Source organism: Phyllobates terribilis, unplaced genomic scaffold, assembly GCF_046119375.1.
Source record: "Phyllobates terribilis strain yellow unplaced genomic scaffold, ASM4611937v1 Scaffold_5__5_contigs__length_657084704, whole genome shotgun sequence".
In the NCBI taxonomy this organism is placed as follows: domain Eukaryota; kingdom Metazoa; phylum Chordata; class Amphibia; order Anura; family Dendrobatidae; genus Phyllobates; species Phyllobates terribilis.
In genome coordinates this window covers 164,028,417-164,100,505 of record NW_027362765.1, presented here as the reverse complement: position 1 = coordinate 164,100,505, position 72,089 = coordinate 164,028,417, and the positions used below count along the sequence as shown (strand labels likewise).

At 42.5% G+C, this 72,089-nt stretch overlaps 1 protein-coding gene across 1 annotated transcript; it reads right to left on the bottom strand.

Moving 5' to 3' along the window:
* Positions 1-31,332: 31,332 nt before the first annotated feature.
* On the bottom strand, positions 31,333-69,325 carry LOC141272517 (keratin, type I cytoskeletal 19-like). Its single transcript, XM_073683325.1, has 8 exons — positions 68,816-69,325; positions 49,828-49,910; positions 47,586-47,742; positions 44,666-44,830; positions 41,899-42,024; positions 40,450-40,670; positions 38,992-39,011; positions 31,333-36,707 (listed from the first exon to the last, which is right to left on the bottom strand). The coding sequence occupies exons 1-8, from the start codon at positions 69,191-69,193 to the stop codon at positions 36,616-36,618; spliced, it is 1,242 nt and encodes a 413-aa protein (XP_073539426.1). The 5' UTR covers positions 69,194-69,325; the 3' UTR covers positions 31,333-36,615.
* Between the last annotated feature and the right edge of the window lie 2,764 nt (positions 69,326-72,089).

The following is a 72,089-nucleotide window of genomic DNA, read 5'->3' as shown; positions in this document are numbered from 1 at the left end:
TGCATGTGTCGACTAGAAAGGTTTGGCTTCTCTCAATAGAAGAGAATAGAGAGAAGCCGAAAGAGTCTAGTGGTGACATGACCGCCTGCTCACATCAGCAATGCTGGGGCCATTATTACTGTACATGGGTACCCACAGGTGAGCACATATATATGGTCAAATCAATGTAGTCTGATGACGTCGAAATTCTGCCCACTTACAGCCAGCCAATAACCGAGCATTTCCTGGGGCAGGTGGGCAGGCTTTCATTGTCCTCGGCATCCGAACACGTTGATTTTTACCCCCAGTGAAAGCCATTTAGGGACTGCAAGCGACTATCACTGGGGTGCTAACTCTCATTGTACACTGAAGGGAGCCGACTCTTTGTGCCGAATTAGTCGCGAGCGACCCATCACTACTGTTAAGTCCAGATCCCTGTATAGGGTTTAAAGGATGAAGGCCAGAGCAACCTTTGGGATCTGAAAAATGGATTAGCTAATTCATGGTAGCCATCATTAGAGCTGCTAGGTGACCACAAACAGTGCCAGCGTGGCAAGATAAGGCTCTGAGTATAGCAAGTGCAATTTATTGAGTGAGACTCCACTTCTTCTGCAAGGCCAGAGAGATCATGGAAAATGTAGGTTCAGTCAGGGGAACCACATTGTGGAGGAATGGAGGGCAGATGTTTGCTGGGCACTAAAAGGAAAATATGTAGCAAACTACAAAGAGTATTTTTTAGTGCTGTTTAGTTACAGCTTTGCTGTGTATTTGTGCCCCTAGTTTCTTTTCTCCAAATGCTGAGTTTTTTCCATGCATTTTCCCAAAGGTTTTTCTGTAAGAAAATACATTTGTAAAAAATGAATGGAATTCATAGTTTTTTTGCAACCCAGACACCACAAAAATGGGGTAAGTTATCACGTTTTTTTTTTTTTTGTTCCAGTTTTATGGAATTAAAAAGTTTCAACTTCTATTGTATGTAGATTTTACACAAAAATTGGCGATCCTTTGTGATTTTGCACCTCTCTTGCCTGCGTGCGCTCCTTTCAAATGTGGATAGGAAAGGCCAGATGTGTATCTAGGTCTTCTGGCACCTGGGGCAAGAATTCAGTTTCATTGAGTGAGGCCACACATGTCTAGTAGGCACATGACTGCATGTATGCAAATCGCCGGCCCCAGAGAATCCTGACAGTGTGCAGTGCTCACTATGAGAATTCAGAAGTCTGCAGTCACATAGAGTGACTGTAGGCTCATCACAAACGTGGACAACCCCTTTAATGCTCCTAACAAATAAAAACATGAGAATTAGTCACAAATAACATTTACTTCCAGGTACTTGATGATGTCTCTGGACTCGTTTTCTTTCTTTTCATCCTCTTGTCCAGACTCCATGATGACTTTTCTCATCCACAGCAGTCTCTGCAGACTTCTGTCTTCTCCTGTCTTCTGCAGCACATCCCCCATGATGCCTTTAGAGATAGTAGTGTCATTATAATGCTCCTGAATAAAAATATCTGCCCTACGCTGAGCCCCTGAATAAATAATTGCCCTCACTATATTCCCTGCACAAAATATGACCCACACATAGTCCCTCTTAGGCTATGTGCCCACGATGCAGAAATGCTCCGGATTTTTCCTGAGTGTTTCTGCATCTCCCTGGCAGAAAAAAAACGCATGCGGATTGTACATGTGTTTTTTCTGCCAGGGACAAGCGTATGTCACGCGTTTTGCACATGCGATTTCGCATGCGGGTTATCAAGCGCTTTTCCAAGCAATTTTAGCATCACTTGGAAAAGTGCTTTACAACTTGGTCACACTATATAAATCCATGCAACCGGCATGGATTTATATAGTGTGACCAAGTTAATAGTTAAAAAAGAATAAAAATGGTAAAAAATAAAAAAAATAAAAACATTATACTCACCTTCCGATGGCCCCCGGTCTCCTTCTCCAGTGCATCTGGTGTCTTGGGCGGCTCGCGGTGGTTTAAAAGGACCTTCCATGACGTCATTTAGTCATGTGACGTCAGCGGTCACGTGACCTGTCACATGACTAAATGACATCATGGCAGGTCCTTTTAGACCATCGCAAGCCGGAGAAGAGACCGGATGCATCATACAGGAGAACGCGGGCCATCAGAAGGTGAGTATAATGTTTATTTTTTATTTTAAATTCTTTTTTTTTTAACAGGTACCATTGTACCTGGGTTTGGATGAGAGTCTCCTCTTCTCCAGACCCGGGTACCATCCGTACATTGAATCGCAGAATATCCGCATGTGCACACGTAGTCATGCGGATATTAAGCGATTCAATCTCCCCCACGCAGTAAATCCCCCCCACACACACAGTAAATTCCCCCCAGCCACATTACAAAAAATCTCCCCCAGCCTCACACAGTAAATACCCCCCCACACACAGAGCATATACACCCCCACAGTATATACCCTCCACACAAACAGTATATACACCCCACAGTAAATACCCCAGCTACACACAGAGAGTATATATGCCCCACAGAATATACACCCTCACAGTAAATACTCCCCACAGAATATATACACCCCACCACACACACAGCATATATACACCCACCCCACACACAGAGTATATACACCCCTACATACACAGAGTATATACACCCCCACAGTAAATACCCCCCACACACAGTATACACCCCCCCACACACAGAGTATATACACCCCCACACACACAGAGTGTATATACCCCCCCACACACAGAGTATATACACCCCCATAGTATATACCCCCACAGTAAATACCCCCCCACGCACAGTATACACCCCACACAGTAAATACCCTCCCTCCCACACACACACACAGAGTATATACACCCCCACAGTAAATCCCCCCCATGTAATCTTCGGTGTCTTCAGCTCCAGTGTGGAGCACTTACCAGCACAGATGCTCTTGTCTCTGGGCGCTGACGAGTGACGTCAGCAGCATGATCACATGACCTGACCATGCTGCTGGTGTCTCTCTGACCCGGAGTGGTCAGAGCTGGGAGCCGGCGTGCTGCAGCTTCTCTGAGCTGGCTGTCAGCTTGACACCCAGCTCAGAGAATTGCCGAATCCGAGTCCAGGGGGCGGCAGACAGCAGTCGCCGGGGGAGATATTTCGGACCACCGCATTAGGCGGCCCGACTGCGCCCCTCTGCTGGCTGCACCTGGACACCTGGAGCACATGCCCCGGCTGCCCCCCCTAGATATGCATCAGGGAAAGGCAAAGGAATAGCAGTGCAGCCACAAGAAAAACTGACAAAAACTTTCCCTCATGATAAATGTACCTCAATGTGTTAACGAAAGTCAAGGGAGGAGTCCGAATAAACTTGATTTTCTGAAAGGTGTTATCCAACCGATACCATTTATCATAGTAGAAGATAATTGTATGACTGATGGTGGTATGACCATTGGGACCCCCACAAATCCTGTAAACAGCAGTTCCATGTCTCCCATATACAGTGGCATGTAAAAGTTTGGGCACCCCTGGTCAAAATTACTGTTATTGTGAACAGTTAAGCAAGTTGAAGATGAAATGATCTCTAAAAGGCCTTTGTATTTTAGGTAAAAAAAAAAGTATATATTGTCATTTTTTACATTTTAAAAATTACAAAAAAGAAAAATGGGCCGACGCAAAAGTTTGGGCACCCTTGGAGCTTTGTGTGCTCAGATAACTTTGATCAAGGTTTCAGACCTTAATTAACCTGTTAGGGTTATGGCTTGTTCACTATCGTTGTTAGGAAAGGTCAATTGATGCCAGTTTCCCAGCTTTATAAACAAACTTTAGCAGCGGCCCATTTTCTTTTTTGTAACTTTTAGGCTATGTTCACACACGTTGTGTTTTTTTTCTACTGCAAATCTGCTGCAAACTTTTCTCTGGCAAGAAAACAGCTGCGTAAAAAACATAGATTTTGTTGCGTTTTTGCTGTGTTTTTTGACCACCCATTACTTCCTATGGGTGAAAAAACGCAGCAAATACGCAGAAAAAACGCAGGTGCGTTTTCTGCTTCAGAAACGCTGAAAGAAGTGACATGCTCTATTTTCCAAATACGCAAGCAAGGTAGAAAATATGCAGCAAACAAAAAACAACATGTGTGAACAGAGACTTCTGGTTTCTCATAGACTATGCTGGTACTGCTAGACGCAGCTGAAAATTTGCATAAAAATCTGCAGCAAAATACGCTGCAAAACACAACGTGTGTGAACATAGCCTTAAAGTGTAAAAGATGACAATATATATTTTTTGCCTAAAATACAAAGGAAATGTGTCACCTTTAACTTTAGGCCTTTTTGATTAACTGTTCACAATAAAAGTAATTTTGACCAGGGGCTCCCAAACTTTTACATGCCACTGTAAGTGGAGTTGTAGTGCCCATGACAGACCACTCTAGTGGTCACACATACGCTCTAACACTCCTTTAGACCCAGCAATGTGACTTTCAGGAATCATACCTTTATCACTAGGCCAGAAGGGATGTTATTAGGGGGTTAAACCTTTTGAAGTGTTACTATCTTTTCAGAGGTCTAAGGGGTAACATTTCTCCTTGTAGAGAGTGACATACCAGCTCTGGCACGTCAAGGTAAGGAGGCTTATTCGTCGTGCAATGCTCCACTGGGAAATTTAATATGCAAATTGCCTCTTCAGAGAAAAAGAGGACTCGAACTCTATAGCGCCACCTATTGGAAGCAGCAATCCTACAAGTCACAGTCAACCCTTTAACGAGTCGTGAAATATGACTTAGGATAAAAGCTTAATCAGAATCTTAATTTGCAGACACAGAGTTCTGGGCTGTTGGCCGACGTCAGTGCAAAGTATGAGAACTGATTTGGCTTCCAATAGGTGACGCTATAGAGTTCAAGTCCTCTTTTTCTCTGAAGAGGCAATTTGCATATTAAATTTCCCAGAGGAGCATTGCACAGCGGATAAGCCTCTTTACCTTGACAAGCCAGTGCTGGTATGTCACTCTCCACAAGGAGAAACATTACCCCTTAGACCTCAGTCCATAGCCTCTCACCTAGCCAAATCAGTTCTCATACTTTGCACTGATGAGGGCCAACAGCCCGAAACATGATGTCTGCAAATTGAGATTCTGATTTGGCTTTTATCCTAAGTCATATTGCACGACTCGTTAAAGGGTTGATTGTGATTTGTAGGATTGCTGCTTCCAATAGGTGGCGCTATAGAGTACAAGACCTCTTTTTCTCTGAAGAGGCAATTTGCATACTATCTTTTCATAAAATCTCTGACATAGAGTGACAATGTTTGCTTGTGACCTTGTGCACCTTCATTTTAACAATTGATGAGGGTCTCAGCGCATGGACCATCAATGCTAAAAAAAATTTGATGTCAGAATTTTTCTACAGTTGATTCCATTAAAGCCTTAATTACTTAACTCTGCTTTTTTTGCAGATGTCCTTACCAACTACACAATAACAATCTTCTCTGATTATTTCATTTTTGCTGATTTTATTTTTTTTATGCCTTTTACAACTTATTTAATGCATTTTTGGTGCAGAAGTGAAGCAGTGTTTTTACAGTGCAGAAAAGCTATAATTCTGTACTTAAAACAGAAACTGCAGTTTTTTACATACATTTTTTTACACTCCACATAGAAGCTTCCAGAGAAATAAAAGCACCAAAAAGCTCAGTTAACATTACATTATTGTATTTGCTTTTCATTATTTTTTAATAGTTTGATAGGAACAAATAAATCTGTCATTTTCTTCACCTCTAGAATATAGGGACATAAAAATACAATGTTATATACAGATGTATCACTATGTTGCAATATAATCTGCAATGCAGCTTCAAGTGCACAAAATTCTCCTACCTCCATCAGTGTGGGCTGTAAGCTATAGGCTTTAGCTGCTGCCTGCAAAGATGGAGATTGTGGGCTCAATTTCTAGGGAGACCAGATCTCAAGAAAAGAAGTGAAATGTTTATTAAATTAATATAAGAGTGCGCAGAGATGCCAGACCCGCCCCTGAGGAGGAGGAGCATGGGAGCATACAGAGAGTGGAAGTCAGGACAAAGCCATGACCTGCTGGTACAGAGTGGGACTGACCCCTCAAATCAGGACAGTCCTGCTAAATCCGGGACGGTTTGGAGCTATGCATTTAACCCCTTTACCCCTGAGGGTGGTTTGCACGTTAATGACCAGGCCAATTTTTACAATTCTGACCACTGTCACTTTATGAGGTAATTACTCTGGAACGCTTCAACGGATCCCCCTGATTCTGAGATTGTTTTTTCGTGACATATTGTACTTTACGATTGTGGTAAAATTTCTTCGATATCACTTGCGTTTATTTGTGAAAAAAACGGAAATTTGGTGAAAATTTTGAAAATTTAGCAATTTTCAAAATTTTTATTTTTATGCCCTTAAATCAGAGATATATCACACAAAATAGTTAATAAATAACATTTCCCACATGTCTTCTTTACATCAGCACAATTTTGGAACCAAAATTTTTTTTTGTTAGGGAGCTATAAGGGTTAAAAGTTGACCAGCAATTTCTCATTTTTCCAACAAAATTTACAAAACCATTTTTTTAGGGACCACATCACATTTGAAGTCACTTTGACACCATTGTAAAAACTGCACCCCTCAAGGTGCTCAAAACCACATTCAAGAACTTTATTAACCCTTCAGGTGCTTCACAGGAATTTTTGGAATGTGGAAGAAAAAAATGAACATTTAACTTTTTTCACAAAAATGTAACTTTAGACCCAATTTTTTTTATTTTCGCATGGGTAACAAGAAAAAATGGACCCCAAAATTTGTTGTGCAATTTCCCCTGGGCACGCTGATACCCCATATGTGGGGAAAAAACACTGTTTGGGCGCACGACAGGGCTCGGAAGGGAAGGAGCGCCATTTGACTTTTTGATTGTAAAATTTGCTTGAATAATTAGCGGACGCCATGTTGCGTTTGGAGAGCCCCTGTGTGCCTAAACATTGGAGCTCCCCCACAAGTGACCCCATTTTGGAAACTAGACCCCCCAAGGCACCTATCTGGATGCATAGTGAGCACTTACAACCCCCAGGTGCTTCACAAATTGATTCGAAAAAGTGGAAAAAAAAACACTTTTTTATTTTTACGGATTAATTTGTGAAGCACCTGGGGGTTTCAAGTGCTCACTATGCATCTAGATAGGTGCCTTGGGGAGTTTAGTTTCCAAAATGGGGTCACTTGTGGGGAGCTCCAATGTTTAGGCACACAGGGGCTCTCCAAACATGACATGGTTCCAATTTGTTAGCGGACACCATGTCGCGTTTGGAGAGCCCCGGTGTGCCTAAACATTGGAGCTCCCCCACAAGTGACCCCATTTTGGAAACTAGACCCCTCAGGGAACTTATCTAGATGTGTGTTGAGCACTTTGAACCCCCAAGTGTTTTGCAAAGGTTTATGACGTAGAGCCGTGAAAAAAAAAATCTTTTTTTTCCCACAAAAACGCTGTTTTAGCCGCAATATTTTTATTTTCATGAGGGTACTAGGAGAAATTGGACCCCAAAAGTTGTTGTGCAATTTCTCCTGAGTACGCTGATATCCCATGTGTTGGAGAAAACTACTGTTTGGGCGCATGTCAGGGCTCGGAAGGGAATGAGTGACGCTTTGGAATGCAGACTTTGATGGAATGGTCTGCGGGCGTCATGTCACGTTCTCAGAGCCCCTGATGTGCCTAAACAGTGGAAATGCCCAACAAGTGCCCCCTTTTTGGAACGGATACCTGATTTGTCAATTTTATAATGTAGTGTTATACGCCAGTTGTGTAGGACAACCTGACAAACACTACACAACTGAAGTATGACAACCTGACGAACACTACGTCAGCTGTGTAGTGTTCGTCAGGTTGTCATACGTCTGAAATTAATTCAATAGTCCATGGAAGTATGGTACCTTTTGAAGCAGTCTTTCATGCAGAGGCCAGGTTTGTCTGGGCAGGTGTCACATTGGTAAATGGTGTCCTTGCGTATTCCCCTTCGGTAACGCACTCGGCACTTCATTTGCGACTTACCTTTTTTTCCGCTGTGAGGGATCTGCCCCGGGAAATGCTGGCCCGGTACAATTCGAGGTCCTTCAGTTCCAGAAGTAGTGGGGCCCACTCCGCCACCACTGCCAAGTATCAGGGCCTTGATAACTGTCTCCGGAAAGTGAAGATACGACGCAGAAGTCTGGCCTGCACATTTTGACAGAAGGAAAGCGTTGTGCATTGCCATCTGAACAATGTGCACGGCCAGCTTCTTATACCATACCTTGGCCTTTCTCAAAGCACTGTACGGCTGGAGGACTTGATCGGAGAGATCAACTCCCCCCATGTACTTGTTGTACCCCACTACACAGTCTGGTTTGGCGACCTGTGTAGTGGAACCTCTTACAGTGCTGAGGGTGCTGCCATCACCATGTATGGTGGTCAAGAGAAGGACATCCCTCTTGTCCTTGTACTTGACCACCAACAGGTGGTCGCTACATTGGGCTCTGCTCTCACCCCTTCTGAGCAGCTGCCCAATTAGCGTCTTTGGGAGGCCTTTCTGATTTTTGCGGACAGTACCGCAAGCTGCAGTTTGTCGCGCAGAGAGGGACTTGAAGAGCGGGATGCTTGTATAAAAGTTATCCACGTACAGGTGATAACCTTTATCCAGCAGTGGATGCACCAAGTCCCACACAATTTTCCCACTCACTCCCAGAACAGGGGAGCATTCAGGGGGTTCAATCCGGGAGTCCTTCCCTTCATAAACTCTAAACTTGTGAGTGTACCCTGAGGTAGATCAAAGACGATCAAAGTTCGGGTCATCGCGTGCAGGACACCTTGCATTATCTTGGTAATGCAAGAACTTGTGGATGGCCTCAAAACGTGTCCGGATCATAACCATTCGGAACACTGGAGTGTTATACAAAACGTCAACACTCCAGTATTGCTGAACCTCTGTTTTTTTCAGGATCCCCATATGAAGCACCAGGCCCCAAAACTTCATAATTTCTTCTGCGTCTACAGGAGACCATTTAGAAAATGATGAAGAGGGGTTTTGTTCCAAAAATTGATGAGCATACAAATTAGTTTGGCCCACCATGAGGTTTATAAAATCCTCAGAGAAAAAGACTTTGAAAAAGTCTATTTCTGTGAGGCCAGGGGTGTCAAACTTGATTCCTGATTCCGCCACGAAATCAGGAATCAGTGGCTCAAAATTTTCGGGGGGCAAGGTCCATACGGGATCAGTAGTGAGGGGCGCTGGAACATCTTCTCTCCTGAGACAACTGCGGGGGGGTCCAGCAGCACCTGAGGAGGAAGAAGAGGAGGAAGAGGAGGACGATGAGGCGTCGGAAAAGTAAAGAAATGTGGGATCCTCGCCCTCGCTGTCAGTCTCCGTGTCGGAGGCAACAATAGCGTTTGCCTCCTCCACTGAATAGCGAGTTTGGGATGAGCCGGACATTTTTTTTTTCTCGTGTATGTGGTGCGTGTGTGTCAGTACTTTATTTAGAGTGTGTGTGTGTCAGTGTGCTTGGTGTTAACTTTTTTTTTCTGAAAAAAAAAAGAGAAAAAAAGGAACTACCGTAGGTGGTGCAAACAGCGAGCACGAGTGCGGATCGGTGAACTATGTCACCAATCAACTCTCGGCAGCTGCTAGGTGTGTGCGCGGATGTGGTGCAAAGGTGGGGGGGGGAGAATTGACAGGGACAAGAAAAAGTCCTGAAAAGCAGCGAGCACGGACATTGATCAGTGACGTAGACACTGCTCAGCGCTCGGCCGCTGCAGGACGCACGAAAAAAAAAAAAAAACTGGGGGGAGGAGGATTGGGGGTAAAGGGAGGGGGGGAGAGGGGTGGATGAGGGGAGAACAGAGGTGGACTTACCAAAGTCTTCTCTGTTCTTCTTTCAGCAGGATCAGCAGCGGGTTCTGGAAGAGGCTCTGGAGCAGGATCCGCAGCAGCAGGATAAGGAGCTGGAGACCCAGGACCCTGGAGACAGCAGGAGGACGCCGAAGCTGGAGACCCAGTAACCTGGAAACAGCAGCAGGACGCCGGAGCAGGAGATCCAGGACCCTGGAGACCGCAGCAGGATGCCGGAGCAGCAGCAGCGACTGGAGCAGGTAGGAGAAAGGTCTTGTAGTGTAACAGAAGATTCTGTGGCTCTACAAGGCCCAGCACAGCGCAGATCAGACGTGACCACTCTGTAGAAATCCTCACCAAGTGTGAGGATCTGCAGGGCGGTCACAGGGGGGTGACAGGGAGGTGACAGGCAGGTCACAGGCCGGTCACCACCCGGTCACCTCCCGGTCAGGTACTCTGATTGGTGCGATTGATGATGACATCGATTGCACCAATCAGAGATGGCTGGGGCCTTGGTACGCACCACAGGGGGTCACAGGGAGGTGACAGGCAGGTCACAAGCCGGTGACCGCCCTGTCACCTGTGTTCAGGTAAGATGGCACAGGAATTTTAATGCTATCACCGTGACTTCGGTCTCAGTGCCGCATTAAAGATAGGGCGTATAAATACGTATCTGGTCCATAAGGCCCAGGGCACAGATACATATTAATACGCCCTATGTCGTAAAGGGGTTAAAGGCCTATTTGGTGCTAGAAGCCCCAACGCAGAGTGAAGAGTCACTCACCCGAGTAAAGAAGAGGCTAGGTGGAGGGGAGTAATTCTTTTTTTTTTTACACTTTACATTTATTATGCTTTTAAGTTTGGAATGACCCAAAGTACAATAAGGAACATTCGATTTGTGTTGATTAACTTTAGTGCTTTATTTTAGATGCAAAACTCTACATATCCTGCAAGCGCATGTTCATGAACTCTTTTTTTTTTTTTCTAAAATGGTTTTAAGATTACTGAAGAACTGATGACAAATTTATGTCAGTTTCCATAGGTCTTTATTAAAGCTGTTTCCCCTGATACTCACTCACCTCACAGACTGGCAATGCCGGCGCTGTGTTTCCTGGAGGCCACGTACCTTATTATGTTTTGTGAGCGCTGCAGCTTATCAGTTGACTGACTGCAGCCTTCACATTTCCATCAGACAGAAGTTTGAAGGCTGCAGACTATGAGCAGCCACTGAAAACATTCGGCAAGAACATATAAATTCTACCTTGGACGTGTGATAACTCCTATGTAGGAAATCGCCTTGCAGGGATAAGTCTTGTGCCAGTAGATGGTGCTGCAGAGCACATACATCATATGAGCTGAGCTCACTTGTGCTCTTTAAGGCTATGTCCCCACATGCAGTATTTGGTGAGTTGTTGAGGTTGCAGATTTTCTGCACCAATTAGGTTTCTAGCGTTTTTTTTTCATTGAATTTTTTATAGTGTTTTTGATGCCTCCAATTTTTGTCTCTTTTTGGAATGTCATGTTTTAACTAAAGCTGCTTTGTTTTTGATACTTCCCAACATTTGGTTTTGATAAAACTTTATTGATGCAGTCATGTGCGGATTGTATGCATCTTTAGTGCATTTCCATAGCGTAAACTAAAAATCTATCTACTTTTTTTTTACCTATGGATTTTCCCTAACTAATCCAATTCTATGGGGAAAATCTGCGCATAAAACTCAGCATACCCACAAAAGAAATTGAAGTACTGTGGATTTCAGAGAAGCACCGCAGGTCAGTTTACACAGTGGGCAGGAGATTTCTATAAATCCCATCCACTTTGCTGGAACTCTAAGACGCTGCGCTTTTTTGAAAATACGCCGCATCAAAAACTCATCGTGGAACCTAAAAGGTCAAATTAAACTTCTTTGCAGAGTAAGGCTATGTTCACATGTTCAGTATTTGGTCAGTTTTTTACCTCAGTATTTGAAAGCCAAAACCAGTAGTGGAATCGGAGAAAAGTATAATCGAAACACGTCACCACTTCTGTATTTATCACCCAATACTGAGGTAAAATACTGACCGTGTGAACGTGGCCTAAGGATGAGCAAAATTCAAGTTCACTCAAATCTGGAAAGGAAATTGGATTTGTATTTATCATTTTAGAAGGTATTGACCAGTGGAAAACCCCTTTAATAATAACCTATGGAAACTGATATCAATTTACCATAATGTAGTCTTATAGGGTGTGTACAATTTTGCAACTACAATAAATCAATTGCACTCATTGACCCCAATTCATCAAGCCTCTCATTTTGCACGCCAGCCTTAATGAAGGGAGTGTTGGGGTAAGATGTGTGAAATTCATTAGGAGTCCCTGCACCTCCTAATGAATTTGGCGCAGCTTTCAGATGCCATAGCGTTAGATATGCCAGGAACTGGAGTACATTACTGTGGTGAAAATTAGGATGGCCATGCTCGACATCACCCTCCCCACTAAGCTCTGTCCACTTTCCCAAAAGTTGGTGTAGCTGGGCAGGATTGGGACCATAGCACTTTTTTTTTATCAACTTGTTCCAATTTTGTGTACACAGCTTCTGGGCAGACTTATGTGTCTCCATGGTAACAGACTACAAACAAACCTTATGTGCAGGACTGTTCTGGTTACAGTATGTGTATCAGAGATCTAATTTGTAAAAAGTTAACAAAAAAAGTGGTCAGTAAGCAGAGATCTTGAAAACAAAATAATTCATAAAATAGCAATAAATTGTACTTTTGTTTATTGTACAAAAAATGTTAGTTTATTCAAACTGTAATTAAGATGTTAATGCTGCAATTATAAATCAGTTCGTAGACATTATACGGTAAGTCCCATGGAAATATTTCATTTAGCGGGTGCGGTTTATCGGGAAATAAAGAATATAAACAGGTTTATAAATAAACAAGAGTTACCGTCGATATGTAGATGTACAATGTGTTATCTTATTTATATATGTATGGTAGGATCACTCCGAGACCTGGCAGATCCAGTTTAGCCAGCGCTACGTGTTGGCTTAATACCATGATGACTTCATCTCTCCCTCACCCTGGAGAAACTATTTATGCAATGTGGGAACGTCTTTTATTATTTAATGGGAGGTGAGGTTATGCTCATACATGTGTGGCAGAATATTATATTACCTGCTGAAATGGCTGATAATGCCTACAAGTCATATCAAGGAATACAGAGGTTTTTTTGCCTTCTGTTTCTAGATAAAGCTATCGGATAGCTACCATTGTAAGGCCAAACAAACCGCCATGCCCTGATGGACCGCAGGTCTTCCGATCTGAACATACAGCCTCATTGACACGTATGAGTTTGTGACTAGCCCAGGGGGATGGTGATGACTCAGTACCCGTTCCTTTAGCCTGGCCTTTAGGGATGTCGCGGTGGTCGGCTCCCGGGCCCGTACCCTGGGCCTCTCCTTTAAAAAGGGGTTGGTGATTTGTTAAGTTTATAAAAGAGTTTGTGACGCCACCTGTGGCTTCTGGTGAGGATCACCAGCGCTGCGCAGTCCACTGAGGCCGATGATAAGGCAGCTAGATGGTATGGCTCCCCACAGGTGGAGCTAGGCCTCAGGGCAGTGTATGAACGGGGAAAGCAGGACGAAGAGACCCCGCCGGGTCAGAGCAAGAACAGGGACAGACGCAATAGTCACTTCAGTACCTTTTACTGATGAAAATTCAGGCACTCCCCGGAGCACTGTAGGGTGAATGGTGTATGTCCGGATCCTCCCCAATGAGCAGGTTTTGGGTCTCCTGCTTCTTGCCTCTGTGTAGTAAGTTTCTGACCTGCCTGGAGCTAGGCCTAACTTTGTCTCTGTCCTGCGCTGGCTGACCTTGTGGTAGGGCCTTCTGTTGGATTACACGCTCCCGACTTACGGGGCCTATGTGTCTCCTGGCTCTGGTACGTATCAGCACTTTAGCGATCCTGGGACTTGTAGTTCTCCAGGGATTCCGGTTTATCTTACTGGGTCATGGAGATCCCGGTAAGCTTCGGACCCGGTGTCCGGTAACTGCTTCTTCGGGGTGAGCTAGTTAAGCTCCTCTGCCCCCTATGAACTAACTCTCTCTACTCGCCTTCGGCCTACTCGGGCCCTCAATAGGCTACTCACACTAACGGCAGCTTGCCGCGCTTCACCGATCTTATGGCGCCGGCACACCTAAAGCTCACTTCTCTGAGCTACCTGGAGTGTTGTTCTGGATAAGCTCCACTGCAGGATAGCAATTGCAGGAGCTGGAACAGGCTTTTGTCCTCTGAGGTAACTCTTCTCAGACTGCACTGGACTCACTGCTAAACCAGACTGAACTAGACTCTGACTCCAACTAACTGCTGCCTGGCTCCACCTTCCCTTTTATATCCCTAACGGGCTCCCTCTGGTGGTCTGAGGTGGAAGGTAGAGATGTGTGAATGGTTATGGGGGCCTCTTGTGGAGCAATCCTTCAATACACCCTTCTAGGATTTGTGATACCAAGCACAGCTGGGCTTCACATTCCCCCCTAGTTAAACTCAGCACTCCCGGGCTGAAGTACATTTTATAACAACAGGAAACATGAACAATACAAGAACAATAAGGACTATCTTCCCTTTATGGGAAGCACAAATCTTAAAACGTTACATAACAATAACAAAGCAATTACAGAGTGTCCTCAGAATCCAAGTCTCTTGTGGTGAGGTTCCCAGAAAGGATGTCCATCTCACAAGGTAGAGTACTTTGTTGGTTTTGAGGGACCTGTCCTAAACCCTCTACGTAGGCCCTGGGGTGGCTGCAGGGCATGAAGATCCCGTGTTGGACCTCCACACGTGCCACTCCAGACAGGTTTTGCTTCTGAGGTCACATAAAGGGCACTCCAGGGAGCGCAATTATATACAATAAAAGTTTTTGGGCTGCACACAGTCCTCAGCCACAAAGTTCATTATGTAGGCATAAAGAATTAATAGGAAAAAGCACAAATTGATATGCATGCATGAAATTATACAACTATGCAGTACATCACAATTTAATATACAATACCCCAGGGGTAACTATCTACACTCTCTGAAATTTTGCTACTTTACTCAGTGTACCTAGCAGGGGGTTTACCTCTCGTGCTGCGTACTGATCTGCGTAGTGCTGTGGTTGGTGGAGTGTCAGTGTCTGTATCCTCAGTTACTCTATCAGTTCTACGTGTAAGCATGTTGTAAAACTGCCTTAACCTCTCTCTTGGACTGGCAAGTCTATCATTGGCTGGGCCTTCTTGCTCTGCTCCTGCCGGGGATCCTTCATCCGGGGATATTTCTTGAGCTGGCTCTTCTGCAGCACTTACAGGTACAACTTGCTGTAGAGGGTTTTCTAGCTGTTCATAGAATTGGAGTACTGGAATGATTACTGCACCTCCTATCTGAGGCCAATCAGCTGGGAAGTCTCCAAGGTCAGTGTGTATCACCGCTTCTTTAGGTTCTTCCTGGATTGTGAGAGGCACTTTTTCTTGGGGTTTCAGTAAATCTGGACACGACTTTAAGTGGTCCCTGGACACTGTAGCAGATGTTTTTCCTCCATCACGACTGATTATGCATGTCTTTTTGTTGTCAAATCTTGATGGTAACACAGTGTAGGGTTCTTTTTCCCACTGGTCATCAAGTTTGTGGTTACGTCTTTTCCTTTTTAGTACTGTTTCACCAGGTGTGAAAGGTTCTGCGGGTGCGTTTTTGTTGTAGTGCATTTCCTGCTTTTCCCTCACCCGAGTAAGACTGTCCTTGACACAAGCTTGTACCCTTCTGTACTGCTCTTGTCTGGTCTTGTCCCAGTCCTCAGTGGTCATATCAGCTTCAGGTTCAACAACACCAAGCTCCAGATCCATGGGCAGCTTTCCTGGCCTTGCCCGCATGAGATATGCCGGAGTGCAATTGGTGGAACTGACTGGTATATGATTGTACAGATCCACTAGGTCTGGTAGTAGGTCTGGCCACTGGTTTCTCTCCTCAAGTGGTATGGTCTTTAGCAGGTCGATGATGATGTTGTTCATCTTTTCGCAGAGACCGTTTGTTTGTGGGTGGTAAGGTGTAGTTCTTATCTATTTACACCCGTAGAGATGGCAGAACTCCTTGAACTACTCAGCCTCAAAGGCCGGGCCCTGGTCCGTCAGCACCTGCTCAGGGTAGCCATGGGGTCTGAAGAAATACGCTTGGAACTTTTTTGCATCTGTCTCTGCCGTCAGGTCTTTGACAGGGGCGACCACCAGAAAACGTGAGTAGTGATCTACCATGGTCAGAGCATAGGAGTACCCTGACCTGCTGGGGGAGAGCTTGACATGGTCCAGGGCCACGATCTCCAGGGGCCGAGTCGTCTTGATGGGCTGCAGGGGTGCCTTCTGGCTGCTGAAGTCTTTCCTTCTTAGGCCGCAGGGTCCACAGTCCCGGCACCACCTTTCAATGGAGCTGCGCATTCCTACCCAGTAGAATCGACATTTCAGCAGGGTCTCTAGCTTTTTCCAGCCAAAGTGCCCCGCCTGATCGTGGTAAGCTTCCAATACCATCTGGATGTCTGTCTTAGGGACTACTATCTGCCATACCATCTCATGAGTTTTTGGATTGACGTACCTCCGGCACAGCTTCTCACGGTAGATAAACAGCCGGCTTCTCTCGCTCCACAGCTGCTTTGCTTGCAGAGACGCATCTTTCTCCAGGGAGGCACCTTCTTGGATTATCAGCTGTTTGATGCGGCTGACAACCGGGTCACTGTCCTGGGTCTCTTTCCAGCTGTGGTGAGGCAGGGGGTTTAACGTCTTTCCACGCTGCTTCCTGGAGGCTCGTTGCTCGTGGATCATCCCACTCCGGTGAAAGGCAGGTAGCTCTATCTCTTCCAGGTCATCCACTTCTTCTTCTGTGTCTGACTGGTGAGGCATCCTAGACAGGGCATCGGCATTGGCATTCTTGCGGCCCGCCCGGTATTTGATTGTAAATTGGTAGTTTGACAGCCGAGCCATCCATCGTTGTTCCAGAGCCCCCAACTTAGCTGTTTCAAGATGGGTCAAGGGGTTGTTATCAGTAAAGGCAGTGAACTTGCTGGAAGCCAGATAGTGCTTGAATCTTTCAGTGATGGCCCAGACTAAGGCCAGGAACTCCAACTTGAAGCTGCTATAGTTCTCTGGGTTCCTCTGAGTCGGGCGGAGCTTCCTGCTTGCTTATGCGATGACTTTCTCTTGCCCATTCTGCTTTTGACTTAAGACAGCGCCCAGGCCTTCGTTGCTGGCATCCGTATAAAACAGGAACGGTTGGCTGTAGTCAGGGTAGGCTAGGATCTCATCACCTGTCAGGATCTCCTTCATCTCCTGGAACGACTCTGCTTGCTCCTTACCCCAGTGGAATGGAGGGTTTTTGCCTTTGGGGGACTGCCCTACCAGGAGGTCTTGCAGAGGAGCTGCTTTCTTTGTGTAGTTCTTTACGAACCTCCGGTAGTATCCTACTAGTCCCAAGAACTGACGCACCTCCATGAGGTTCTTCGGCTCCGGCCACTTCTGGATGGCTGTGACTTTCTCCGGGTCTGGTGCTACACCTTCTGGACTGACAATATGTCCCAGGTACTGTACCTTCTTCTTGAGCAGGTGGCACTTTGAGGGCTTCAACTTCATCCCGTACCGGGACAGTGACTCAAATACCTCTGCCAGGTGTTTCAAGTGGTCCTCGTACGTTCTGGAGTACACAATTACGTCATCCAGGTAAAGTAACACAGTCTCGAAATTGCGGTGTCCCAGGCAGCACTCCATCAATCTCTGGAACGTTCTGGGGGCATTGCAGAGTCCAAACGGCATGCTGTTGAACTCACAGAGTCCCATCGGGGTGGTGAAGGACGTCTTCTCACGATCCTCCTCAGCCACAGCTACTTGCCAGTATCCACTAGTGAGGTCAAGGGTAGAAAAGTAATTTGCAGACTTTAAGGCAGCTAGGGACTCCTCTATGCGTGGTAAAGGGTATGCATCCTTATGTGTAATGCAATTTACTTGACGGTAATCCACACACATTCTCATGCTCCCATCCTTTTTCCTAACCAGCACTAGGGGAGCTGCCCAGGGACTACAACTATCCCTTATTACTCCCGCCTTCCTCATGTCATGCAGCATTTCTTTTGCCTTCTGGTAGTGAGCTGGGGGTATAGGCCTATAACGTTCTTTGATTGGGGAATGGTTGCCTGTGGGGATATGATGTTGAACCCCCTTAACCCTCCCGAAATCCAGTGGATGTTTACTGAACACCTGCGAGTACTCTTGAACCACCCGGTGTTCACCCTGTTTTTGATGGGCAGGAGTGGTGTCTGTCCCAACATGGAGCTGTTGACACCAATCCTCCACCTGGGTTGCAGGGTCATTATCCTCTACTTCATCTGGTGAGGTTAAGGACTCCGCCTCATGGATGCAGTTATTATTGACAGCATGTAATTTGGCAACAGTGGCATAACGTGGCAGTCTGACCTCATCTTCCCCTAAGTTGAGAAGACGGACGGGCACCCTCCTATTACGTACATCTACCACTCCCCTGGCGGTTAAGAGCGTGGGTCTATGCTCGGAGCAAAGGGGTTCTACTACCGCCTGGTAGCTCTGTCCTCTAAGACCTATGGCAGCTCTACACCAGATGAGCATTTCACTCATTGGGGGGACGACAATGGGTATGGGGTCTGTTACCCTCACGTTACCGATTTCACCGTCTGTTAGCCTTACTTGCTGTTGATACATCAGGACTCGGATCTCCTTTTGCAGTGCAATTCTCTGTCCTGGTTTGGCAGTGTCGGTGATCTGTTGGAGTAAGAACACAACCTCTCCCAAACAGTTACCAACAATGTTAGTGCCAAGTACCATATACGGATTAGTGTCATCAGGATTGGTCTCTACTACAATTAGTCCCTGGTCCTTCAGCTCCACTCTCCCCACCTTTACAGTCACATTCTTAACCACGAGTAGGTTAAGGGGGAGTCCATTTGAGGCATATACAGTCAAATTTGGAGCTGGCGGACGTAGGTCGTCCATGGACCAGAACCTCTTGTAGAGAACGTCAGGCATGATGGTTACCTGAGATCCTGTGTCCAGCAGGGCATGCGTCGGGATCCCGTCCAGTACAATGGACAGGAAAGGTCTTCCTCCGACGAATCTGTTGTACCAGTCTGATGGGCCTGGTGAGTCTACTCCTGGGTGTCGGCCCTCGGACCCAGGATTTTCTCGTTTAAAGGACACTTCTGGGCGAGGTGTCCGGTCTTGCGGCAGCGGTAGCAGGTCGGGTCCCTCGGTAGAAGACGCTTGTCACTGGTCCTCGGCGAGGGCGGTGTTGGCCTCCTCCACCTGCGCATCCAGGGGACATCCTCAGGGCTATCGGCTAGCAGGATATTCCCTCCTTCCTCGGGCTCCGTCCGCAGCTGCAGAGCACTCAGCACGGTGGTCAGAGTTTTGCTCAACTGACGCACCTCAGAGCGCAGACTGTCCAGTTCTTTAGGGGACGTTGCTGGGACTTTAACTTCAGCAGCCACTGGGGATAAGGTGGGTGTAGCAGGCACTGGAGTAGCCCCACCCTGGTATCGTTGGATGGCATTTGTTTCCAGGGGCTGCAGTCCTTTTATAGCCATGTCCTTAAGATTGTCAAAGGTGGCATCCGGATGATCCAGGGACCACCAACGCACAGTCCTGCTCTCCTCTGGAGACTTCAGTCCCCGGACAAACTGTTCCTTCAGCATTTTGTTCTCATTCTCAACGCTGGTTGGACTAACCTGGTTCAGAGCCCGCAGGGCCCCTTGAAGACGCCAGGAGTAGTTCCGAACATTGTCCTGTGGTTGTTGGGAGCAGCTGTAGAACCTCATCCGGAGGTCCGCCTCAGTAAGGTCCTTAAATACAGTCTGTAGTTTTTGGAATATTGCGGACACTGACTCCTGGTCTGCGGCTGACCATGTTTCCACTTCCCGTTCCGCAGCACCGGTCAGTTGTCCTAATACAACGGCAGCTCTTTGTTTGCCGGTCATAGAGTACATGTCTAAGATACCACATATCTTCCGTTTGAATCCAGACAGGGTATCTGGTTTGCCATTGTACTGGGGGAGCCACTTTGCTCCAGGAATGTACGGTAAAGTCAAAGGAATGACGGGTGTTGCAGGCGCTGATGGTGGGGCGGCGGCTTCGGCCTGCTCATCATCGGGCGCGGGTTGAACTTCAGGGACGTTGACCGGTAGGTCGGCGTTCTGCTGCTCGTCGGACATCTTAGTGCCCCCCTAGTTAACCGTGGCCTACCTTCTGGTTTTTCTTCTGGTAGGCCGCAGCTCTGCAGGTGACGGTTATCTTCAGGACCTTGCGTCGCTTGCGTCCTACGTCATAGCGTTCAGCGATTCTCCGTACAGGACCTGATTTGACGTCGAGGCGTGGGGCGTGTCTTCCCATCCCAGCCTTGTGCAGGTCTACATTTTTTTCCCTCGTGTCCTTAGACAGCTCATTGGTCTTGGCCATGGTGGAGAGGTTGGAGTGTGATTGATTGAGTGTGTGGACAGGTGTCTTTTATACAGGTAACGAGTTCAAACAGGTGCAATTAATACTGGTAATGAGTGCAGAGTAGAGGGCTTCTTAAAGAAAAGCAAACAGGTCTGTGAGAGCCGGAATTCTTGCTGGTTGGTAGGTGATCAAATATTTATTCCATGCAATAAAATGCAAATTAATTATGTAAAAATCATACAATGTTATTACTGGATTTTTTTAACATTCCATCTCTTACAGTTGAAGTGTACCTACAATAAAAATTACAGACCTATCCATTCTTTGTAGGAGGGAAAACTTGCAAAATTGGCAGGGTATCAAATACTTATTTTCCCCACTGTACACACTCAGGTTAGGTGCGGTAAAGTTGTAACAGGGTGGCATGGTTGAGGTTCGAAGGGGGCATGGTCTAAAAAATACTTTATTGTTGTGAGGAAGATCAATCTCCTCATGGAAGGACACTTTGAAAATTTGGTAAATATTGGTTACCTGAGCCCTCACAGAAGAGCTCCAGACCAAGAGTCAGCAGTTATGGCTCATTTACATTAGGTGTTCTATGGGTCTTTTGAATGGTACTGAAGGTAATAAATAAGCGGCACCCAATAGCTCAACATCATTATGGCATTTTTACATTAGTATGGAACAGACTTGCTTTAAGTTATTAGTCTTATTAAGGGGAATCTGTTACCAGGTTTTAGCTATGTAATCTGAGAGCACCATGATGTAGGGGAAGAGACCCTGATTCCAGCAGTGTGTCACTTACTGGGCTGTGTTTTGCTGTTTCAATAAAATCAATATTTTATCAGCAGAAGATTATCACTACAGGACTAGATATCTCATGCCTCCTGGTCCAACCAAGCCTCCACCAAAGATTGGCAGGTTTCTATGTACATTGTATAGTTACAGAAAGTTGTTAAACAGTGTTGTGGATGGGTTATACACAGGCAATATCTGTTCTCCGCTAGATCTGCAGCAGAAAAAAACTTTGATTGTATCACAACTACTGCACTGAATAAACTAAGTGATACATTGCTGGAATCAAGATCTCACCTCTTGACGAAGCTAGAAGTGAAACGTGCGTTGGGTGTGGTTCTTCATGGTCTGGTGAGATTCGTTACTTTTCTCTTATTGTCACTGCGCATTTTTCTACACTCCATACTTATGGAAATAATTGATATTTTTTGGATTAATATTTACATCTATTGTACCTCAACACCTTTATTACATTGGTATCCGTCTGTAACATATGATTGTACCCTCTTTCTATTGTAGTTGATTGTATATATTGTGGGTCCATTGTGTTATTATGGTCTTCACCAGCCATGAATGTCTTGTGTCATGTATATGTTTTTAGCTTATTCAATTTTAATTGATGTTGAAATAAAATTATATTTTTATTCGTATCTTTATGCCTTGCACTTTTTTTCTATCGGTTTAATGTACATAGAAAGGTGCCAAACAGTGTTGTGAGTGGGTTATACACAGGTCAATATCTGATCACGACTGCTGCACTCAATAAACTAAGTGATACATCGCTGGAATCAAGATCTCTGTCCCTACATCATACTGCTGTCAGATTACATAGCAACAACCTGCTAACATATTCCCTTTAAGGCATGTTGACACAGTGTGGGAACCTATGCTATTGCCCCTTCTTTTAGCCAGAGTGTAGAGCCACTAAGAAAGAGAAGGTCCTGCTTTTTAGTGTAATGGTTTGAGGCATTGATGTCCACATTCCCCTATTTGAATTGTATTGATGGGGCTGGAACAACCCTCTGTAAATTGCTCTGTATTTTCTTGTAATTTATTTATTTATTTTACTCACTTATATAGCGCCATTAATTCCACAGTGCTTCACAAACAATATCAGCACTGTCCCCATTGGGGCTCACAATTTAGATTCCCTATCAGTATGTCTTTGGGAAGTGGGAGGAAATTGGAGAACCCGGAGGAAACCCACGCAAACAAGGGGAGAACATACAAACTTTTCTTTTATTAACAGCCTACAGCATTGCCAGAGAAGACAATAACCTGTGAGATATGTGTTTCCAGCTCTCACATGGACATATGTTCAGTGCACTTGTCTATGTCTGTTTATTTTCCGATAATGCATTCTGTATGTGTACCTGTAAAAAAAAAATGTTGAGTTACGCCAATACTCTTTAAGAGTAAAAAAATTGTGTCTGTTGTCGTGGAGATCATAAAAGGCTGTATAGACAGTGTTAGGGAAGACATAGATTATTTAGGGGTTGGGTTCCTTCTCAGGCTTTGTCTGTTATAAGAGGGACTATACCATGCAGAGGGCCTGTGTGGTGAGCAGCAGCCATGTTACTGAGTAGTGGCTAGCAGATGGATAATAGAAACATCTTGCACTATGTGCTGTAGCAGGTTAGTGGGGAAAGATTGCCTCTGTAATTGTGATGGGTGCAGGAGACTGGGACGGGAGAAGAGAAGAGACAAGCAGCCCTGATAAAGAATGCCTCCCTAAGATTATATAGTAGCTAGGGGAGGAGGGTGAATGCATTCGGCCTGAATTTGCTGTAATGAACGAAGTTCAGTTGAGCAGAGGGAGATGGTGGTACCTGAAGTAGCTACAGTAGCCAAAGCCAGGCCAGCACAGCCAGTAAGCAGCAGGGGAACAAATAAAAGCACATGGAGTAGCCATTGCACCAAAGCCAGGTGGCAATGCCTAGTGTATACATGTCAAACTCTGGCTCATGGGCCAATTCTGGCCTGCAGGGTGGTTTTATTTGGCCTGCGACATCAGAACCACTACCCCTATATGGGGTCATTATTCTGTATGGAAGACTTAGTGGGGTCCATTATACTGTATGGAGGACTATGTGGTGCCCATAATACTGTATGGAGGACACTGTGGGGCCCATTATTCTGTATAGGGGACTTTGTGGGGCCTATTATACGAGGGTCAGTCAATAAGTAATGCCTCCTATTTTTTTTCTCCTTAAATAAGGTAGTTATGTTAAATATTTGAATTTGGCACAATTCCTCAAACCTTCTTCTCCAATCCACAGCAATTGCAACTTCCTGCACCAACAGGTGGCAGGACTGTATCCGTTTGCAAAATGGCTGACATCGATGTTCGTATTAGACAACGTTCTGTGATTGAGTTCTTGCATGCAGAAGGTGAAACGCCCATTCGAATTCATGAGAGACAGAAAAATGTGTACGGTGATGCAACAGTGGATGTCAGTACTGTTAGATGATGGGTTCGTCGCTGTAACACAGCTGAAGGGCCATCACCATTGGCTGACAAAATGCGGAGTGGCAGGCCAGTAACCGCAGTGACTCCAAGCAACATTCAGCGAGTCGATGACATCATTCGTGGTGACCGCCGGGTGACTGCAGATGAATTGTGTGGCATTATCTGCCTCAGTAAAGGCAGTGTGATGAAAATTATTGGACAACTGGGATACAGAAAAGTTTGTGCACGGTGGGTCCCAAGAATGCTTTTTACCATGCTGGAATACATGCCCTTGTTAAACGGTGGACCAAGACTGTGGGAATGGATGGAGATTATATTGAAAAGTGACAAATTAATCGTTAATGTTGTGGTTTTCAACCTATGTAATTGCATTTGAATTTCTTGCCAATTAAAAGGAGAAAAAAATAGGAGGCATTACTTATTGACTGACCCTCATACTATATACTGGTTGGCCCACAACTTTGTCCAAGTTTCTCATTTTGGCTCTCTGTGTGTTTTGAGTTTGACATCCCTGGCCTAGTGATACAGGAGAGTACCATCCGGTTGTAGAAATGGCTGCTGGGGGCCTGGAGCACATTTCAGGAGAGGTCCATCCGGTTGTTTATGTAGCACTCTGAGGGTGAGGGCCTAAAGTGTGGAGACAGAGGATCCTGTTGTGGAGTGCTGCAGTAAGGCGCTGGTGTGATAGTGGGCATTACACTGGAAGCAAAGGAAAGGCCTAGAGAGTCCGGGCCCAAAGTATTAGACAGTCAGTGAGGGCGATTTACAAGTCTGATTGCTGCACGGTGGTGGTTCAAGATCAGGTCCACCATGGATAGCAGCAAGACCAGAGACTGTACATATTTGTGGAAAAGTGCTCCTCTTTATAATCTTAAAAGTACTAGGGCCTCCATATTGGACATCCGTAAATAAAGCCTAGTTGAATTGTTATTCTCGCTTGGCTTCTCGTCAGGGACCCATCATATGCTGAGTACAGAGGGCACTGTGACAGCCATCTGATTCAGGCTGCCACCATATACAGGAACACCTTTCACTTGTATATATTCACCATGTAATCTTAGTATCCTATATGTTCGCTACCGTCGGGTTCTGATCATCTTTAAGTTCTTACAAGTCTGCATGTGACGTTTTACAGGATCTTCTGATTAATACACCGATAGTAAATCTAATATAAATCTTTCACCTTGAGCCGCCTTCTGGCATCAGTACAGACAGCTCACTTGTTAACAGATCTTCCCTTGTATATGTAAAGTCATTTATTCTTGACGATAACAAGTTTACTCAACTAAGAGTGGGATTTATGTATGGAAATGAGATTGTGAGTCGATTAATCTCGTGTATTTAACAGTTTAATTTATTTCTTGGCACTTATTATCTGGCATGACAAGAAAGTGCAGGCGATGAGGTTTACTTAGAAGAGTAGATGATTGATTAGTATTAGAAGTGTGAACTCAATGCAAAATCTATAACACAGTCCCACCTATTATGTGCCATTTAAAATACTGGTGTCCCCTTACGTTGCAGAGAAGTTTTGGGGCCCCCTCAAGCACAAGGGCCCAGTGGCACCTATAACTTTCACACCCTCCTACAGCTACTCTCCTGCCAGTCCTCTTCTAACATACATGTCCATCATCTTTTTAAGACTTATCCTAGTGTAGGTCTAGTCTTTCCATATGAAACAAAAGGACCATTTGGGCTCATCAAGCTCCATCACTCCCGGCAACGTCTTCTCATGGTAAAATATAAGCACCGTCAGGCAAAGGAACTCATTTGGATCTTTGAACAGTACAAATTATGGAGGTATGGTATAAAATAATATAAAAAATTGCGAGTCCTCAGTGGTTGATACCTTTTAATGGCTAACTGAAAAGATGGTAATAAATAGAGATGAACGGTGTTCGACTAGAACTGTTCGCCAATCTCAAATTCGAGCTGTTTTGGGCGGTGTTCGAGTCGTTCGACGAACGCGAACGATTTGCAAAAAATTCAGCTGTTCGATGTTATGTTCGATAACTGTTCGTGCACCAAAAGCGTAACTGGATTTTTTCACATCATACAGGGATTGTCTTCCACTCACTGTAATGTCACAGCCATGGTGGTTGTGGCATTACAGTGGTTGCCCAAATCGATGGGAACAGTGCTCACAGTGAAACATGAAAAGCCGGCAATTCAGCAGCGGCATACACCGGTACCCGACAATTTAGAACAGAAAGAATAGAGCGTCACACATAGATTAGATAGATAGAAACATGTCTGTCACATATATAATAAGTACCGTGATAGAGTTGATTAGTGTACTTGTCATTTAGTGTTAAAATACAGGATTTATTTAAAAAAAAATTGGCGTGGTGTTCCTTGTAATTTTAGTCTCTAGCGGAGGTTAAGCAGACGGCTGGGGCAGATGTTTGAAGCCTGGGAAGGGGGTAATACCCACGGAGCTTCCCAGGTTACTAATATCAGCCCCCAGCTGAATACCTAGCCTTTACTAGCTACTAAAATGGGGGACCCCCCAAAAAAATGACGTGGGGTCCCCTCTATTTTAATAGATAGCAAAGGCTAGGCAGACAGCTGGGGGCTGATATTAATAGCCCAGGAAGGGTGCCATGAATATTGGCCCCCTACCAGGCTAGAAACACCAGCCGTCAGCTGCCCCAGAAATGGCACATCCATAGGATGCGCCAATTCTGGCACTTAGCCTCGCTCTTCCCACTGCCCTGTAGCGGTGGCAGTGGGGTAATAGGGCTGGGGTTGATGTCAACTTATAATGCCAGCTGACATCAAGCCCAGGTTAGTAATGGAGAGGCGTCTATAAGACACCCTCATTACTAACCCCATAGTCAAAATTAAAAAACCCACAAACACCCAGAATAAAGTCCTTTAATTGAAATAAACACACAATTCTTTATTGTTCTAAATTGAACCATACTTACCATCACGCCCATTCCAGCTGAAGCCAACGATCTCCTGCAATAAAAGTAAAATAATAAATAAACCAACATCATCCTTACCTTTCCATGGTTCCCAGGACGGCTCCAGCTCTGCTACATCGAGATGACAGGCTGGATCGCAGCAGAACGCTGCCATCCAGCTTGCCATGCCGCAGACACTGAGAAGCGCAGGCATGCTTGCGCTCCTCAGTGTCTGGCTGTGACGGCATCCAGATGAGCCGAGTTCATGTCCAATGAACTCATCTCACCTCATGCACATCACTAACAGCGTGGGAGAATTCTCCTGCGCTTGCCGTGAGCGTGAGAGAATTCTCCTGCGCTCATGGCAAGCGCAGGAGAATTTTTTTCAAGCTGTCAGTGACGTGCATGAGGTGAGCTGAGTTCAAAAATAGGGCGAAGCCCCACGTATTTTTTTTTTTAATTATTTCATTAAATTCATGAAATAATTTAAAAAAAAAAGGGCTTCCCTATATTGTTGTGTCGGGCCAGGTACAAATAGGCATCTGAGGGTTGAGGGCAGCCCGTTCCTGCCTGCTGTACCTGGCTAGACACAAGAATAGGGCTAAGCCCCACGTCAATTTTTTTTAAAATTATTTTATGAAATATTTTTAAAAAAAAATACGTGGGGATTCGCCCTATTTTTGTGTCCAGCCAGGTACAACTAGGCAGCTGGGGGCTGGAATCCGCAGCGCAGGGAGGCCCAAGCTTTCTGCCCCCCCCGCTGCAAATTGCAGTCCGCAGCCACCCCAGAAAATGGCGCGTTCATAGAAGCGCCATCTTCTGGCGCTGTACCCAACTCATCCAGGGCCCTGGTGCGGTGGCTCACTGGGTAATAAAGGGGTTAGGGCCAGCTTGGTATTATCAGCTGGCCCTAAGCCCGAAATTCATGGGGTCACGCCAATATTAGACATGACCGCCATGAATTTCTAGTAAAGTAGTTAAAAAAAACACAACACCCAGAATAAAGTCCTTTAATTGAAATGAACACACAATTTTTTAATGTTCTAAATTAAACCATACTTACCATCACGCCCATTCCAGCTGAAGCCAATGTCTTCTGCAATAAAAGTAAAATAATAAACCAACATCATCCTTACCTTTCCATGGTTCTCAGGACGGCTCCAGCTCTGCTACATTCACAAGACAGGCTGGATCGCAGCCGAAAGCTGCCATCCAGATTGCCATGCCGCAGACACTGAGAAGCGCAGGCATGCTTGCGCTCCTCAGTGTCTGGCTGTGACGGCATCCAGATGAGCCGAGTTCATGTCCAATGAACTCAGCTCACCTCATGCACGTCACTGACAGCGTGGGAAAATTCTCCTGCGCTTGCGGTGAGCGTGAGAGAATTCTCCTGCGCTCACGGCAAGCGCAGGAGAATTTTCCCACACTGTCAGTGACGTGCATGAGGTGAGCTGAGTTCATTGGACATGAACTCGGCTCATCTGGATGCCGTCACAGCCAGACACTGAGGAGCGCAAGCATGCCTGCGCTTCTCAGTGTCTGCGGCATGGCAAGCTGGATGGCAGCGTTCTGCTGCGATCCAACCTGTAATCTCGATGTAGCAGAGCTGGAGCCATCCTGGGAACCATGGAAAGGTAAAGATGATGTCGGTTTATTATTTTACTTTTATTGCAGAAGACATTGGCTTCAGCTGGAATGGGCGTGATGGTAAGTATGGTTTAATTTAGAACAACAAAGAATTTGTGTGTTTATTTCAATTAAAGGACTTTATTCTGGGTGTTTGTGGGGTTTTTTTAACTTTGACTATGGGGTTAGTAATGGGGGTGTCTTATAGACACCTCTCCATTACTAACCTGGGCTTGATGTCAGCTGGCATTATAAGCTGAGATCAACCCCAGCCCTATTACCGCACTGCCACCGCTACAGGGCAGTGGGAAGAGCGAGGCTAAGTGCCAGAATTGGCGCATCCTATGGATGCGCCATTTCTGGGACGGCTGACGGCTGGTGTTTCTAGCCTGGTAGGGGGCCAATATTCATGGCTCCCTTCCTAGGCTATTAATATCAGCCCCCAGCTGTCTGCCTAGCCTTTGCTAGCTATTAAAATAGGGGGGACCCTACGTAATTTTTTTTGGGGGGTCCCCCATTTTAATAGCTAGTAAAGGCTAGGTATTCAGCTGGGGGCTGATATTAGTAGCCTGGGAAGCTCCGTGGGTATTACCCCCTTCCCAGGCTTCAAACATCTGCCCCAGCCGTCTGCTTAACCTCCGCTAGAGACTAAAATTATGGGGAACCCCACGCCAATTTTTTTTTAATAAATCCTTTATTTTAACACTAAATGACAAGTACAGTAATCAACACTATCACGGTACTTATTATATATGTGACTGACATGTTTCTATCTATCTAATCTATGTGTGATGCTCTATTCTTTCTGTTCTAAATTGTCGGGTACCGATGCTGAATTGCCGGCCGGCTTATTTAAAGAGTGTCTTCTGAGCAGTTTGTCAGCTTTTGGACACCTTTGAAGGTGTTTTCTATGTGTTTTTATTTGCCTGCCATTGGTTTTAACGGTGTTCGACAGTGTTCTAAGGTGTTCGACGAACAGTTCCACGAACCGAACCGAACCCGAACACTACGGGGATGGCTCATCACTAGTAATAAATAGCTGGCTTTCGAAACTACTCAGGTCTCTTCATCAGGTATAGTATAACACAGGTATGGTATTGAGTTTTTGGGTCTATAGCCCCCAAAATCTTGGCCCTGATTTTATACATTTTTTACTTTATTGTATTTATAAATAGGGCTCGAATATATCCAATTAAAGGAAATTCTTTGGAAGACAACCTCGACTACTCAGCATGAATTTTAATGGGGAAAACTTCTTTTGTAACCACTGTGTCTAGTAGTTCAATTGTAAATGAAAGGCGTTGTCTGGGATTTTACAATTGATGACCATCTGTATGAGATCAGTGAGAGCCCTACACCTGGCACTCCCACCGTTCACCTAAAATCTGCTCCAGCATTTGCTGGATACAAGCAATGTATAGGGTGGAACACAGCAGCTCCATATTACTTAGTATCCACTGCTGAGTACTGCACTTTATCTCATATTCAAATTAATGTCAGCTATTTGTTGAGAGTATAGCAGTGTTCTGTGTGTGTCTCTTGATGTAGCAGAGTTGTATTTGTGTGTGTGTTGATGTAGCAGATCTGTGTATGTAGAGGGGGCATCATACTATGTTGGCGGCTCTGTGCGTGGGGTCTGTAAGAGGCATCAGACTGTGTGGAGGAATGTAGTGTATAGGGGCATGAGATTAGGCGTGGTGGAATATAGTGTATGGGGGGGAGGCATCAGACAGCGTGTAGGGGGATGTAGTATGTGGAAGGCATCATACTGTGTTGGCAACTCTGTGGTTGGGGTCTGTGAGGGGCATCAGACTGTGTGGAGGAATGTAGTGTATGGAGGCATCAGATTATGCGTGGTGGAATATAGTGTATGGGGGGGAGGCATCAGACAGCGTGTAGGGGGATGTAGTATGTGGAAGGCATCATACTGTGTTGGCAACTCTGTGGTTGGGGTCTGTGAGGGGCATCAGACTGTGTGGAGGAATGTAGTGTATGGAGGCATCAGATTATGCGTGGTGGAATATAGTGTATGGGGGGCGGCATCAGACAGCGTGTGAGGGGATGTAGTATATGGAAGGCATCATACTGTGTTGGCAACTCTGTGGTTGGGGTCTGTGAGGGACATCAGACTGTGTGGAGGAATGTAGTGTATGGAGGCATCAGATTATGCGTGGTGGAATATAGTGTATGGGGGGGCGGCATCAGACAGCGTGTGGGGGGATGTAGTATGTGGATGGCATCATACTGTGTTGGCAACTCTGTGGTTGGGGTCTGTGAGGGGCATCAGACTGTGTGGAGGAATGTAGTGTATGGAGGCATCAGATTATGCGTGGTGGAATATAGTGTATGGGGGGCGGCATCAGACAGCGTGTGGGGGGATGTAGTATGTGGGAGGCATCATACTTTATTTGGGCACCATGAAAGGGGTACCATGCTGTGTGGGAATACTAATGACGTTCACTAGGAGCAATATTTCTTTGTGGGCGCATATAAAGAACTGGACGAAGTTAGGGTACTGACTTAGCGTAAAATAAAAATTGGCACGTTATGTGGCATCGCCACCGCCGCCGTGTTTCACTCTTCTTTTATCATTCAAAGCTAGGGAGTATGCTTATATTGATGATGACCTGTCCTACCAATAGATAAGCAATATCATAGTCTCAGACAACCTCTAAAGCCCTGCTAATGTGAACAAAGGCTTACAGCGTAAATAAATAAATATATTAGACTCAAGTGTAGATGAGGACGATCCAAGTCCTGCAACAGGAGCAAAATCCAAATAAATATTTTGCTTGTACTCTCCTTTTTTGGTTACGCCCCTGAGCAGAAGTTCCTGATTTAAGCTCTAAAGATCTGTAACGAAGATACAAAATTAATTCTATCGATAGACACCAGGGTGTCAAAAAAATATTTGGATGGGTACGTTTCCATATTTAATAAAACATAAATGCTTCAATGTACGTGGCCCACACAAGAACAGCGCCATATTTAGGTTTGTCTATGTGACTCTTAAAGGGATTGATTAATAATTGAAAAAGATCTACTATTTTGTAGCACCCCTCTTCTCCATGTGCTCTTACTGGTATTGTCACTGTTGCTTTTTTCTCGTAATCTCAGAAGACCTATGGGACTAGTAAATTAATAAGAGGGGAGATTGGATTTAATAATAGCACTAGAGACTAGCATATACTATACATTTGATATCAGACAGACACTATTGTGGTCTCACTCTACAGAAAGGAGCTCATACCATGTGTTAGAATAGAATTTTATTTGGAATTACAGATAGTAAAATGACAAGATAAGGGACACAGACTTTTTTACAGATGACAGGTAAGTGCTTGAGTTCACATAACTTTACAGATCTGAGTTATCGATACATTTACAGCAATCCATAAATACACCGAAGGAGTACAACATACATTTTATACATTTATGTTTTTGTACATTTTTATATCATTCTCACATACATGTATACCAGCTCTCTAACACCTGCAGATAACTATTCCATGAAGGATCTTTATCATGACCATTAGTCACCAGTTCACGTCCTTAAAACTGTCAATGAAAGAGGAAAAAAATCGAAAGAAAAAGAGGACAAACGCTACTTTAGGGTTTTCAGATTTTGGAAATACCCCTATTCCCAGGCAGAGTTTGTTTTAAAAAATCATACTGTGCTTTATTCATCCTTTCCAAGTCCTCACTAAGTCTCTCTCACTGCTCCCAGTGTTTGTTATTGTCTGCAGCGCTGACCTCACGTCAACAACGCTGCAGACAATTAGTGAGCTCGGGCGCTCTGCGCAGCTCCTGCCGACAAGTTGAGCAGCGCCGCTGAGCTCAGTTATTGACTGCTGTGCTGTCGACCTGATACAAGTGCTGAAGACAATAATTAACTCCGAGACCACGGAGACTCAGTGGTGGACCCGGGGAGAGGAGGAAGGGAAAGGTTTTTTGTTTTATTTTTTTTAAACAATCTGCAGCCGGGGAGAGAGGGTTTTTTCCCAAACCAGTAAACCCCTTTATTGTCTTCTGCTCACACAGGCGAAGATTAAAGTGGATCAATTTATCCATCTATCCGATCTGATATCTGAAGTCAGCATCATTATAGAGGGGGAGACAGTTTATTCTGGGATATTTTATTATAATTCAATTCAGATTTTCTATGTAATAAGCTGTTTTATTGGTGCTATTAGTCATCATGAAGAAAGCCAGTGAGTCCTGCTTCCCCACCAACACACAGTGACAGCTTTTTCTGTATAGGGTTGTATATCGAATCAGCTCTCAAACACTGTGTATGGGAAAGGACAGCAGACTCACAAGCTTTCTCTATGAGTAGGGGAGCATGACTCACAGGCTTTATGAGTAAGGGGAGCAGGACTCACAGGCTTTTTCTATGAGTAGGGGAGCAGGACTCACAGGCTTTCTCTATGAGTAGGGGAGCAGGACTCCCAGGCTTTCTCTATGAATAGGGGAGCAGACTCACAGGCTTTTTCTATGAGTAAGGGGAGAAGGACTCACAGGCTCTCTCTGAGTAGGGGAGCAGGACTCCCTGGCTTTCTCTATGAATAGGAGAGCAGACTCACAGGCTTTTTCTATGAGTAAGGGGAGAAGGACTCACAGGCTCTCTCTGAGTAGGGGAGCAGGACTCACAGGCTTTCTCTATGAGTAGGGGAGCAGAACTCACAGACTTTATGCGTAGAGGAGCAAGACTCACAGGCTTTCTCTATGAGTAGGGGAGCAGGACTCCCTGGCTTTCTCTATGAATAGGAGAGCAGACTCACAGGCTTTTTCTATGAGTAAGGGGAGAAGGACTCACAGGCTCTCTCTGAGTAGGGGAGCAGGACTCACAGGCTTTCTCTATGAGTAGGGGAGCAGAACTCACAGACTTTATGCGTAGAGGAGCAAGACTCACAGGCTTTCTCTATGAGTAGGGGAGCTGGGCTCACAGAATTTCACTCTGAGTAGGGGAGCAGGACTCACAGGCCTTCTCTTTGAGTAGGGGAGCAGGACTCACAGGTTTTGTAAAAGAGTAAGGGGTTAAGGATTCACAGGGCTTTCTCTATAGATAGGGGCAGGACTCACAAGCTTTTTCTATGAGTAAGTGGGAAAGAATTCCCAGGCTTTATCTAAAAGTAGGGTGCAGGACCCACATGTTTTGTATATGAGTAAGTGGGAAAGAATTCATAGGCGTTCTCTATGAGCAAAGGGAAAGGATTCACAGGATTTGTATATGAGTAGGGGGCAGAACTTGCAGGCTATTAGTTGGGGGGCAGAACTGAAAGGCAATATCTATGAGTGGGGGAGAATTCACTGGCTTTTTTGAGTAGGGGAAAGGACTCACAGGCTTTCGCTATGAGTAAGGAGTAAAGGGCTCTCAGGTTTTCTCTGAGTGGGGGGCAATATTCTCAGGCTTTTTCTATGAGTAGGGGGACAGGACTCACAGACTTTCTCTATGAATGTGGCAGGAAGGACTCAAATGCTTTCTTTAAAAATAGCATATAAAGAAGTATTTACATGACAAAAAATACTCAGATCCTAGAAAAATATAACTAAATTCAACTTCTTCCACTCTATTCTGTTCTGCCCTGAGACAAGAGACCAGACAGATCCAATTCTCAGATCCTCTGATCTCATCCAACTGTGAATAGAATTAATGAGAGATTGTGAAATCTAAAATACATAGAAAAGAAGTTAAAAATAAACGGAATATTTCGACATCATATTTAACAGTCACCAACATACGCCTTGTGGTTTTCCCCCCAACACTGAACTTACATAAACTGCCCAATCCAGGTTAAATGGGTTGTACACTATTATAGCGTTTGCTTTCTTTTAAAAAACAGCACCACACCTGTCCATGGTTATTTTGGGGTATTTTTTGAATTGCACCTCGGCTCCATTAAAGTGAATGCCATACAACCGGTATGATGCAATACTTGGAACCTTTAATCTTTACCATAACATACAAATCCAATATTGAAACCATACTTTCATGGGAACATTCATAAAAAGCACATTTTTCCATACGGGGAAAATCAGACAGATAATCATGTATCAGAGCTGAGGTTTTTTATCAGTAGTTGTCCCTGGTAATTTATGTTAAACCTAATACACTGCGTTAGTAGGTAAAAGACACTTTTAGCTCTGATACATTAATTAATAAGCATACAATTCACTCTATTATCTACACTGCATTCACACCAAACAATGGATCTAAGTAGCCCTAAGCTATGAGAAAAAAAATTGTACATATAAAAAAAATACAGCTTGATTAAAATAATAAGAAAATATAAATTAGGAAAAGGGTCAAAATTGGAGCTCAGTATGTGAAACTAAATAAGACAGAAATATTAAGGTAAAATCAGATACACAATGGGCCTCATCTATTGCAACACGTAGAAAGAAAGCATGGAGTCGCTGTAATTGCTACCAGACAGACACCTTTTTAAAGCGTTCCTCAAGTGACCGGATCAGTGTCTCCCATCAGTGGCCTTGTTCTCTAGACAGCTGTTCAATGCTGAAAGCCTTTTGTCAAGGGAGCTGGATTGTCCAGTCTTCTAGTGGCATCTCCTGCCATCTGTAGACATGGTCATGACCGTCACTGGGGTAACCCTTTAAGGGGGATATCCATCCAAAATGTAAAACTCCCCATATATAACTAACTCTCGACTTAGTTAGCTACTGCCAAAGTCTGGTAATTATGCTTCATTTACTTTCAGAGATATAGAAATCTTCCTGTTTGGTTGTGGTGGCCATTTTAGCAGAAATAACAACAGGAAGTGCAGCCATATTGGTTTTCACCTTTGAATTAGCTTCTTAGAAACTGACACTTTATCACAGATTACACCTGATAACAGATTGATAATTTAACACCTGTTTCTGAGAAGTCAATTTAAGGCTTGGTCTACATGGCAACATGTGTCAGGAAACACTCAAATCGCAGCAGAACATTGTGACATTGGATGTCACGATTTCCTATGGTGTCTCTCTTTGACCTGCTGTGACTGCGGCTCAGAGTCGCATAAGGTCTCTGAATGTGTTGGATCTTCTGTTGCTGGCCACAAGTCACATACAACTCGCTAGTCGTAGACTTCAAAGCAAGTTACACGCAACATGTGACTTGCATGCCACTTGGCTGTCTTATTCCCAGCACAATCATACAGTAGCTCTAAAATAGTCACTGACATGTTTCACAAATGTTTTTGGTCGCGTGACCTGTCAGGACCACTGCTGACCCACATGACGCCATGTAGGCCCAGCCTAAAGGTGACAACCTAAATGGCTGGACATCCTGTTGTCACATTTACAGAAATGGTGGAAGGCAATCCATGAGTAATAAGTACAACAATTGGCATTTGGTTGGTTCCAATTGGTTTTTAATTGCTTCACCTCTATTTGATTTGGAGGCCCATGGTGTATTTTCACATATCAAACATTTAACAAATACTAAAATTATGATTAAAATAAAATTCCATAAATTCTATAAACGTATTTCTTTAACAAATATTCTATGTACTTAAATAGTATGAGAACACGTTTTGGGAACTTTTGTACTTTTTTTACATTAGGAATTGATTATTACCCATGACTACTCTATTTAACATTGGCAAAAAGTGGCCAACCAATACATGGGATCCAGTAGTTTTCTTTTTGGGGGGCTCAGTCACAGATTTCAACATACAGAACAGAAAAAATTGTGCAGTTTGCAACACTGTCTTTTCTGTGAATCCCACGGACACCTGTCTGGCACCCAATTAGCCTCCTTATAAGTCTAAGATGGTCTCTCGGGCCCCGTTAGTATCCATCATAAGTCGGATCAGGCAGTTTGCTGCTTTTGTATTCAACATTGAAAATATATTTATTTGGATAATCATCCCATAAATTCTGGAGGAAACTGGAAACAAATGTTCAATTCCCCTGCAGCTCCCCCACAGGAGATATGAAGCATTACACACTGCCCATTGAAATCAATAGGCTATCTGTGTAATGTAAGTATGTGCTGGGTCCTCCAGAGATTAGACACTTTTTGGTGTCACTTTCTGGTCAACAGATGAGGGTATGAAATTGAGCATCCTCTCTATCAACACCTTTATAATATAATATGAGAATGAGATGATCAAAACCAGTCACCTTTTAAAAAGAAATTGTACTTTATCACCTTTACCACCTATAGATTTTCAGGGTCTATACAACATGTATGAAAAAACAGCTTCAGATATTAAAAAAAAAATCACATTTTCGGGAACATACTCCTATATGAAACCCTTACAAAAAGACCCAGCATATAATGAAAAAATTTGTAACCTAGATCATATTACCATAATAGGAGTAGAACTGGCATCTATCTTTTTTTTTAGGAGACCACCCCTGTACTGTCCATTGTTCCCCTGTGTTCTCATTAATAAATATCGTTCTTGACAGGTATATATTAGAGTAGTCCTACTGTACATTAATGATAAATATTGGCACATGTAAACAGGGTAGCTGTCGCCCGATGTAAATCGCGGGGCATCCCAGGATTTGATTGTTCATGGCTATCACAGTTTCTGTGGGATCTCGGAAATTCGGGAGTTCACTACTCTTCCATTAACCATGTCTTGAACGATGGTCTTGACTTTTCGGTTTGTATCTAAAGAGGCAGAAACATTAGGTTATTTTGGTAATCAGACAAAATGAACATATCTGTAGTTGTGGAAGCCAAGCATTGGGAAGGAATTCTAGATAGTTTTTTTTTATGATTTAAGGGCCTTTTTCTCTAACTCCTGATGATCAGTTTGTATAGAGAAGAAAAGCCAAATCCTGCCATGCCATGAATGGCTGACCATTATTACTGCAAAAATGGCAGGGTCCATTCTAGTTCAGGGAGGGGTCTCAAGTAGGGCATCCCTTTCTATGATGTCCAAATGCATGAATAGGGGTATATGCATTTCTAGATTCAATGTACAGATGTAGCAAAGGTTATTATAGCTCACTATCTTGATAACCATCTGTGAGAAGCTATCCCATGTAATAGCATTAAGGTAACATTGCACAATCTATTGACCAACCTTAAAAGAGTTTTCTCATGCAGTTTCTTTAGGAGCACACCTCTTGCTCCCGAAGATTGGCAGTTCGGACGAGCCGCATGGTTGCAGCGCTGGCCAGAACTGTGCATGCTCCAATGCTGTAAGTAAAGGCAGCTTTGCCTCTGCAGCATAAGGTGAGCGGATTCTGTGCTCCAGTGATCCGGTTTCTATGTAAATATATTTCTAGGTGCTATTGACATGAAAGTCTCACCAGATGTTGGTAACAACTAGTGTTGAACAAGCGTGCTCGTTTAACCCTTTCTCCGAGCATGCTCGGGTGCTTTCAGAGTATCTTCGGCGTGCTCATACATTAGGTTCGTGTCCCTGCGTCTGCATGATTTATGACTGTTAGTCAGCCTCAACACATGTGAGGATTCCCTAACAAACAGGAAATCTCTGCATGTGTTCAGGCTGACTAACAGTCATAAATCATGCAGACGCAGGGACTCGAACTTAATATACGAGCATGCCGAAGATACTCGGAAAGCACCCGAGCGTGCTCGGCGAAAGGGTTAAATGAGCACGCTCGCTCATCACTAGTAACAACTAGTGTTGAGCGAGCGTGCTTGTTTAACCCTTTTAAACAAGCACACTCGGGAGCTCGCCGAGTATTTGCGGTGTGCTCGGCATCAAGGTTTGATCTGCCGCGACTGCATGTGTTGCGGCTGTTAGACAGCTGCGACACATACAGGGATTGCCTATTTGTTAGGGAATTCCTGCATGTGTCGCAGCTGTCTAACAGCCGCGACACATGCAGCAGCGGCGGATCAAACCTAGATGCCGAGCTTGCTGCAAATACTCGGCGAGCACCCGAGCATGCTCGTTTAAAGGGTTAAATGAGCACGCTTGCTCAACACTGGTAACAACCCATCCAATTCACACTGGCAAAGAAATCAAACCATAGATGTCTATAAATTAAGTTGTATGTTATAATGAAAAATGACACAGGGAAAAAGTATAGAACACAAAAAGCCATGGCAAGTCATGACACAAGTTGAAAATTTATCAGTAATTAGAAAGCAATCCTGCCACATGAAAAATAATATCAGATGGTTCAACTGATGATGTACTAAAAGGTGTCTCATTACAAATGTGCCACACAAGAAACATCTCATGATGGGTAAAACCAGTAAGCTATCTCAGGACCTTTGCAACCTTATTGTTGCAAAACATACTGATGGCATTGGTTACAGAAGAATTTCTAAACTACTAAATGTTCTAGTAAGCACTATTGGGGCCATAATCCGGAAGTGGAAAGAAGATAATTTTGCCATAAACCTTAGAATCCTTATTTATTTAGAAAATTTATTATATGTTCAATACTTATTTCACTATATATATATGACTCAGGTCAGTGGCTGTGTTTGGTATTGCAGCCCTTCCCAGTTCCAGTGTCTACAAAATTACACTTTGGACAAAGAAAGTGCCTGTTTCTAAAAAGAAAGGAAAAAAGACCCAGACCCTTTAAAGCTCATTGATAACACGTCAGATTTGTTAGGATGTGGTGGCTAGAATCACCATATTTGGTGCAGAGGAAGATCGCCCATTGTTAATCTGAATGCAGTGATAGTCCGCTGCCTCTTTAATTTTATTGTAGTTATGAGACCCTACAAGTGCGAGAAACCACCTTATAGACATACAGCATACCTTATACCCATATCCCAGGGAATATCAACCTAAATATTTTTAGAATGTGTTTTTGGTTCATATAACTGCATTCCTTTCTATTTGATTGCCACACATCGACTTAGATCAAATTGACTAATGATTGTTTATATATGCTATGGAAATTAATGAAGAACATAAATATAAATGAAAACTAAAATAAAGATAGCATAAAAATATTACCTGTAGATTGAGTATACCCACTGAAATAAAGAAAAAAAAAGAGGAAAATGAGTGATCATAAAATGCAATATCAGTTTATAATAATTTTTCAAGCATTATGTTTTGAATATTCCGCCATAATGTAAGTGACTGGGAAACAACATAAATATGGTGGCTATGTTCTTCAAAGGAATTGCATGAGAAAATCTGAAACCGCGCCACTCTTGTCAATAGGCTGGGTCTGGTATTTCAACTCAATCACATTCACTTCAATAGAATGAGCTGCAAAACCAGAAACGGCCCATAGAAATATAGGTGTTGTTTCTGGTAAAATGCAAACCCTTATATTTTTTTGTAATTCCACTCAATCCCATTAATCACCATTCAACAATCATTGCAAATCATACTTTCTAAAGAATGCATGTCTAGCCAATAAGATCCATATATGGTTACTAAATCACACGGTTATGAATTGCATAGCATACTGGCTAAAAGTATATTGGTCACATCTACTATATAATCTGCTTATCCCGTCTGTCTGTCCATCCAGGAAATCCCGCGTCGCTGATTGGTCCAGCCACGGCCAATCAGCGATGCGGGATTTCAGAACAAGATGGCGGCCGTTAGCGGCTCATCTGCTGCACGGAAGTCTGCTGCATCTCCCGGCTGCTCGCAGCAAAAGTACCCCGACTGGCGGCCTAGGCGGCGCCGCTCCCCGGTCCTCCCTTCACACTTGCCGTCGGGAGATCAGCGGCCCTAGCCGCTGCTCTCCTGAGCTTAGCATGCAGGACAGTGGCGATGCAGCCGGGAGATGACCGGCGCTCGCAGCGGAAGTACCCGCACAGGCAGCGCCGCTCCCCGGTCCTCACTAACACGGTTCACTGATTGGTCGCGGCCGCCAGCCGCGACCAATCAGAGATATTGGCGCCAGATTTAAAACACCACTGTCCTGATTGGTCGCGGCCACCACCAATCAGCAACGAGCTCAGTCTGGCTGCGAATTGGCGCCGGATTTGAAACACGCTTCGCTGATTTGTCACACCCGCCCGGCCACGACCAATCAGCGATATTGGCGTGAAATTTAAAACACCGCTTCGCTGATTGGTCGCGGCCATCTGGCCGCGACCAATCAGCGACTGGCGCAGCCCGGCCGCGAATTGGCGCCGGATTTGAAACACGCAGGCCACCGTCGGGAGGTCGGGAATTGGCAAGAAATGAATTGAAACTCTTTATACTTGAACTGGCCGACAACTTCTGTACATCTAAGTTGGAACCACCAGTTTCTTGTTAGAATGTTTAGTTTCCCATTGATCATCAACTCTTCAGCCAGTCACTTGATACTTGGGAATTCTTGTTTTATTCTTATCTTGGTCATTGGTGATACATCTTCTATAGTCACCCCAAAATTAATGTTTAGTGATTTGTCAATGAGTTAGAAATAATGAAGACACCAGTGATGTTCCCCTTTCAAGAGTTTACCTGCTATTATTTCCATCAATGAGTCGTCGGTATGTGTTAATTTCATTCTCTAGACGACTCTTTATATCCAGAAGTATCTTATACTCATTGTTCTGTCTTTCCAGATCGAATCTGACTTTGCCCAACTCTGCCTCAAACTGACAGATTAGCATCTGGATCTTCTCAAGATGTTCTGTTGAGTGACCCTGGGTGTCTTCTAATGTTTTCTCCAGTCCATGTTTCTAAAATATAAAAAAAACTTCACTGTCATGAATGGTGGAGGAGTTGGAAATAGAAAAAAAGCTGTTCCAAAGTAGATGAAGATATGAGAAACTCTCACCTGATGTTGTAGTTTTGAGGGACATGTCTAATTAGGAGTTAGCGGCATAGTACATTTCCTTTATTATACGTATGGTGCCCCTAACCTGGTGATATATTGATGAATTGATTTAAGGACCCTTCCATGGTTGGATCTGTCTGCATCTGGATGTTAGTTAATATGATGGACTTTCCGCCATGTTTGCCGGTATATTATTTTTGACCAGTTATCCCAGATAAACAAGTTATTTTGCTAGCGGTAGCCATAGACATTTCTGATATTATATGGTGGTCATTCAGTTGAATGGCCATCGTTTTAATACATGAAGTGATCGATTTTACCAGAGTATAACCCCCTCTCCCTCTATGATGTTTATATGGCCTAAGGGCACATGGAAAGGGGTTTTAAAAATGTTTAGTGTTTTTACACCAGTTTCGCTGACTTTTTGAATAATGTGCTTGGCTTAGTGGAAAAGGTTTTAGCCTAGAACAGTCCGACAGATTAACGTTAGTTTACACCACAAGGTGGCCTTAATTATAGAACAAATTTACTGCCAGTGTTTTTTGATGCTGGCGCACAGGCAGCCAAAAGATGTACCAAACTCTTTTGAAAGCTTAGTGGGGTTGTTTGGTCTACAACAATAAGTCTGCAGACTTATCTATGAAACTGGAGACTTGTGACATCTCACATTGCGCGCACTGTGCACTGTGAGGATTCTCCAGTGTCAGCGCTGAGAACGGTGGTCATTCTCCCTGTCACAATCCAACTAGACTGTTTCTAGCATCGCTTAATACACTCGCATTGTGTGAGGCCGCGCCCATCTAGTCGGATTGTGGTCAGGAGTATGTATACCTAATAATTGCGGTCACATGAACGCTGTTCTCAGCGCTGACACAGGAAAATCCTCACAGCGCACAGTGCGCGCATTGTGAGGATTAACAAGTCTGCAGTTTCATAGAATGACTGCAGAATTGTTGTTTTAGACCGAATAACCCCTTGAATGAATTTAGCCCACCTTACTCTAGACAACTCTGGATCAAGACTGTCTTACAAAACACAAATCCAGGTGAATTCCCCCCTTACTGTATATAATACCTCAGTGAAAACTCAATGAACAAATATATAAAAAGAAAAAAGAAAAGGACGCTTACCTTACTGATCTCTGCTTGAAGCTCAATTTCTAGATCCTGCAGAGTTCTCTTTAATTCCTTTATCTGTTTTTTGCTACTTTGTAGAGCTTCAGTGTTTGTGTTCACCTCCTGTTGGACTGTTGATGACTGGAAAAAAGAATGTATATATTATTGAAACAATCACAAGGGCTATGTGTATTTCTAGGGTCACATAAGTGAATTTTATCTCATCCGAGAGAATCGGTCCGATTATGCAAATGACACTCTAATTGGACTCTGATCAAAGTGTTATCATTGCGTGATCTGATTCTCTCGAATGAGGAGCAGATGGAGAAAAAAGTCTCCATCTTCTCCATTCTGTCACTCCGTGGAAATCCGACTGCACTCAAATGTCATCCGAGTACAGTTTGATGATTTCCACAGACTCATTGAGTGCGATCTGAATATCTAATCAAACTCAGTAATGCTGCAATTTTTTCCTTAGATAGTCTTTCTCCAAGGAAAAAATTGGACATGTGCACAACCCCGTAGACTAACATTGGTCCGAATGTGATCCGATGTTTTGTCAGATCGCGCTCAGACCGAAAATACGGTCAAGCCCTTCGTTGTGGTAGTGGTAGTATTGATATAACTAATGGTAGTAGTAGAAGTTGTAGTGATAGAAGTTGTGACAACTCATCCAGTTTTAGGTTAGCAAGAAGAGTGGAGAGAAGAAAGCATTCAAAAATTGACTGTAGGCTGCAAAAAGGGTTTGATTGTTGTCTTAAACCAAGGACACACATAGATCTGCATAGGAGCTGCATACGAAAAATAATATTTAAATCAAAAGTATTCATAAAATATGTTATGTTTTTATATTTTATATGCATCAAAGTAATCCAAAAGTTCATATTTCCTGTACAAGGATCGTAAAGCATTAGACAATAGGTTCTTTTCCCTTGTAGTAGTAAAATCTACCCTCTGGGCAGGGCTGGAACTATAGCCGAAGCAGCTGATGATCACAGGAGGGCCCTCGACACCGGGCAGGCAAGAAGAACAAATGTGTGCTCATCTACGTCAGACCCTCATGTTGTGCCACATACTATGACATCCCTTCCCTGATCATCCCTGACGGGCCCACTTGTAGTGTTGCCTTCTCTGCGAATGCAGGTGATGTCAGGGTGGGCGGCAGGACGGCCTGGTGATAAGAAGCAAGGAGAATGGGTGGTAGCTCTACAAGAGGGACCACCAGTGATGAGCAGGTGACCACATCCAAAGTTTACTATGAGGCCCTGACTCTTTTAGTTAAGCCCCTGCCTCAGAGACCAAGTTCTTTAACCAGTATCTGGAGTGTATCTCTGTGTTAAAGGGGTTGAAATTTATTGTATAAAAACTCTGTTTTAAAACACGTCACATAAAAGTGCATATACCATTGGGGCAGCTCATGTCACAATTGTGGCCCTTGGCAGTGAGAGCCAAAATTCCCTTTATTTTTGGGTGAGGAGAACCTGTGCAGGTCTCTTGTATCTAGAGGAACTAGTCAACAAGGGGATGGAGAATAGACCCAAGAGCTATGAAAATGAGTGAAGGGGGCTCATTGTTATCTTTGCTAGATACGCCATTAAATAAATTGATTAAAAGTAGGACATCTATGTGTCATAGGACATCACTCTCTGTGATTATTAAACCGTATAGATTAATGTAGAGGAAATAAGAGTGTGGCTTACTTAGCCATATAGTACAGTTTTTCCACTAACAATAGTATTATTTATGTCTCCGTATTGCTACAGGTAAAATACAAATGAGTGAAGGCGTTCCAATTTGAAGAGAAGCCAAAATAAGTATAGCCGAAATTAAATTGGATAAGTATAAAATATGGAACAAGCAGAACATTTTTCCTATCAAACTAATCTGAGTGGCATGTGTTGGCAGTGGCACAGAACCAGTGCCAAGGTTGGGAGACTTCTATATTGCATATTTCACAGAAGCTGAGTAATGTCCTCAGCGAGCAGGTAGTAGCACGCCACGAATTATGGATAAAACATAAATGCAGGACTGTCTGCATATAAGTGCCAAGTGTGCTGAATGCCAATCACAAGGTTGTCAACGAGAAGGGCAATAAATATAAGGGAACAGCAATAAAAAAAAATGCTTCAGTCCCACAGTCCTTATGGTTGCCTAAAACAATAAAAAAAAATGGATGTGTGAGGAGCCATTGTTTAAAAGAAGGGCATTGTAAATTAGGAAAATGATAATACAGCGTAAATAACAAAACTGTGAGATAAATAATAGTGTCTTATAGTACACCACATAATACTGCCTTATAGTAACACCAACTTTAGAACTGTATATTTGTGGTGGAGGTTGGTTGATAAAGGCCACAGGGAAAATTCCCCTTTAAGCTTGGCTACATTCCTGCCCTACTAGGGGTATAGCTGTGTTTTGAGGAGTAGCATTTCCTTCATTATTATTGTAGGTGGTTCTTATCACTACGGGTTCAAGGGGAGTTTTAAGGGTAAGGAGTAAAGTTATGTCCCATTTATATAATTTCCTTTAAGACATGAGATCAATTAGGTAAAAAAGACCCTGTAGATCACTGCAACTGAGGAGGACCACCGACCATGGGTCAATAACATCTTTAGATTTGCAATATCATTCACAATACAGAACTTCTTGGTTCCATGTGAGCATCTAACATAGAAGAATAAAACAAGTCGAAAAAAAATGATTCACTTTATGGACCATTAGAAATAAAAAGATATTAAAAGGCCATTGCTTTCATTTTACTTGTACAGTAACTTCCTCATACCTGATGCTTGTACCACTCTTCAACATCTCTGCGGTTTTTCTCAATGACCGCTTCATATTCTTTTCTCATATCAGCAATAATCTTGGATAAATCAACTCCTTTGGGGGCATCGACTTCCACATTGACTGATGCACCTTGCTTTTGAGCTTGGGCAAGTTTCATGTCCTGCAGCATTAATAAAAAGAAAAAAATGATTATTTAAGATCAAGTGGCTACGATGGAGCCCATGGGCAATTGTTTTGGCTATTGTCAGTGGTGACATCATAACACAGCTAGGTTATAGATTATAATCCAAACTAAAGGCCCCGTCACACTTAGCGACGCTACAGCGATCCCGACAACGATACGACCTGTCAGGGATCGTTGCTGCATCGCTATGTGATCGCTGGTGAGCTGTCAAACAGGCAGGCTCACCAACGATCAGGGGAGCAGCGACATCGTGGAAAGAATCTTTCCACGATGGATGCTCCTGGTTACCAGCCTGCTGAAGCAGGAGCAGGCTGGTAACCATGATAAACAGCGCGTTACTAGGGGCACACGCGCACCTAGTAACCCGCTGTTTATCATGGTTACCACTCTGCTACGGTGAGCGGGAGGTTACCGCTCACCGTAGCAGAGTGGTAACCATGATAAACAGAGGGTTACTAAGTGCGCGTGTGCCCCTAGTAACCCACTGTTTATCATGGTTACCACTCTGCTACGGTGAGCGGGAGGTAACCGCTCACCGTAGCAGAGTGGTAACCATGATAAACAGCGGGTTACTAAGTGCGCGTGTGCCCCTAGTAACCCGCTGTTTATCATGGTTACCAGCCTGATCGCTGGTCCTGCTGGTCACACACAGCGATGTGTGCTGACCAGCGGGAGGGCAAAGACCAAAAAATGGTCCAGGACATTCTACAGCGATCAGCGACCTCACAGCAGGGGCCTGATCGCTGCAAAGTGTCACACATAGCGACATCGCTGGTGAGGTCGTTGTTGCGTCACAAAAACCGTGACTCAGCAGCGATCTCGCTAGCGATCTCACTATGTGAGACGGGGGCTTTAGAATCTTGTTGTATACAACTAAAACTAAAAGATGGAATACAGATATGATTGACCTGTCAATTATTCCTTGCCTTCAGGGTTGTGCTCATCCACCTGAGCATCACAGGAGCTTCCAGTTGGCCAAAGCTCTGTCAATAATGAGTCCTAAAAGGGTCCAGCAGAAGACAGCCCAATTTTGAGATGACTTCAGAGTCAATTACGGTACTTCCTTCTAGGGTCTATTTTGTAAAAGTGATTCACAAATAACCTTTCAGACCTTATTTATATGTGTTTGTAAAATGATAGAAGTTAAGTGTGGACATGCTCTGTATGCCTGCAATGGAGATCCTCAGAATCCCTTCTTCTGGAAGCAAGGAAGCCCAATCCATTGCTGCTTGGCTCTTGAAAGATCCCCTAAACATTGCAGCAATGGAGCAGAGAGGCAACTTCCAGCTTATGGGCCCCTTTTGGGCCTCTCTATAACAATGCCTCCAACTATGTTCCATCATTATTTATAGGCAGTCTGTCGCCAGGTTTTTGCTACCCCATTTGAGTGCAGCATGATGTTGGGGTATAGACTCTGATTCCAGCTATGTATCACTTACTGGGCTGCTTCCAGCAGTTTTTATAAAATCACAGTTTTTTATCTACTGCAGATCTATCAGTTCTCTGAATGCTGAGCTCTCTATAACCCCACCCACATCACTGATTGACAACTTTCTGTGTACACTGTGCATAGGCAGAAAGCTGCCAATCAGTGCTGGGGGTAGGGTTGCACAGAGCTCATGAATATGGAGAACTACAAGACAGCAAGTTTACTTGTCCTCTAGTGATAATCTCCTAGTAATAAAACAGTGATTTTATCAAAACTACAGCAAGCTGAAATCAGGATCTCTGTGTCTATATTATGATGCTCTTAAAAACTTGGTTAGAGATTCCCGTTAAAAGGAACCTATCACCAGAAATAACTCTTTTAACCTCCAGATATGAGGTTAATCTGCAGGTTAATAGCGTATTATGCTGCCCGGCGCCTGCACGTAGCCAAATGCAGCAGGGAGAAAATGAACTTTATTCTCCCCAGAAGCATTCATTTTCGGGGAACACTGGTTCAGTCATCGCTCTGAGAATACAGAGCTGTAAACGCGCCACCGGTCCTGACTGACACTCACTGTGAATTGAGGCCGGCTGTCAGTCAAGGCCGGGCGCGTGGATACAGCTGCCACTCTGTATTCTCAGAGCAGTGACTGAACTGGCGCGACTCCACCCCAATGACTGAAACCGAATGCTGGCGGGAGAATAAAGTTAATTTTCTCCGCACTGCATTCAGCTACGTGCAGGCGCCGGGCAGCATAATAACAATGTTAACTTGCAGATTGACCCCATAACAGCGTTATTTCTGGTAACAGGTTCCCTATTAAAGTACTTGTGTTCTTATATGGGATCCTTTACTCCCTTTCAGGCGCCATGTGCAAGCTGCAAGTGAAACCTGTGTACCCCCCATAGTTATGCCCCTGATGGATAGATATTAGTTTACTATAATTCACAGTTGACACAGCTTACACACTTGTCTTGGACGTACAATTGACCCAGAGGTCTTCAATATGTAATTGACCCATTGTTGATTTTTAACCACTACTGTGAGACTATTTGTATTAGATAGAAACCAGACTCACACAACTGTGGTATCACAAATATGCCTTCTATTCAGCCATATTGGCTTCTGAATTGTTCACTTTCTTTTGTCCATTCAAGTTTATATAGATCCTATTCATAGGAACATTGTCTTATCCTCATTGTTTCTTTGTTTGAGGCCTTTAACAAAATCTTTGTATTGTGTCCGCACCTTGCCAATAACAACATATCTGTACAAAAAGAACATGGACGAGAGAGAAAATACCTCCTCGTGGCTTTTCCTCATGTAGATCAGCTCCTTTCTCATTCCTTCAACCTCCATCTCCAGGTCTGTTCTGACAATAGTGAGATTATCCATCACCTTACGAAGTCCTTCCAAGTCCACCTCTAAGGCTGCACGAAATGCTTTTTCTGTGTCGTACCTACAACCACAAAATACAAAAAATATATCCAATGAGAGGTCTTGAAAACCCTAAAGAGGTTATAGGAAATGATAAAAAGGTTCTTCTTGTTATTTCCATGAGTAATGTCAATATTCGTCACTGGCTCGGTCTGGTATTGTAACACTGTCTCTTCAGTGAGTCTGAGGTGCAATATCTGACCCAACCAGTAAACATAAATGGCACTATTTCTGGAACAAAACATATTTTTTACCATGTGTTCTTCTGATTAGCCGGTCTAGTGCGATGTCATCACTGTGGTGTGATGCACACGCAACGTCGCACCAGCCTGGCTAATCAAAAGATGAAACCTACCATCAAGTAGTCAGAGATCACTTACCTGGCTGATTGTCTAGAGTCCTACGGATCAATTCTCCCTTCTCTATTAATATGGTAAAATTACAAAGTGTCTTACAAAAAAATAATGTTGATAGAAAAATAAAAAAAGTTAGCGATCTTGGAAAGTCTGGATGAAAAATTAAAGTAAAAAAATATATATATTAAAAATGGCTGTGTCCAGAAGGACTTAATGAAAAATGAATCACTTCTTGTTAGTCGACTCTATCATAACAACAAACCCAATTAGTATATTTCTTAGGAAGCATATTTTAGACATTACTGTACACCCTGGGTGAGATCATTTATTAGTATAATGCCACATTCGACACTTTGGTGTAACATTTCACATGTAGGGATTTGGCAGAATTACAAGGTGTTCTCCAAAGTAAAGTTCATGTTGCCTTATCAGGAATAATTATCTACAGACCACTTCATCAAATGGACATGGAGTTTGAAAAAAGAGGTAATGGCCATTTAACAAGTAGATGGATAAGCAATTAATCTGTTTTGTTTTTTCCCCGTAGATAAATATATGAGCAGAACTACTCTATATACCAATGAGAAGTAATTATAAATAAATATATATAATGTATATATTAATTACCAAAGCACAATATTAAAGCTTTTTCTACAGTTATTGTTGAAGAGCACCATACTCCTTAAATGTTATGAGAGTATTTGTCTAGATGTGCCCACATATACAATTTGTTGTTAAATACTGGAAAACCAATTGGCTTAATGGACAATGACACAGAAATAATAAGACCGTAAGATGAAGTTTCACCCACAGGCCTTAAGGAGTTTAGTTTGGTTTTCAATCATGTGATGTCAACGTGATTTCAAAAACTTAACTAGGATGAAACATTAATTATCTACATCTGCAAACCAATATTTCTATAGTGGCTAATATTACAATGGAGATGTAATTAAATAACACAAAAAAATCTTTTGAACTGACTATCTTTTCTATAATGCATTTCCAGTGGTTGGTTAAAAAGAAAACTGTACAAACTTGATTTAAATGAGAAGGATTTCAACACTTTGTTGCTGACATGAACATGACAGTAAAATATGCATGTAATATATTACAGTGTATACCGTACATTTACAATACCTGTTGAAAAGTACTGTGACCAGATGGCACTGTGGTGATTACTGTGTTTACTAGAAAACGTCTTGAAAAGACATGTGTGTTATTACCACTAATTAAGACTTGAAGTGGACTGGATATTATAAGGGTGTTACCTTGTTCTACCAGTTGTCTTGGGTTTGCTCATCTTTATCACACTCTGCATTATAAGAGTGTCTCTCTGTTTTTACATGTAACAAGATTATGCACAGTATATAGGCGTTTATACGAAATTTTTAGATCTAAAAATCTTATATCTGAGGTGTGAGATTATAGATTTTACATATTCAACATTAGATAGTAGACCGGGGTTGACCCATAAAAGTAGCAGAGGATCCATCAGTGAGCCTAAACTCTGATAATACTAGCTCCAAAGGTCCAATAGAAGACAACTCCATTTGGAGCTGACTTTGGAGCCAATCATTGGCTCTTCGATTCTAGTTTTTATAGGTTAAATCACAAATAATCATAATTTGGGATCCTTCCCAGTTGCAAGAGGGTCCCCACTATGTCCAGATAGGATAATGTATAATACTGACATAATATTCTGAAAATCTAAATGATGGCCCAATAATGACATAAAGAACCTTTTTACTCACTTGCATTTGAAGTCATCGGAGGCGAGTTTTGCATTTTCCATCTGTAGTGTTAATTTGGCTCCATTTACATGTCCATTGATAAGCTGTAGATAAATTGAAACAAGACCCATTGAATTTTTTTGAAGTTTAATTTTTAATCACCTTGCATTAAGTTGCCATGCACATTCTATTAAGTCAAACATATATCTCTATAGGGTTCTACGGTGGTGTATGTTCAATCCTGTGGAACCATAGAGGTTGAGGTTTTATTAACATCACACAAAATCTATACTGTGGCAGTATTATGGCCATGTAAAAGTGGTCTTAATGTTTTATGCATAATTAAATAGACAGCACTGTATAATAGTCAACTTAACCAAGCACTTAAGTGCACGTACATTGCATGATTAGCAGAAATGAGTTTTCCTACGGGCAGTCTTTTCTGATATCTTGCTGTGAAAACAAGCTGCCGACCACCTGATTAAAGATCAAAATGCTTGTTTGTCGGGTGAGATAATCTCTTGGCTTGATTAAAAAAAACATTGTTTTGTGCGCATCGTAAGCGTAGTTAACCTGCCTAAACAGGCTATTAATTGACTGCCGATCAGAAAACATGTGGCTATTCAGTGGTCATTTAACACCACGGATCGGCTGGTGTACACCCAGCCTGAGAGCGGGTTACTAAACCTTATATCTATTTTCTGTACAGCTAAATGCTATCCTTTGTTGTTTGGTAGAAGTCGTTTTTGTCTGAAAAGTTGAGTAGCGTTCCTTTATGAGATAACTGACAGGAAGTCCATAGAAGTCTACCACCATAATCACTATTATATCGCATGTATCTCCAAGTCTGAGATCTCCAGAATCATCATGTAAGTATGAGAGATATCAGGAGCTCCTTCTAAGAACTGGACTTTTATTAGTTTATGAATAGCTGTCGACATCTATCTCTCTCATCTCCGCTGAAATCTGGAACGTCTAGTTCATCTGAGTGTTCATGTGTTCTCCATGTGAGAGCCACACTCTTCTGGCACCAATTTATTTCACCTCTGAACAAAAGGACCGGCTGTTGAAATCATTAGTAGAGGTGAAATTGGGAGGTTTCCATACACAATAGATGGTCAGCCTATTTTGCAAATGTCAATGGGTTAAGACTTTAGTCTCAGTTATCTAATGCCTTTAGTCTTTCTTAGTACCTTCTTCTCCATCTTTAGGGTGCTGCATAGGGAAATATTACGCGTGATCAGTGCGTGGCTGCGTCATACCCTACCAGATGTCCAACGATAAAAAAGGAATGTTTAATCTGATGATTAAATGATTCCTACTACATGGCTTATTTGATGCATTTCTTAGATTGACAGATGATGATATCAACCAGTAATGGGTAGTGGGCATCTACAGTGTATAGCTTTCCATCCATATACTACCATCTCGATTACAGCATGAGACAAGTTTCTACTTCCTAACATGAATAACATTGATGAAAGCTTGTGGTTTTTTTTGGGAAAGTCACATTAAAATGGTTACAAGTCAACATATTTTGCTCAGTTAAACTTTCGTCTGTACTGTATCTGTAACGGGTTTAATATTCTCTTTCCCTAATCGGAGGAGGTCCATCCTTGTCCTCTAGAGCAAAGTGGCCACTCCACTCCTTAGGAGTGTGTTACCCTTTCATCTTCTGAGTTGGAGATCTAGAGTTGTCTAACTCTATCATTTTGATCTCCTTTTCGGTGTGAAGAGACAGTATAGAGCATAATCAGACAAAATTAGGTGGCTGTCACACATTAGTATTCAATGTATTACACCCATGTTCTCCAGATTCACATTGCAAAACCACCATGAAAAAGGTGTCCAAAGGTTATCCAGTTGGGGAAACACCTTGTTTGAACACAGAGATCAGGGAGCCATACCAGAAATCATTTACAAAAGTATCCACTAACACAATCCCAGTTCTTGCCTAAATTAGAAGGTCGGTAAGGGTATTGAGAAGGAGACACAAGTAACCTCTAATATTTCCTTCCCCCACATATATCACCTGTGCATGACATTACTCTGAGATTAGTAGAGATGTGTGTTGATGCTTGTAACAAAATTTTATGCTCTCTCTCTTTAAAATCCCAACCAAGTAACATAATTACATAACCCCTATGACTCTAAGGTGTCAGCAGCATTTACTAGAAGAGTAACTTGGTGTTTTGCTAGTTTGTGTCATTGACAAGGCGTGGGCTCAATGTTTGAAGTTCCAGCAATAACTTGCTAATGTAAATGTGTTAATCCATCCATGTGTAATATTAGCAGAGAGATCAAGGGTGGGACCCATTCAGAGCTGCCATGCGAACAGCATTCACACAAAACATCTATTCAAATAACTAGCAATTGTATATGAAGCCTGACCTCAACAACTGTGGTGCACTGCCCAGCTGATACCAACATGCCCGCTTCTGCTCTTACAACACAAATAATGGCCCATGGGTACAATGCCCTTTCGTTCTTGAATGTAGGATTAGGGATTTAATGCTACAATGCATCATTTGGGTGAGTCCTTTAGAACCATATTTAAGCAAATGTAATCATATTAATGGGAATATTGTGTTGATCTTTCAGCATGTCTAATGGGTGAGAATGGACTGGCATTCATCTAGCTGGTAATGCGTAAAGGATATTGCCTATCACCAAACCCAGGAAGAGATCCCAATTATGCACAGGGTCATTTTAGGTGTAAGTGTTGTCATGCTGCGCTATGGGTCTATACTTTACATCTGTGTGTCTCTGATTTTAAGCAGAAGCTTATAGGCATTGTCCCATTATTCCACAAGTCCATTTGATAGGTGATACATTACTGGTTGATGGGACCTTTGCCAGTCACGAGAACAAGGGTGCTGAATTCCACTTTTGAAGGACTGGTGGTCAAGAATGTCTACTTTATCTCTATTCCAATGATAGGGGATTTATGGAGTAGCCGAATACAGTGATCAGATATCTATAAGAGTATCATAGACTTTGAATGGAGCTGTAGGTGACTCAGATTCCCTTTTTCATGATCGATGAAGTTACCAGCGGTGGGGGAATCAGCTAGTTATCACCCGTCCTATGGATAGGTGATAAGCGTCGATTGTGGAACAATCCATTTTTGGCCATTTTTCTCATGAATTGCTCAAGAATGCCGTATCTGGTAGCCTGCAGTGCATTTACAGGTCTTACATATAGATTCATAGGAACTCCATATGATGCAGTACCGGGTCCATTAATTTGGCAATGGCATTTGTAAGTAACCAAATAATAGTAACAACAGAACTGTGGGCCGCATGGTGGCTCAGTGGTTAGCACTGTTGCTTTGCAGCACTGGAGTCCTGGGTTCAAATCCCACCAAGGACAACATCTGCAAAGAGTTTGTATGTTCTCTCCATGTTTGCATGGGTTTCCTTCAGGTTCCCTGGTTTCCTCCCACACTCCAAAGACATACTGATAGGGAATGTAGATTGTGAGCCCCAGTGGGGACAGAGATCATAAAATATGTCAAACGCTGCAGAATTAATGGTGCTATATAAGTGAGTAAAATAAATAAACTATTAAATGCGTTTGTGTGGTTTGTATTAAGAAGTTTTTGAAGAATTTTTGATAATAAAAAATTGGTTAAGGAAATTTTCCAGAATAAAAAGTGTCCTGGATTTTTATATAATGATTAAGTTCTTCATAGCTCCATTCACCTGCATTCACTATGACAGAGAAGGGGGCTGGCTTAGAAACAAAAGTAAACCAGTCCTTTCACACACCATCGATGACATGATAAAAATATATTAGTAAGTTCTATATTTTACTATTTTACTTAGTTTTATTTAATTTGCTAACCGCTTTAATGAAGATCACTGGAAGTTACAGCAGAGGAGTTTTCTGAGATCCACATATTTTTGGTGAATCCTTCTATTAAAAATTAATTACAAAAAGTGAACAATCCCTTTAATTCAGATTACTGATAAAACCTGTAAAAGCTGAAGTAAAAACTAATGTGTCTAACCTGTCTCCAAACAAATCTAAATAATCCATACTGAACTTTATTGGGTCTAGACATCCATCAGTTCCTCTTCCGTGCTTATGGGACTAATGGCTTCGATTCCTCATAAAGCAGACGGGAGACTCCCTCCAACACTAGTAATCTCATCTTAATCTGAATATATGATTATGAATACAAAATATATTTAATTGCCCAAACCCAATTTGTCGATGCATCACCGGGTGTGATATCTGGATGATGGAGGCGCAAATTTACATAGGCAACATATACATAAAACAGGCTGTCCATTGAAGAAAAGGTATCAGCTATCCACTAGACAGGTAATAATTTCTAAACTGCTGGGGGTCGGACTGCTGGGACCCATACTGATTGACACATTTAGAATAGAGTGGCAATGCACATGCCACATGCCTATTGCTGTTCCATTAATTCTGTATGGGGTCAACGGTAAAAGCAGACCCCATTGGACTGCCATCAATCTGTGGAGAGGTGATAACTTCTCTTTACTGGATAACCCCTTTAATACTAAGAATAAGTTATCTTATTAGGGAAAGCTAGCAGATTGCTGTGCTCAATTAATTACAAGAATCTGAGAAACAAGATTAGAAGCTGATTTCTATGAGCAATTGCTTAATTTTCCTCTGCACTACTGTTGTATATGAGCTTGGAACCAAAGCAAATAAAGTCCAGCGGAGGAACCCTTATTTTGGCATTTTTCTTAAAATCTTTTTATTCTTCAACAATCCTTAAAAGAACATCATTCCTTTTCGTACCAGGTATGTACATAATCTAAGGATTAGACCTAGAAGAAGACCTATACGGTTGAAACGTGTAGTCTGTTCCTAGACAGCTGCGTCCTCTATACTGCCATAAAGTGCCCACTGTATGTACATACCTGGTCCGAAAAGGAATGATGTTCTTTTAAGGATTGTTGAAGAATAAAAAGATTTTAAGATAAATGCCAAAATAAGGGTTCCTCCGCTGGACTTTATTTGTTTTGGTTCCAAGCGATTGCAGGAGGGTGTGCCTCCCTCATTTCCGTGCGGATCCCTGGCAGATGATCGGACCAAGGAGAAACTACGATCTGGGTAAGCTGGCTACTATTGACTTTTTGACTGTTGTGTGTGAGTTACACCTATAGGCAATGATGTATGCCCTGGGTATTTTCATTGACCATCAGAACTTTTTCTTCTTGGAGGCCAGTCCAACATGGATCCTGCCAAATAAAAAAGTAATCTCTACTACACGTGTAAGCTTGAGAAGTCGACGACTTACACTAAGATTGTGTCCATTCATCCGGTTGTTTACATACCTACTGTCATTCATCAAGAGATGCACCCAAAAAGCTGTCTCTTTCATCTAGTCATTTCAACGACTCCACTGGCGTCAGAAGTCAACTGAAAAATTCTCTTCCTAAGAAACTTGAGTTTGGCACAGTTTCCCCAGACTACACATTGTTTGAGGAAAAAAATTAAATAATACTTACCTCAGAATCAACGTCGTCATGCCATTGAAATGATTATAATTGCCCGATTAATAAGCTCCAGACATGTAATGACAGAAAGAATAGGCAGTATGTCTCAACCAGACAACAGTATGAGGTCAATTACCTACACAGTTAGCAATGCCTTAAAGCTAAATTATCATTTGTGTCTTTAATTTCTGGTAACCAAGGTCATAATTTTGAAGTAAATCAGGTTAGTTTGGATGGAGCTGACTATATTCCCACACATTTGTTTGTTAGGGTCTAGTTCACTTTTGCCATTTGGAGATCATATTTTGGATGCGCTTCCCACTCCAGTCATTACATGTGTCCAGTTTACAAAACTATTTTTATATACCGGATTTAGAAAGTTATGTGGATCATCTGTTCAGGATCATCATCCCTTCACCAGAGTGAAGAGCAACTCCAAAGAGTCTCTCACTCTGGATGACTTGTCCTATTCCACATTATGTGGACAACTTATTCATTTGCATGGAAACTGTGTAATGGTTATTTAATCTCTGGTGGTGCAGCTGCATCATTGCTTATGGCGCTGTTGGAGAATGGCTAGTTCTATAATCAGCAGGGGAGAGATTGCCTCAAGTTCCTGTGAAACTTCGGCAGAGTCACGGGATAGCCGAAGATGGAGGCAAATCCGGCAGTAGTATACATGCCCCATTGAGCTCATTCTGTGGTCTACATGAGGAGGATAGAGGCCAAAGAGACCTGGGTCTGAGCACTGCCGGTTGGGAACCTGTGGCAAGTAAGAAGAAGTCGGGAGTCGAGCTGGTCATGTTGTGCTGGTTGTACCCATGTGTTGAAGGCCCACGTATCCAGGACTTCCCTATGGTAATGGCCGTGGATGGCCGAAAGTTGTTTCCCCCTTTCCAGTTTTTGTTGCTCTCGTTGCACATTCCCCTGTTGGATTGTAGAGACAATGCAGCTGCTGGATGGTCCTACACTCTCAGTCCAGAACTGAATCGTATCCAGGAAGGGAGATGCCTTAGAGGAACTGTGTGCCTGTCTCGTGGACAGGAATGAGGTAAAAGAACTGTGTCCCCATCTCACTGACTGATGGGGGACCAAAGGACTGTGTCCTTACTATGAGGACCAATGTTGGGGAAGGGGCAATGGACAACCCAATCCAGCCAGGTTGAAGTTACCCGAAAGAGTTTGGACTCTTATTTCTGGGGTCCTTACCGGCAGTCCAATAGACAATGAATTTAGATTCAGCATGTTAACCTCTACTTCATTCAAGATGTGGCTGCAGAGCCTCACTCTTGGGATCACTGGAGTCAGACCCCAAGTGATTAGTAAGGTTTTCCCTATGCTATGTACAGAAGATAACTTGTTATTTTGGGAATATTCCTTCAATACTATTTCCCCACAAACTACAGTTAGTGGTTCGTACAGGGGAACTATTTGTGATCAAATTATTGTTATGGGATCATTCTAACAAGTAGGGATTGAAATTTTATTATGTGGGTAAGTTTTATCTCTGCTAGAATATTGCAGCAATGCACATGTTCAACCACTGTTCCATTCATTCCCTATGGGTTTGCCAGGCCCTGTGCTCTGCTCTTTCCGGCAACTCTATAGAGAGTTTATGGATGTGGATCTGACCACTGCCCCATAATTGGTTCATTGACTAAATTTTATCACGGGATAAAAGTTCCCCGTTGGCCATAAAAAATCCCCATTCTGTTGATCTGTGCTGGTCTTAGTGGTGGGGCACCCACTGATCAGCAAATTATAACTTAACAACCCATTTAAAAGCAGCCAACGGGACTTTTGAGAGCTGGAATCCTTTTCTTCTCCTCCTATGGTACTGCTGTGACACCTCCAGTCTCCGTGCTTTGGGACTTTATATGGGTGAGCTGACTATTTTTCTTAATTTGATATAATGGTGCAGATTCATAAAAGTTGATCATATGTTGATTTTCTTTTGTCTCGTCATCTTAAAGGGAACCTGTTACCTGATTCATGCTGCCCAAACCATGGGCAGCATAAATCAGAGCCTGGCTGCACAATTGCAGCCAGATATATTTTTCTCTGAAGCGTTTCATCTGTATGAATCAGGTAAGAGGTTCCCTTTAAATGGGTGATATTGAAAAGTACTTGTGAAAACAAGCAACTTTGCAATTTACTTGTCCTCAAATATCCACTCTGTTCTCAAAAACAAAGATTTTATTTATTTATTTTTTACTGCTCATTGCTTAGATCTACTAAACAAGGAGCTCAGCGCTTATAAGCATTTTACTATAGAGCTTGTAAGTGCTGCTCGGAAGATGGCCAGACCACTGGATCCAGCTCCAGTGCCACTGCACTCCTCCCATGATGTAGCATTAGAAAGTGCACAGTTCGGACCAGTGGTGGGGAGTGGGGCGCTCCTGTTCATCAACATGAGACAATATTATGTAATCTATTTAATCTTGTGTTAAAAGTAGTTTTTTTTGCAACAAATGACAATGGTTTAGCAGAAATCACAATGAGAGCTGAAATTTTGCTGAACTCTGTACTATAGCTAAAGTGTAATCCATTAGAGACTATGAACTACAAAACCACACAACTCATAATAGAGTGATTATGACTAATCTTCTTTTTGGCCTTTTAGACGTCTATACAAGTAGGGTAATTACAAGGCACGGTCAACCTATATATTGTATGTGGAAACACTAGAGAATGCTGAGTGCTCATCTGCATTCCATGATGGGCTAGATCATACAGTACCTCACATCTCTCATATCTAGAGCTCCATATGATAATTCACAAAAGTTTTTTATTACCTAATTAGGCAAGGCTAGGTATTATTTTGACAAAGACGAGCTAATCTACGCAAATTTATCCCTAAAGCAGTATTCCTTAAAAGGTATGACAAAGCAGCCATATTAAAGAGTTTGTCCAGGACGTTAACATTGAAGGCCTATCCTTAGGATAGGTCATCAATGTTTGATTGGTGGGCGTGCGTCACCCGGCACCCCCCGCCGATCAGATGTTCCAGGTGGCGACGGTGGCCGGAACCGCTCAGTTGCGGAGCTGCACTGCTCCATCAACTGTATAGTGGTCACGGCAAGGTACCCGGCTACGGCCACTATTCTGTTGACAGATGAGCCATCATTGTCAAAGTCACACACAACCCCTTTAAGGACTCTCACAGATTTCTTGAACATCCTAGACCCCAAAATTTAGGAGTTTGTGTTTCCAAATCTGAGAAACACAAACAAGTAAAGCTTGTTTGGCTGACAGCCATTTCTTCCAACTCCTCCATACACTCTGCGTTCTCTATGAAAGAGCCACTGCCAGACAACTCTGGTGGTGGTTTATCACACCGAGGACAAAGGGATTGGCAATCCAAAATTGGACATGCCGGAAATCTCTCTCCCCAACATCATCTGTCAGGGAAAAATCGGAAGGCCCCCATACACATTAGACTGTCGGCCAATATCAGTCAGGCTCGATGAGTTTGGCCGAAGTTAGTGTAATGTGTATTGGAGCATTAATCGAATCTAGGACAATAGCACAAATCAACAATTTTGAAGTAGATGTCACACGTATTCACTGGTTCCCTAGGGGACCTCTTCCAACAAAGGGAGACCCCATAATATTATATACCACATATGCTAGGTGGTGGCACAGTTACAGACTTTGCACTAGGGCCCACAAGATTCAAATTACACATCTTTATCAAATAGATTTTTTATCAGTATATCCGCCTCCATGGTCCATCTTCAACATAGATTGGGCTCTAATCAGATGTTCAACCGCCATGCGTTTTATCATCGTTTTACTAGAATCTAAAAAGATCATGAAGCATTTTTGGAAGCAAGCTTATAGGATAATTACCTTCTCAAGTTCCATTTAGTCCTAGATAAAATCCTCCAACATTTCACCTATTTTCATTTTTCTTAGAAATTTCTGTTATTAAAAAAGTTTCCCTTTTGTTTCCCGCAGTTGGCTGATCGCATGTAGTTTGAGATAAAAATCCAAATGAGAAGAACCATGACACTAAAGGTGCATTTGCACTTAAAATTATCGTGAACATGCGTTCCTAGTTTCACGATAATCTTGCAGTGTAAATAGGCTGATGATTTCCTGATTAATGAGCAAAACACTGTTTTGGCAGGTGAAATTATTTTTAAGCAGGCCTAAAAATCATCGTTCTCGGCCGTGCAGGTCTCATGTTGCCAAAAACAATGGCAGCTTATGTGCACTGAACAATTTCTTACAGATCATTCAGTGTGCAAATGAAATCAATCTGCCTGTGTAAACAGGCTATTAAAGGGCCGCCGATTAGCAAGCAAGTTTCAGGTTGGCGGTCGTTAAAGCAGCACTCTAGCGTTTTTTTTAATTTTACCGCTGGTGTCACTAATCTAAGTTTCCTGTCCCTAGCATTATAGTCACCAGCCGCCGTCTTCATCTGTTATCAGCACTGCTCCAGTCGTCTTCTGCAGTTTCTTACCCACCGGACCTCTCCAGTGTTTGCTGGGCGAGCCGGAGGTCACAACTCAGTGTAAGTCTGTGAAAGCCAGAACGAGACCAGAACGAGGTTCTCATAGACTTACATTGAGAGCTTGTGACTGTTACCTCTCACTTCCGATCAGTCAGAAGTTGCGGTCACAAGATGGTGGATCGGGACCGGAGCGGCGTCAGAAAGAGCTGAAGACGGCGGCTGATAAGTATAATGCTGGGGGCAGGAAACTTATATTAGTAGCACCACTCCAGCACTAAAATAAAAAGACATGTTGGAGTGGTTCTTTAAAGAGTAGCTGTCATTTTCATTTTTATTTTACAAATCAATCATATACATAAGAATAAGAAACTTTGTAATACAACTTATCAGAGAAATCTGCTTGTTCTCTGCCAGGACTGACAATTCATTTTTAAAATTCTCATTTGTATTCAGTGAAGACAGATTATTACATTACTGAGATAGGAGATGATAGTTGCTGCTGATAAGATTCTATGTAGATGGGAGGAGGGAGGAAGAGGGAGGAGCTTTGGCTCTAGCTCCTCCCTCCCATCTACATAGAATCTTTCAGCAGCAACTATCATCTCCTATCTCAGTAATGTAATAATCTGTCTTCACTGAATACAGATTTTACATGTACTATTTTCACATGTACTATTGACTTATGAAATAAAAATTAAAACGACAATTACTCTTTAAGTGACACATATTGACTAATGTGAACGGACCCTTACATACTGATGATTAGTGATGAGCGAGCATGTTCTGTTAACCCTTTTAGCGAGCATGCTCGGGTGCTCACCGAGTATCTTCAGAGTGCTCGGGTGTTATGTTTTAATCACTCCGTGCTCATGATTTGTGACTGTTTGACAGCTTTAATACATGTGAGGAATGCCTAACAAACAGTCATTCCTCAGTCATGTATTAAAGCTGTCAAACAGTCGCAAATCATGTCAAACATAACATTTGAGCACGCCGAAGATACTCGGAAAACACCCGAGCATGCTCGTAAATCTCGAGTAATGAGCATGCTCGCTCATCACTACTGACGATTCCTTTATTACATTAGCAGAGGATATGGCTTACTCCATGTCATTGTACCACTAACGTGATAAAGATATCCTCTATGTGCAGATGATGAGTGCTGTGGTTCTTCCCATGTGGACTTATAAATTGTTGAGTGCCATGTCGAAAGCAATAGCAGTGTCAGTCGTTTCATCTTGTCTCTATTCTTGATTCAGTCTGGAATCTTGTCACTAGACGAGAGAAAGACCTTCGCATTCACACCGCCCTGTCCTGTATGTTATTAATACAGCCAGTTCATCAGCGGCAATCATGAGTGCACAAAAGCAGACGGCTGATTTGTAATGTTTTTAGTAGGCAAATATTGTTATCTATAGTATTGTTATGACATTCATAACAGTTATGTAACTACAATATATGTTAGATTGCTTGTGAAATATTCATGGAATTAGTTGCAAATGATTTTGCTTTTATTCCAGAGACATGTTCAATTAAAAGTGATAATAGGACATTTATTGGTTATGTTACAAACCACAGGTTGCTAATAGAGCACAGGACTGAACCAGGTGACTTCTTTCCTATATTAGATGATTCACATTCAGATCTTATGTACTTAAGCAAACTAGTAGTACCATTTCCATGATGATGCTGTGCACAGTCACTCAAATTATGGAACAGATCATCCAGTAAAAACAAGGTTTTGGGGCTGTGGGTGGAAACTAGAATATCAAATTAGCAACAATAACCATTTTATGGGCTGGCAACTGTACAGCTTTGGTATCTCTATAAGGTTGTTGTATACTACGTGTCACTGCCGGTCATTTAATTCCCCTTTCCAAAAATTTAAACTGGTAACTTATAGGAAGTAGGGATGAGCGAGCATGCTCGGATATGGAGTTATCCGTGCGTGCTTAGGTTCGGATAGAGGAGCCGGCGTACTTGAGTCAAATGCTCGGCTAGCCGTGGCCGCATGTATCGTGGCTGATACACAGCCTCTACACATACAGAGAGTGCCCGTATATCAAGCATTCTCCGCATGTTTTGTGGCAGTGTATCAGCCACGAAACGTCGCCCGGCTACCAGAGCGTTTGACTCAAGCTCGCCGGTTCCTCCATCTGAACCCGAGCATCCTCAGATAACTCCATATCCGAGCATGCTCGCTCATCCCTAATAGGCAACCAACCCCCAAAAATCACTTTTCCTTATCCAACATACTGTGTTTCCATCCAGTCTATGCCGCTCACCGCTTTATGTCAGTGTTACTACAATGTCTGCTATGTAGTTTGAGACCAAATGGAAAAGAATTTCACCCCTGTTCTCACGGATATGTAGACTTTGGTGGACAATGTTGACTTTGACTTTCCATCTGATGACCAAAGGTTGGCCCAAAGGAAAAATCTGTAACAGGGTCCTCCAGTGACTATGTGCCATTTACAATCAGACTTGCCAACCTAATTTTTTTTTTCTTTAACAATGTGTCCAAAAATCAGAGGCAGGCAACATTTCTTGTGGACAATTTGGAAAAAGACAAAAAACTATAAAGAATATACAGTAAGTGATACATGTCACAGCTCTAATAATAATATGGATACATTACAAATAATTACTGGGAGCGGTAAAATGGTACTGATATTTATAGTAACCAGGCACATGCTCCTTCAGCTTCAAAAAAATCACAGAGTCAGACACTCTATTTTTTTACACGCTCTGAAAAAAAAAGCTCTGCTTATAACCTATTTGTTTCCTAAGGTATTCTTCTCTATAAAACTGTCCATAATGAAGCATGCACAGGTCCATAGAGATCTATTTGTGCTGTAATCGGAATCAATACTAGAGATGAGCAGATCTTTTGAATTTAGAATTGGCCAACTTCCCCGGTTTTTCCCAAAACAAAGTTGATTTGCAGCAAATAAACTTGAGCGAATCTCAATACTGGAAAGCTTTTAAATGCTCAACAAATACATGTTGAGAGACAAGACCCCGCTGACCATAAGAGTTTACACGGTACAGGAGAGTGAATGATGCTGACCATAAGAGCTTATATTCTATAGGAGAGTGAGAGACAGGGCCCCGCTGAACATAAGAGCTTACACTCTACAGGAGAGTGAGAGACAGGGCCCCCCTGACCATAAGAGCTTACACTCTACAGGAGAATGAATGCTGCTGACCATAAGAGTTTACACTCTTCAGGAGAGTGAGAGAGGACCCTGCTGACCATAAGAGTTTACACTTTATAGGCGAGAGAGAATCCAGCTGACCATAACAGCTTACATTTACGCTCTACAGAAGTGTGAAAGAGACAGAGAGGACCCCACTTATCATAAAGACTTACATTATACAGGAGAGACAGACTTACCCAGTGACTCTAGAAAACTACTCTACCATAAAAACTGTGCTCCACTGGAGGAATCCGCTAATCTGTGATGGCCTGGGAATGACCACCACTGTACAAGATATGATCATTTACTAGATGTCCTAGCTGCTGAGCATTTTGAGGAACCCTGTACAGCCACGCAAAAAGACATTAGACGGCTCTCTGATGCTTCAGCAGTTTGGCAATTTTTTTTCTGCGAACGGCAAATCAAATCTCAGTGTTCGAATTCATTGAGCCTCAAATTTCAGTAAACTTGATTTTCCGCAGATCGATCTGCTTATTCTCTAATCAGTACCATAACAATCCAAAGTATGGCAATGTGGATGAGGTGTTTGTATGCGGGGGTATTATTTTCTTCATTAATTTTTGCACTGTAAGCATAATTTTCTGGCTTTCTGCCTGGAGCAAAAGTTATTGTTCATGTATGAAAATCAAGAAGTTATGTCAACACGATACCATGGTACTAGATTGTTGTTGGATGAATTTCTTCTGTCTGAACATCTGAAATTACATCCCTATTGAGGGAACTTTCACACGCACAGAACTATAGACATTTGTGAACGGTTACATTTCAGCCCTGTTTTTTGGAAACGACTGATTGACCACATTCCGATAAACTCGGGGAAATCCCAGTTGCTAAACATTAACTTGATATCTTCAGAATTTAGTTTTTCTTCTAGATTCTCAAGTATATCTTCTACATACATACGTCTTTATCATGACTGAATGATTGTTTAACGTGATGACGGCTTTACATTAATCTTGAAATATTTGGAAACATCTATGAAATCTTTAAATTAGATTTTATTACAAAAAATCCCAAGTTGTTACGTTATGACCTACATCTTCATACTACGGAACATGGGGCATGTACAACATGAGCTAGTTCCTATGGTTATCAAGCCTCTGCTGATTGTTTCAACAATTTGACTTCTTTAGGAGCTAGTATTATAAAGAAAAGACAACCCTATTTCATTGGAGGTCACAAAAAAGAAAATGAGTCATCAAAAGTTCCATGGACTTTTCAATAAGACTAAGGAGTCTAATTCTTGATTCTCAAATCTTAGAACAAAGCTGGTTCTGTAAATTTTCATCAAAGACTTATCTGACCTTTTTAGAAATGTGATTAGGTTGGAAGTGAGATTACGTAGATTAAGAAAAAGGATTCTGATTTGAAGATAGTCGGATATTTTGAGGTAAATTCCCAGGCTGTCTTTATTATTTTTTTTTTCTTTTGAGAATAATAAAACTTTTTTTAGTCTTTAGTTTATTAAAAGCAGTAAGACTTACAACTTTCAATTGGCTAAAACAGTACTAAACTTTTTTTTGAAAGGAAGTCTTTGAAGTAGTCTTTTGGCTACATTAGACTCTCAATTTTTGCTACCATGACAGAGAATTATGAGAGGGTTTTAGACATTTTGATGTAATATAATGGCAAGACCCCAAAAATAGACCAAATAAATATTGTGCATCCATGTGTATTCCTATACCTAAGTTGTCAAGTGAACAGTTATTACAGACTTTGTCTTCTTCATAATTAGCAAAGCCCAGTTACTCATATGGCGAATATTGGTATATAAAAAGTGTCACCATCAACTAAATTAACCTTTCATTATGCTGTCAAAAAAAGGTTCCCAATTAATGGAAATCTAAAATTCAATGATACAACCTGATAAATGATTTATTTCATAATCTATTATCCCTTAAGGTGTGTGAAGATTTGGTCGCATAGTTTGTTACGCTACAATTAAATGACTATCAAGGTGTTGCCATTAAACCATAAAGGTTCTAGGTGGTACTTTGGTTGGGCTCATTTAGAAGACATTCCTTATGAGCTCCACATTCATGAGCATTACTAATCCTCAATATATGGAGGTTTCCGGATGCACAGTATGTTTATTTCCATACATGGGTCTTACTGAAACTCAGGGTTTTGTTGATCAACCCCGTAAATCAGTCCTACATTAAACATTTTAGCTCAGAAGACCCTAAATGCCCCACCATATCTATCTTGACCTACAATTATAGAAAGAAATATGGATAATGGGTGCCAGAATAAAGAGATGATTAACATATCTCATCTTAATATTATGTTTAGGATATATAATGTATCTATTATGTTTACTATGTTTTTGTAGTGTATTTTATGTTGTCATTTTATGGAACATGCAAATGTTCCTTGAAGTGACTAATTCTCTTACCACATAGGACTACAAAGGAACCTTGATGATGTTTATTAGCTCAATAATGCTGGGTGTCATTTTATTAATCATTATATTTAAAAAAATAAATGCTTTATTCATCATGTGTACTATATAACAGTTCTATATTAATGAACATGTCACCATTGTAAAGTGTGGGTGCTATAGAAGATACTAATCATGTGTGATTATGTTGGCCGTAGACAGATTTCTATCCATTATATGATAGCATAGCTTTGGTTCTCATGAAATGTTCTCATGATGATACTTGTAACCATTAATAACCATTAAGCCAATGATCCATCAGTTGGAATGAAGCCTATTACTCAGTGGCACATGTTAGAAATTTGTCTCCAGTTAAATATGTGACACTTAGGAGATCCCACACAAGACATTTTAGAGGTGGTCATACACATTAATCTAAAGTTGACAAAAATGATGGCTCACTGGTTGATGGATCGTTTTAGTCCACCATCTTGGTCTAGAAAGAAGCTGTCCATTTTTAAAATTCCATCTCATAATCTGTAGTCCATGAACGATCTTTCTGTGACATAATGTTTCTAGACTGTTCCCCAGACAGATAGTTTGCATGATGCCTGGTATCATTAAACAGGAATGATCAAAATGAATGACTACATTGCCAATATGGACCAAAATGTAAAAGACTGTCTTATAAGCAATCATTTTGCAGAAACAATCGTTCGTTCAATGAGTGTTCAACCATCAACCCACTTCTATCTAAAAAACAGGTCGGCTGGGTCAGCTAACCAATCTGGATATTGAAGAACTCCAGGAAGCCTTGCATGGATCAGGTTAGAGCAGCTCCAATAGCAAATCAGCAGCAAACGTAACGGAACCAGTGTAGAGTACTCAATCCCGTGTAAGTAAAACTTTACATTTATCAGGTGTAGTTAAAAAATTCCATTTATGTAGATATGGACAAAATGATGTAGAAGATGTAGTCATAGTACATGACTGACGCTATACGCCGAAACCCGTAGGTCCGCTACCTTATAGTATCCGGTTCTACCTACATGGATTTTTTTAACTGTACCTAATAAACATGAATTTTACTTACTCAGGATTGAGTACTCCATGGGGGATCCTTCCCGTTTTCTGCTGATTTCTGAAGTGTATGGCAATCTTTGGCATGATATATTTTCCTTATATCATAATTTCCTTCATAGAAGCAATGCTTCTTGAGGAGAATAACTCAATCATACAGTCATACAGGGTTAGATGGGAACATGCCAAATTTCTAAATACCTGCATATATACATGGAGGTACAGTATGGCACACTCTAAAAGAGTCATACTATGGACTCATACTGTGCAAGAAAAATGAATGAGCACACGTGAAGTAATACGTTCTTCCCCACCATCGGTGGTCCATAAAAGAGTTCATGTAATGATTGTAGTAATAGTAAAAAAAAAACCTAAGAATTGACAGAACCCACTTTGTAAAGATATTTTCATTGCGATACCAGTGCAAGCTGATTTAATGGACCTCAACCTTCAGATTCTCTTTAAGGCCCAGGTAGGGCAGTATTATGTATTTGGTGCTTTTTTTTTAGATTTTTGCCTAAAACTGTCATTCGACACAACAAGGCTTTTAGACTGTCTTGGCTAAAAAGAAAATTTTGAGTGCAAGTAAGATACATCACGACCTGGATGTATGACCTGGGCCTAAAGCTCACCATACACATTACATTAAGGGGTTGTCCCAAACTTAGCAGTTGGTGACCTATCCTTAGGATAGGTCATCAATATGAGATCGGTGGGGGTCTAATATTCTGCACCGACCACCGATCAGTTGAAATTTGCTCTAGTAGCGGCATAGATATAAGTGATCTACGGGGCAGAGCGCAGGAGCTCTGTATACTATTTACTGGCAGCTGCCAAATACTGCTATTTATTCCCCATTCACGTGAATGCGGGATAAAGAACAGTACTCGGCAGAATCCTCTAAGTGTTCTGTCCCATAGATTGCTCATGTCCAGTCACTGCTAAAGCAGATTTCAACTGATCGTTGGGGGTGCAGTGTGCCAGCCCACCACCAATCTCATATTGATGACCTTTACCATGGATAGGTTATCAATTGTCAAATACCGAACAACCCCTCTAATGATTGTGGCGGAATTGGTCGACCTTCTAATGTGTATAGGAGTGGACCAATGCTTTAGGCAGGATTGGTTGACCTTCTAATGTGTATAGGAGTGGCCTAAGTGTCCTTTCATACACCTGCCAATAGAAAAGACAAGCACACTCAGGGAAGCGGAGAATATACCGTACATGTTGGGTAGTTAAGGAAAAAGTTTTCTGTCAAGTGAATGGCCAGATTAAGAGTATTAGTTTCAAGAAAGAGAAGTCATGAGATATTTGAGCTGCTCTTGGGTCAAGTTAGAAATGAGAGAGAACTCAAAATATTCTCATTAATATACAGCATATAGAGACCCCTGTTGTAACACTACTGGGTGGCACATAGAGTACCTTTTAGTGGCATAGTTAGCATGCACCAATTTTGTTCTTATGTGCAAATAATTTACCAAACAGCCATTTAACATAGAAGCAAAATCTTGATTGCATCTTTAATGTGGCCTAAAGGCTCAAAATTGTTGGCAGCACATCTTCCCGTGTACATAAGGGATGTGCTGTCGACCATATTCAAACTGTGTAAAGACCAAATGATCAAATTAATGCTCATTTCTCTCTATAAAGTTTGCATCAAATGAGCTTCAATTGTTGATCGGCACTTATTATGGGCAGAAATCTAACTCTGTAAATGTTCCTTAAGCCTCTAGTTACAGACTGGGTAACAACCATGGTAAAAGCTCTAAAAGCGGCCATGTTGGTTGTCCTACAGCCTTTCTGGAAAGACAATTACCTAAGGAGAGACTTTTTGACAACTTGACCTCAAATATTTAATTACGATCATTACATCTTCAAACCCATTGTCCCTATAGGAAATTTATACTTAAGAATACGTAATCAAGTGATGATAAGACTGCTGGAACCTGTGGATTAAAGAAGAGGTTTGCTTAGGAAAGATAAAAGCCTGTAATAGAAGCTTTCACATCTTAAAGGATTAACCACTGTGAAAGAGTAAAGAATACGTCACCATGAGCATAGTGAGGAGGACAGACACAACAAGACATGACAGTTGGAGATGTTGAGAAGGCATCTTATAAGAAATAAGGTAGATAAAGCTATAAAATCAATAGTTAATACAAATTTGTCATCTCTTCACTATTTGGCCATAAGTAATATATCTGTTTCTTGGTAAGTGACTTGACCACCATTACCACTTCCTAGTTACACAGTGACACATACACACCATTTCCCTACACCACAAATCAGACTTTTCTTTTGTATCATGCGTATAATTAGTGTGTTATGTCAAGGAGGCACACCGATGCTGTCAGTCACCAACTACACATTTTACAACTCATACCTGAGACTGAAGTTCTGCAATAGTCTTCTCGTAGGCACTGTAGTCTCTTTTTTTGGTTTGTGTTCTATTTTTATGCCATTCTTGAATTTTATTCTCCAAATCTGCATTGGCTTCCTCCAAAGATCGAACCTTCTCCAAATACGAAGCGAGACGATCATTCAAATTCTTCATGGTCTCCTTGCCATTGTTGGACAATAGCCCTTCACCATAATCCTTGGAGTAATTATAGCTTCCCACTCCAGAAGAAACGGAGTTGCATCTGGATGCCGAGACCTGACTTCCACCACCCATACTGTATGTTGAAGAGTTGTAGGACTCCCCCAGGCCTCCGTTAACTGAGGGGGATGATGGTAGGAATCTGCTAGTGTAGTGGCTCATGTTTACATCAGCTGAGGACCTTTACCAAACATCAACTCTCATCAGCTCGGCTGCTCTGTAGCAGACGCGAGTCTTTGCTAGTGTACTTTATGTCTTTCAGAGTGGGAGTTACCTAGTGAGGCAAATAGGGTTGTGTCATCTTATTAACTACGTTTCCCATTGCTCAATCCTTGGTGTTATTATTTTGAATAACAACTCGCTCCTGCTTTTAACCCTCATTCATATTATACCAACAAGGTGTGTCAGAGGTGGAGGCTGATCTGCCAAGTCAAGTACAGTATCCTCGCAGCAAGGTACTCTGAGAAGCCTACCACAAATAACTCAGCTGCAGCTTTCCAGACTCTAGAGTATAATTACACCGTCTAAAGGTGTTAACTCCTTCTCTACTAGAACTAACATTCGAGACTGATAGCTTTTAGAAACTCTGGTATTGGAGACAATTAGGTTAAGTATTAGTGGTAGGAACACTAACCCTAATAATATTCTTCTTCCTCTCCACTCATATGTGTGCATAAGATTCTACATTTAAAAAGTATCTAACACCAGCGCGATAGAGATTTGTCAACCCATGTTCTGTTGGAAAAATTCTCATCACGCATGATGACATAAAAGACTTATAGGGAATCTGTCAGAGTAATTTTACTACTAAATTAAAATAATCTTGTAGAAATCAATTAATTAATCAATTAAAATGATCTTGTAATAATCCGATGTGCCAGAACTGAGAAATGAAGGTTTGATGCCACATGCAAATTAGCCTGTAAGTGCATTGGAGGCATGTTAATAAAGGCATTGACACACCCCCAATGAACTTTTAGGCTAGTTTGCATGTGGGTTCAAAGCTTGATTTCTCAAAGCTGGGACATCAGATTACTACGAAACATAAATAATTTTTATGATTGTGTTGACCTATACAGCCATGCCATTAATTTCAGTAGTAAAATCACTCGGACAGAATTCCTTTAAAGCACCACTCCAGCGGTTTTTCTTATTGCAATGCTGGAGTGGTGCTTCTAATCTATGTTCCCTGCCTTTAGTCTTATACTTACCAACCGCCATCTTCATCTTATATCAGCTCCGCTGTGGTCGGTCTCCAGCCGTATGACCTGCCAGATCACTCCAGTGTTTGCTGGGCGAGCCGGAGGTTATGAAGTCTAAGAGAGCCAGAACGAGGCTTTCATGGACTTACATTGAATGTTTGTGACCGTTACCCCTGACTTTTGGTCAGTAAGAAGTTGCCGACACAAAATAGCTGCTCGGGACCGGAGTGGTGTTGGGAACAACTGAAGATGGCAGCTAATAAGTATAAGACTAGGGCAGGGAATTTAGATTAGTAGCACCACTCCAGAGATTAAATAAAAAAAAAACTATGACGTGGTGCTTTAAAGGGGTTGACCGGTCTAAAATGAAAAGTGTGCAGTCACTCTGTGTGACTGCAGACTTTAGATTCCCCCCAACACAGGCACCAGTTTCTGAGCCGGGATCGGCGGTGATGTGCGATGTGCATACTCCCAGGCAGAAGCCGTCTAGTAGGCGCAGCCTGGTTCCATCCAAGTGTATGGAGCAAGGGCATGGCTGCCCAGTGGGCACTGCCGTCTAGTGGGTGCAACCTCGGTCAATACACTTGTATGGAACGAGGCTGTGCCCGTTAGATGGCTTCTGCCCGGGAGTATGCATATCGCGTACATCACCGCTGTTTCCGGCTCAGAAACCGGTGAATCCTCGCAGCGAGTGACTGCAGACTTTTCATTTTCAACCAGACAACCCCTTTAAATTGTTACCAATGTTTTCATGAACTTAGTCCCAGCACTAATCATCAGATGAACCTAACAAAATTATGGAGCACTTTATTTATCCAAAATGGCATTTTCAGCCCAAACAATCATTCAAAAGTGCCGGTCACCGAGTGTCTTCTCTCTGTCTTAGTCCTCATTCAGAAATCAGTTAGAAAAACGAATCAAGTTTCATCAGTGTTTTCATCAGGGTTTGGTCTGATTTTCATCAGTTCTTCTCATATGTAAAAATAAAAAAATTCCCCACCTTCCCCTATGTAACAGTCTGTGAAAATCAGACCGCACTGGGATGGCATCCGAGTGCTGTCTGATTTATTTCACGGACCTATAGACTTACATTGCCAATCTTTATTCCGACAGATCAATATCGGACATATGATTTTGTGCAAACTACTCAAAGACGTGAACAGCCCCATTCACTAGTATAGTTATGAGTGCTATCCATGAAAAATGTGAATAGCACTTGTACGCAAAAAAACAGACGTCTGAATGAGGCCTAACCTGCGGTTCTCTGCCTGTTGTCAAGTGTAATCCATCTGCAGCAGAGACATTGCGTTGGATTACAAGAAATGGGGACAAGTCTTTGTCCTTGCTTTCGCTCTTCGCTTTGTCAGACTGGAAATAGACATAATAGAAAGGAGGGATTTGTGTTCAAGACAGGCTAGTATTTAGGTAATGGCAGGAGCAAGTCATACTGGGAAGTGAGGGGAAATAATTTTTTGCACCCATAATGCTGATAAGGTGGATCTGCCCAAACAAGAAGAGTAAATGGAGAGTTGAAGAGCTGAAAATCAAAAGATTTAATGATTAATGAACATATAAGACTGGTATGTTCAGCAAGAGCAGCTTGAACTTGTGGCAGATGATGGCAGTGAGGACATGGTTTTACTCTGCTTTTAGGTGAAATGACAAGTACACATTAAGGAAATATTGATGTATATTCTCTATGGATTACCCTAGGTTGGACATACCCTTGGGAGACTTCATAGTCTGCTGTGCAATTAGCTTTACTGACGAACCTCTTACATAGAGATCTGTGCAGTAATAACCTCACGGTTACATCTGCAAGGAACATCTAACTGCAATGTAGCTATAGTCAGGAT

What these genes read in the sequence shown, in the direction of transcription:
- LOC141272517 (XM_073683325.1), bottom strand. Translation starts at nt 69,193, where the DNA reads ATGAGCCACTACACTAGCAGATTCCTACCATCATCCCCCTCAGTTAAC. An exon ending in TGAGGAAAAGCCACGAGGAG is followed by an intron (nt 44,831 to 47,585) that starts GTATTTTCTCTC and finishes TTAATGCTGCAG; the next exon opens with GACATGAAACTTGCCCAAGC. An exon ending in ATTGATGGAAATAATAGCAG is followed by an intron (nt 39,012 to 40,449) that starts GTAAACTCTTGA and finishes TCTTTATTTCAG; the next exon opens with TGGGTATACTCAATCTACAG.